This window comes from Chrysemys picta, unplaced genomic scaffold, assembly GCF_011386835.1.
Source record: "Chrysemys picta bellii isolate R12L10 unplaced genomic scaffold, ASM1138683v2 scaf63, whole genome shotgun sequence".
Taxonomy (NCBI): domain Eukaryota; kingdom Metazoa; phylum Chordata; order Testudines; family Emydidae; genus Chrysemys; species Chrysemys picta.
The window spans coordinates 11,599-83,687 of NW_027052770.1; the positions used below are offsets into that span (position 1 = coordinate 11,599).

The 72,089-nt window shown below is 49.2% G+C and overlaps 2 long non-coding RNA genes across 2 annotated transcripts; both read right to left on the reverse strand.

Moving 5' to 3' along the window:
* Positions 1-13,321: 13,321 nt before the first annotated feature.
* On the reverse strand, positions 13,322-28,487 carry LOC135977884 (uncharacterized). The gene is made up of 2 exons (XR_010595325.1): positions 19,631-28,487; positions 13,322-16,000 (listed from the first exon to the last, which is right to left on the reverse strand). It is a non-coding gene; the product is annotated as an uncharacterized LOC135977884 (long non-coding RNA).
* Positions 28,488-41,934: 13,447 nt separating this feature from the next.
* Positions 41,935-69,574, reverse strand: LOC135977883 (uncharacterized). The gene is made up of 3 exons (XR_010595324.1): positions 65,287-69,574; positions 50,445-50,710; positions 41,935-42,452 (listed from the first exon to the last, which is right to left on the reverse strand). It is a non-coding gene; the product is annotated as an uncharacterized LOC135977883 (long non-coding RNA).
* Between the last annotated feature and the right edge of the window lie 2,515 nt (positions 69,575-72,089).

Here is a 72,089-nt window from a genome sequence, read left to right on the forward strand (position 1 = left end):
CATAAAGTACAGTGAATATGATCCAGGCGTAAATCAACATCTCTTCATTTCCATGGCATTAGCATGATTTACACCCGCTGAGAATCTGGCCCATTATGTGTTTGCACATGTTTGATGGGAGGTTGGATTGGTAAACAAAAGCACAATGTTGTCAAGGGGGTAATAATTACTAGGAAATTACTAGTTCTAAAATACATGGCTGGCAATGTGCTCCCTTGCCTCTCTTAACAGCTGTATGGAACTAACAAATCTTAAAAAAAGGCAACATATCAGTGAAATCAGTCGGGGGGAGGGTCAAAAGTTATCCCAAAAAACTGTTTTTTGATGGAAACAGGTTTTCAACTAATAAACATTTTTCACAAAAAGGATCTGCTTTCTGTGGAAAAACTCAAATACTGCAAACTCAAAAGATTTTGGCCCAAAAACAGATGATTTTGGGCGTGGATCAAATTTTGGGAGGGGTTTCAGCTGAAAATTATCAGGTTTTGAATTTTTGCAGGAAAAAATATCAAAATTTTCTGCAAGAAGAAAACCAGCCCATTTTTCTTTCAGACAGGGCTGGCTCTGCCCAAGTGCTGGCAAAGTCCACAGTTCCCACTGACTTCAATACGACAGTGGGCACTCAACTCTGGAAAAATCAAGCCCTTAGAGCTGCTCCTAGAGCGGGGAACTGTATCTAAACCCGCTACGGTTTTCTAGCCATGTATTTTTTTAATGAGAAAATAAAAAAAATTTGCAAGGAAGGGAGCTTGCAGGGACCGCCCCACGAGCCCTGAGCTCAGCGTTACGCGGGGGCTCGCTGTCTGCCAGGGAACTGAGTCTTTGAGTTCACTTGGCTGCTGCCAGGGGGACGGGACAGCTCCTCTGCACTGGGCATCTCTGGAGCTGCAGGCGCCTGGCGTGGCCTTGGGGCTCTGGCTGCCCCTGGCTCCCGGCTCTGCCTGGCCCTGGGGCTCTGGCTGCCCCTGTGTTCTCCACACGTTGGGTGGCCCCCGCTCACCTTGAAGCCTGGCGGCTCCCGCAGGCCCCACCGGCAGGCACAGCAGCAGGATGCCCATGATGCCGGTCACCTTCCTGGCCATGGTGTTCAGTCCCCGCAGGACTGGAACCCGCCGGGCTGGGGCTGGGCCTGGGCCTGGGGCTGCTGCATTAGCAGGCGGGGCTTCCTCCTCCTTCCTGGTGCGCTGCCCGGGGCCTGAGATGGGCCAGGAGCCCGGATGCTGTGGCAGGGGGCACAGGTGATCGGCCCATGGCTCCTCCTCCCGGGACTGCTGCAGCGTCGGTGTTTGACACAGGCCATTGGAAATTGGAAAGGTGCAGGAAAGAGCGACAAATACGATCCAAGGGGCTGGAGAAAATGTCTGATGGGGAGAGATTTACAGAGCTGAATCTATTGAATATCACAAAAAGAAGATCAGAAGTGACTTGATTACAGAGCATAAATACCATCCCAGGGAGAGACTCCCGGGTACTAAAAGGCTCTTTAGCCCAGCAGAGACCACCAGAACAAAAACCAATGGCTGGAAGTTAGAGCCAGACTAATTCAAATGAGAAATAAGCATATACGCTGACTTTTATTTTTCCTGGTGGGTGCTCCATCCTCACTGCACCCCAAGGCCCCCCCACTCCACCTCCTCCCTTGAGGCCCCGCCCTCACTCTGCCTCTTCCTGCCTCTGCTCTGCCCTCTCCTCCGAGGCCCCATGCCAGCTGCCAAACAGCTGAATGGCAGCCCAGCTGTGACTGGTGGGTGTTGACCACCCCTGCTATTTTTTTCCATGGGTGCTTGAGCCCTGGAGCACCAATGGAGTCAGTGCCTATGCCTGATTCTCTTCTCACTTGTAGCCGTGTAAATCAGGAGCAACCCTAAGGAAATCAGTTAATGAACCCCAGCGGTTCACCAGCCTGGGAAGAGCCTAATGAGTGGCTGTGGTTCAATAACAGATATAAACCCAATCTGACAAGCCAGAGAAGGCACGTCAGACTGGCAGTGCCAGCAGGAATCTGAAACACACTTCTTGAGTTGAAGAGGGTACTCAGCAGGGGTAAGGCTGACTGGCATAGCTATACTGGCAAAGACGCTATAGTGTAAACAAGACCTGCATTAACCACGTTTTCAGGCAGTTAATTTCCCTTGTTTCCTGAGGAAGTGGTGTTAGTGAGGGGGCATGATTGGAGGGCACCTGTGGGAGGGGAATGATCTGCCACTTTAGCTACCAGCTCTGAGCAGAGCAGCTTGGCATGCACAGAATTGGGGAAAGGCAGTGGCAGTGCGTCTGCATGCCCCCCACCCCCAAACTGCACCCATGGTGGAACTCCCCATCCCCCCCCAACACTGCAGCATCACCACCCCCGCCAGGCTCCCTCTGCCTGAAACAGGACTCACCTAGTGGTGCCTGCAGTTGGCACTGGCTGGGAGCTGGAGCTTGCCCAGGAGATCTAGGTAGCAGGCGGGGCGACCCAGGGGAGCAGGGTCTCACCACTGCTGATCAGACTGGGTTTTTGCAGAGCAGAGGGAGCCTGGTGCTCCCCCCTTACCCACCTCTAACCCTAGCTGGAGCAGTGGAGCAGCTCCCTGAGGCTGCTGGAGGAGGAGCCCCACCCTCCACCGAAGTCTGACTCAGGCCTGGGTCAGCCTTTGCTGCAGCAAGCCCAGGGGGGCTACAAAAGTTGAACAGCTAATAGGTGATTAATGCAGCCATCTACCAGCTGATCGGTGGGGGTGGGGCTACTTATCCCTGGCTGGGGCTGCAGCTCTATTGCTGGTGGGTGTTAAGCACCCGCTAATTTTTTTCACTGAGTTCTCCAGCTCTGGAGCACCCATGCAGTTGGCACCTATGGAAATAAGGCCCAACATTATGACAGTGGGGGGTGATTAACCACTAGAACAACGGGCCAATGGAAGCATTTGATTACCCAGATTCTGATTCCTCCAGATCCAACCTGGAAGCCCTGCTGGAAGGTGCTTTCGCCAAACATAAGTCATTGGGTCAATATAGGGGTAACTGGGAGAAATTCTCTGACCTGTGCTATACAGGGGGTCAAAGTCAATGTTCTAATGTTCCCCTCTGGCCTTCAAATCTCTGGACCTATGAAGCTGCTGCCAGGCAGCACTAGGTATGACGGCTTGAGTGTGTGCCAGGCGCTGGGAACAGGCCTGCTCAGTGCATGGCACAGGCCCACATTGCAGAGACTGGGGTGTGGAGCTGAGAACAGAGAGAACTGTCATTGTAGGCTGTGTTCAGGATGGGATTGGAAGGGACAACAGGTGTCTGGAGTTGCCCGTGTCTGGGGTCTTGGACAGACAGCAGAGGGGAAGCTGTGTGTGGTGTACATTGCCCTGGTACAGTTTCCAGTAGCAGGGAAGGGAGAGAGATGAGGAGCCAGAGAGGGTTTCTGGAGGCAGGTTGGGTGGGGACTGTGAACCTGGGACAACAGGGGGTGTTTTCATCAGAAGGATGTGAGTTGTGTCAGGTCCTTCCAGAAAGATCCAGACTGCTGACCCCAGCTTTGTGACCTGGGATCTTTCTGTGTGGGACACAATTCCTCATTTCTCAGTCTAGTCATCTAGACATCTGAATTCCCATCACAATTAAAAACAGACTGTGTCTCCTGTTCATAGAATCATAGAAGATTGGGGTTGGAAGAGACCTCAGTAGGTCATCTAGTCCAACCCCCTGCTCAAAGCAGGACCAACACCAACTAAATCATCGGAGCCAGGGCTTTGTCAAGCCGGGCCTTAAAAACTTCTAAGGATGGAGATTCCACCACGTCCCTAGGTAACCCATTCCAGTGCTTCACCAACTTCCTAGTGAAATAGTGTTTCCTAATATCCAACCTAGACAGGCAGGAGTATAAAAAATATTGCTCGAGCATGCAGGGATGTAATCAGAAAGGCCAAAACACAACTGGAGTTGCAGCTATCATGAGATGTGAAGGGTAACAAGAAGGATTTCTACAGGTATATTAGCAACATGAAAAAGGTCAGGGAAAGTGTGGGACCCTTAATGAATGGTGGAGGCAACCTAGTGACAGATGATGTGGAAAAAGCTGAAGAACTCAATGTTTTTTTTGACTTGGTCTTAGCAGACAAGGTCAGCTCCCAGACAGCTATCCTGGGCAAAACAGTATGAGGAGGAGGTGAGCAGCCCTCAGTGGTGAAAGAACAGGTTAAGGACTATTTAGTCGATTTAGTTGGTGTTGGTCCTGCTTTGAGCAGGGGGTTGGACTAGATGACCTCCTGAGGTCTCTTCTAACCCTAATCGTCTCTGATTCTATGATTGTTTTTCTATTTTTTCCAGTCATCCTCCACCCCTTTCTAGTCAATGTCATTTTACTGGTGCCAGGGGCAGTGTCTTCATGTGACCAGACCAGGCTCCACACTGAGATTTCTGGGATTACACTCGGCTGTTTGCAGACTATGAATAGTGTCATGATACAAATCACTCACCTATATTACCATCATAACTGGAACTGGTATCACAGATCCTAGTGAGTGCTCCTTCCTGGCTACCCGCTAAGGCTGCTGTCAGGGCCGGCTCCAGGTTTTTTGCTGCCCCAAGCAAAAAAAAAAAACAAAACAACCGGAGAGCCACCGCCGAAGCAAAAAAAAAAAAAAAAAAAAAAATCTACACAAAAACCCCCGGAATGCCGCCCCTTGAAAAGTGCCGCCCCAAGCACATGCTTGGAATGCTGGTGCCTAGAGCCGGCCCTGGCTCTGTATTCCCAGGGGTGTTTCAAGCTCATGGAGCATGAGCAGAGTCCAATCACACCCCCAGTTTTGGGGTCCTTGGCGCAGTCTCTTGCCACTTAGGACTTGGTCAGATAAAAGAAAGACTTTGAAGCTTCTCCATTCTGATTCTCCTTCCATATGTTTGTGTCCTTCCAGCATCCAGCGAGTCTCCTTTTGAGCCTCCAAGGAGAGGCATGTGTGTAGTAAAGGTTGGCTTTTCAGCCTGGATTATCACACACACATCGCCAGAGGAGCAGAGGGGAGTGAAAAAGTCAACAGACAGATTGGAAACATTGTTTGTTGATGTTTTTTAACTCTCATGGTTTGTGGGGCCAATCTGATGGTTTTTTAGGATCTGACTCATGATTTTTGATCTCTGAGGCTGACAGTCCTGCCCCAGTGTGTCAGAAGTGAGTGAAATCTGCTCTCCAAAGCAGGAGTAAAGGAAGAAAATGGCCAGAGTGGTGAGTGAGTGGGGACAGTGGCGACTCAGGGTGGAGAGCTGTGGGAGCTGCAGCAGGAGGAGGCAGAGTCGTGTCTCAGCACAGCACTGCAGTCCCTAGTGCAAACGGCTCTGCGACAGAAATGTGATTGTGGCAAATCAGGCAGCTGGTCTTGCTGGAAGCAGAGATTTGAGCAATTCCAGACGACTGCTGGTTTAATAGAGGAAGCCCAAGAATACCAGGTAAATGCCTGGCCATTTGCCATGGGTGATGCTGCTGATGACATCCTGTGTGCCAGACTCCTCACTCTGAGGAGAGGAAAGACTACGCCAAAGGGAAAGAGGTGTTTAAGGCCCATTTCCTGGGCACATAGAATGTTATCTAGGAAAAGGCCAGTTTGAATAGCAGGTGCCAGGAACCAGAGGAAACAGCTGAGATTTTCATTACTGCAGTTCATAGTCTGGCTGAACGTTGGAAATATGGAACATTTAAAGATGAACTAATAGGAGATGGGCTAGTTATAGGGTGACCAGACGTCCCGATTTTATCGGGACCGTCCCGATATTTCCTTGTTTGTCCCGCGTCCCGACCGACATGCGGTCGGGACAACTGGACAAACAAGGAAATGCCCCGGAGCCTGGAGCCCGGAAGTGCTCGCGCCCCCCCCCCCGCCCCAACTCCGCCCCCTCCTCCCCCGATTGGCTCCCTCCCCGAATCCCCGCCTCTTCCCCAGGCTCACCATTCCTCCCCCCTACGCAAGCGCTGGAGGGAGGCCCGGGAGACGCAGGGGAAGCGCGGGACCAGGGTGAGTAAGAGTCCGGCCTGGCCCCGAGCAGGCAGGACTCAGTCGGGTGGTAGGGAGAGGAGGGGGGCGGCCCGTGGGGCCAGGCGGCGGCTGTTGTTCTCCCCCCCCCGGGCAGCGGGACTCGGGAGCAGCTGCTGCTGCAGCTCCCACTGCCGCGGGGGGAGGAAGCGGCCATGGCGCTCCGCGGCTGCGGCTCTGGCGCCCCCGAACCCCCCGAGCCGGGGCCTGCTGCGGGGACCCAGCAGCGCGCACGCTGGGCCCAGCCCCTGGCCAGTCGCGTCTGGGCTGCTGCCCAGCTGGTGCTATCCCGCGGAGGCATCGGCAGCCCAGCCCTGTTCGTTCCCCTGCGGGACCCGAGCGGGACGGGGGGGCTGGGGCCTGCTGCCCCCGCTCCGGGGCCGCCGCGGGATAGCACCAGCTGGGCAGCAGCCCAGACGCGACTGGCCAGGGGCTGGGCCCAGCGTGCGCGCTGCTGGGTCCCCGCAGCAGGCCCCGGCTCGGGGGGTTCAGGGGCGCCAGAGCCGCAGCCGCCAAGTGCCATGGCTGCTTCCTCCCCCGCGGCAGTGGGAGCTGCAGCAGCGGCTGCTCCCGAGTCCCGCTGCCCGGGGGGGGAGAACAGCCACCGCCTGGCCCCGCGGGCCGCCCCCCTCCTCTCCCTACCACCCGACTGAGTCCTGCCTGCTCGGGACCAGGCCGGACTCTTACCCTGGCCCCGCGCTTCCCCTGAGTCTCCCGGGCCTCCCTCCAGCACTTGCGGAGGAAGGGTTTTTTGTTTTTTTTTGGCCCCGCCCCCCGCCATGCCCCCCCCACGTCACCCCCCCCCCGCATCCCGATATTTGTCTTTGGTGATCTGGTCACCCTAGCTAGTTATAAGAGACACTGACTGATCAACACAGCTTCAGTTAGACCCAGACTGCACACCAGCAAGTGTGATAGCAAAAGTGAGAATGGTGATGTAAGCAGAGTCTGAATGAATGAGCTCTTCTCTGATTTCTAGTGATGAGCTGGAACAGGAGTAGTCAATTATTTTTTGTCAAGGGCCAAATTTCTTGGTCAAGGTATAGTCAAGGTCCAGACTCCGGAGAAAATAATAAAGACATTATAACAACAATGATAATTATAAGATTTTGGGTCTGTTCAAAAACATCTGGTGGTCCGGATTTGGCCCGCCATCATCTGCCCATTGACTGCTCCTGGGGGAAAAGACTTCAGGAGCAGATTGTATTTGCACAGACACATCTACACTGCCTAGGCATGCAGCAGAGGGAGCTGCTCTGCCAAAATGATCAGTTTTGGCTGGTTTTGGGTTACAAATCACTCTAGTATTTGAGTGGAAGGGCAATGAAATGTTGTTATCCTGAGTGTGTGAGCAAAGGGCATCAGAACTGTGATTTGCAGGCCCCTGACTGAGTGGGTCACGCAGGGATTCTCACTTGCTAAGCAGGGGGTAGAGTTGCCAAATCCCAGTGAAAGAGAGACAAGGGTGGAGGCGGGAATTCTTTTCTGGTGGTGTGGGCTCTGGCTAAGAGTGGTCTCTCCCTTGTTTAAAGACAGAGCTGGTTAGTCTCAGTGGTGAGCCCTTGTTTTGTTCCGTGGTCACTACCCCTGCAATCACTGCTAACCAGCTGTAGGTGCTGAGCCTTAGACCTGGTGTGGGGCCATGTTACAGTGAAAGGGACTGTCCAGCCTGCACCAGCAGGGAGGTTCCCCACTACTGGCTGAAATCCCTGAGAGCTGGGTAAGTGACAGAACCTCCGAATGTGGCAGCGGAGAAAGTGGTGGCAGCAGCGGGCCATGACAAAAATGGGTGGAGCAGCAGAGTGAACAACAGCAGTGGTGGGTGACAGCAGCGAGTGAATGCTAGCAACTGTGAGCCAATTGCAGAGGCAGCAGCTGAAGCATTGCTCAATGCCTCCCCCCACACCCATGGTGGGAGGTTGTAACGGGGTCCCTGAGGTGTAACGTGGACTGTGGGACTGCTGAGCCCTCCAACCCCACCTGCCTGGGCCGTCCCTCACACTGCGGTGCTAATGTCAAGCTACAAGCCTCGGACAGGCCCTGCACTCACACAGCCATCCACAGGCAGGGACACACCTGTTACCCGAAATTGGGTCAGCTAGTGAGCTTAGGGAGGACTAATGACCCACCAGAGTTTGGCAGAAAGCAGTACGTTTATTATATTGATAGCTAAGCTCAAAATAGAGGGTGGTGTCACATTCACACTTGCATACTCATGCTCCCAGGACAGGCATGGCACTGGAGATGTCAGGATCCTTCAACGTAAGTGTCCCACAGCATAGCGATGGATTGTGCGATGAAGGTAAGTCTTCCCGAGGCATGATGGAATGCAATGCGGTGAACCACTGGCCAGGCGGTCCGGGCGAAGGGCCTTCACGGGAGGTACAAGCTTGTGAGTGCACTGCTGAGCACATGGCCCCTTCCCCTTTTAAGGACCTGCTCCTCATGGCCTGTGACTAGAGATGACTTGGCTGCATCTGGTTGGTCACACTCCACCTCAGCCAGTGTCCATGCAGTGTCCATGCATTGGGTGTGTGAACGCTGCCTAATTAGAGTCCCAGACACCTTGTGGAGCTTGGGGGCGGAGGCTCGACTGATTAGGGGGCCTATAAAAGCGGCCGCCCAGCCAGGCAGCGGCACAGCTGTGAGCAGCGGCACAGGAGGCTGCTAACAGGGGAGTTTGAGTGGGAGTCTCATTGGAGGAGAAGGTATCTGTACTTGTGTCTGTCTTTGTAGTGCTTGTGTATGTAGAGGCCTGTAGGGGCACTGTGCTGGGAGGGCAGCCGAGCCCTGAGTAGGGGGCGGAGCTTGGCTGATTAGGGGGCCTATAAAAGCGGCCGCCCAGCCAGGCAGCGGCACAGGAGGCAGTGAACAGGGCTGCTAACTGGGGAGTTTGAGTGGGAGTTTGCAGGGGGAGGTGGAAGGGGAGGCAGGAGGGCGCGGTGTCCCGTGTGCTCTGTTTCCCCAGGTGCACTGGGCAGAGACTACAGCGGCCATGAGCCAAGCAGCAGGGGACACAATGCAGATGATTGCATGTGGAAGCTGCGGTATGTACATGGTACTAGAAGGGGGAAGCCTAAACAGAGGTATGTCTGTATGAAGTGCCGTCTAATAGAGCTGCTGGAAGAAAAGATCCGAGGGTTGGAGATGCAGGTAGATACCCGGGTAGAGTTTAGAAGGGGGTTCGAGCAGCTGATGGAGGAAAGGCAAGGAGGGGCTGAAGGGGAATGCTCAGGGGTTCAGGTGGAAGCAGGGGCTAAGGTCTGTGAGGGGGGAATATCTGAGGGAGAACAAGGGCAGTGGAAGCATGTGACCATGAGAAGCAGGCCAAGGAAAAGGAGGGCTAGTGAAGGGGAAATAGAACTCAGGAACAGGTTTGGGTGTTTGGATAGCGAGGAGGGGGGGCAGCAGGTGGTAACTGAAGGTGGGAGGGTGAGGAAGAAGAGAAGAGCAGCTAGCCCAATAGAGAGAGGGGAGGAGTTGATGGAGACAGCACCAAATCTGGGCCCCGGGAGGATACAGGATGGCACAAGGGGGAGTATAAAGGAAAATAGGAACGGACACGGGTTACGACTAGAGGGAACAGAGGATAGATTAGTAGATCGCACTGTCGCCAGGCAAAGGCAGGTTTACGTGATTGGGGACTCCTTACTGAGGAGGTTAGACAGGCCTGTGACCAGGGCGGACCCAGAGAACAGAAGGGTGTGCTGTCTACCGGGTGCTAAGATACGGGATGTGGACCTGCGGTTGAAAAGGATCCTAAAAGGAGCAGGTAAGAACCCCTTGATAATCCTTCACGTAGGAACAAATGACACAGCTAGGTTCTCGTTAGAGAGAATCAAGGGAGATTATGCCAGACTGGGGAAGACGCTCAAGGAAATCGAGGCTCAGATCATCTTCAGTGGGATTCTGCCTGTTCCTAGAGAAGGGCAGCAAAGGGCTGACAGGATTGTGAGGATAAATAGCTGGCTAAGGGAGTAGTGCTATAAGGAGGGCTTTGGGATGTATGGTCACTGGGAGGCTTTCGGGGACAGACAACTGTTCTCACGGGATGGACTTCACCTGAGTAGGGAAGGAAATAGACTTCTGGGAGGGACGCTGGCTCATCTCATCAAAAGAGCTTTAAACTAGGAATCTGGGGGAGACGGTTGGGAGATGTCCAGTTAATCTCCACGCCAGATTCCAACATTGAAAAGGAGGGTGATGAGATAAGAACAGATATGTCCAAACCCTTCCCCCCGGCTATAAGAAGGAGAGGGGGGATGAACAGCAAGGGGTCCGTACCAAATTGCATAACTGATGGGAGACAGGCTAAACGGCATACATTAAGATGTTTATACACCAATGTGAGAAGCCTAGGTAACAAAATGGAGGAATTGGAGCTCCTGGTCCGAGAAATGAAACCGGATATCGTAGGAATAACCGAAACCTGGTGGAACAGTAGTCGTGACTGGAGTACAGATATGGAAGGGTATGTGCTGTTTAGGAACGATAGGAACAAAGGTAAAGGTGTGGGGGGGTAGCATTGTATGAGGTAAACTGTAAAGAAATAATAACTGATGGAATGGATAAGATGGAGTCTGTCTGGGCAATACTCACACTGGGTAAAAGAACTACTAGAGCCTCCCCGGGATAGTGCTTGGGGTGTGCTATAGACCGCCGGGACTACCCTGGATATGGACAGAGAACTATTTAATGTTTTTAGGGAAGTAAATACTAATAGGAACTGTGTAATCATGGGAGACTTTAACTTCCCGGATATAGATTGGGGGACAAATGCTAGCAACAATAATAGGGCTCAGATGTTGCTAGACGTGCTAGCTGATGAATTCCTTCATCAAGTAGTAGCTGAACCGACGAGGGGGGAGGCCATTTTAGATTTGGTTTTGGTGAGTAGTGAGGACCTCGTTGAGGAAATGGTTGTAGGGGACAACCTTGGCTTGAGTGATCATGAGCTAATTCGATTTAAACTAAATGGAAAGATTAACAGAATTATATCAGAGACTAGGGTTTACAATTTCAAAAAGGCTAATTTTAATAAATTAAGGGGACTGGTAAGGGAAGTGGATTGGGCTAACATATTTATGGATCTAAAGGCGGATGGCGCCTGGGATTATTTTAAGTTGAAGTTGCAGGAGCTGTCGGAGGCCTGTATCCCGAGAAAGGGAAAACGGTTAGTAGGAAAGAGATTTAGACCAAACTCGGGGGTGGTACCGTTGGACTGGAGAATAGCTAATGTGGTTCCTATTTTCAAGAAAGGGAAAAAAAGTGACCTGGGTAACTACAGGCCTGTTAGTTTAACATCTGTAGTATGTAAGGTCCTGGAAAAAATTTTGAAGGAGAAAGTAGTTAAGGACCTTGAGGTCAATGGCAATTGCGACAAATTACAACATGGTTTTACGAAAGGCAGATCGTGCCAAACCAGCCTGATCTCCTTCTTTGAGAAAGTAACAGACTTTTTAGATAAGGAAAATGCAGTGGACCTAATATACCTCGATTTCAGTAAAGCGTTTGATACGGTACCGCACGAGGAATTATTGGTTAAATTGGAAAAGATGGAGATCGATATGAAAATCCAGAGGTGGATAAGGAACTGGTTAAAGGGGAGACTGCAGTGGGTCATACTGAAAGGTGAACTGTCAGGTTGGAGGGAGGTCACCAGTGGAGTTCCTCAAGGTTCGGTTTTGGGTCCCATTTTATTTAATCTATTTATTACTGACCTCGGAACCAAATGTAGGAGTGGGCTGATAAAGTTTGCAGATGACACAAAGTTGGGAGGTATTGCCAATTCGGAGAAGGATTGGGATATTCTGCAGGGAGACTTGGATGACCTTGTAAATTGGAGTAATAGAAATAGGATGAAATTTAATAGTGAAAAGTGTAAGGTGATGCATTTAGGGATGACTAACAAGAATTTTAGTTATAAGCTGGGGACGCATCGGTTGGAAGTAACGGAGGAGGAGAAAGACCTCGGAGTCCTGGTTGACCGCAGGATGACTATGAGTCGGCAATGTGACGTGGCCGTGAAAAAAGCTAATGCAGTCTTGAGATGCATTAGGCGAGGTATATCTGGTAGGGATAAGGAGGTGCTGCTTCCGTTATACAAGGCACTGGTGAGACCTCATTTGGAGTACTGTGTGCAAGTTCTTGTCTCCCATGTTTAAAAGGGAACTCAAACTGGAATGGGTACAGAGAAGGGCCACTAGGATGATCAGAGGAATGGAAACCTGTCGTATGAAAGGAGACTCGAGGAGCTCGGTTTGTTTACCCTAACCAAAAGAAGGCTGAGGGGGGATATGATTGCTCTCTTTAAATATATCAGAGGGATAAATTCCAGGGAGGGAGAGGAATTATTTCAGCTCAGTACTAATGTGGACACGAGAAGGAATGGATATAAACTGGTGGTGGGGAAGTTTAGGCTTGAAATTAGACAAAGGTTTCTAACCATCAGAGGGGTGAAATTTTGGAACAGCCTTCCGAGGGAAACAGTGGGGGAGAAAGACCTCTTTGGCTTTAAGATTAAGCTTGATAAGTTTATGGAGGGGATGGTTTGATGGGATAACATGATTTTAGTCAATTAATCAACAGCGTGCCATCACTGGTAAATAGTATCAATGGTCAATGAGGGTCTGGCTAGAGAATCTTGCCTGCATGCTTGGGGTTCTACTGATTGCCATATTTGGGGTCGGGAAGGAATTTTCCTCCAGGGTAGATTGGCAGAGGCCCTGGAGGTTTTTCGCCTTCCTCCACAGCATGGGGCGGGGGTCGCTAGCTGGAGGATTCTCTGCGACTTGAAGTCCTTAAATCACAGGATTCGGGGACTTCAACAGCTGAGTCAAGGGAAAGGGGGTGGGTCAGCTTTTGTGGCCTGCATCATGCGGGAGGTCAGACTAGATGATCATACTGGTCCCTTCTGACCTTAAAGTCTATGAGTCTACCTGGGAGCTCTCCTGATCTTCCAGCTGTTCAACCAATCCATTCATCCCACAAGCATTCCAGGAGGGAGGGGTGGGGGAAAGTGTAACAGACCTTTTGAGCATACAGGTTATACATAGCATACAGATCACTGCTGCTCCTACAACAACATCCAACTGCATTACATGAATACTCTCCCAGCCACTCATGAGCCATAGTAGGGAGGCTCCAGTCAATTCCCCCCAGCTCCCCAGCCTTGCACCCCAGGATTGTACCATTGTGCACTTGTCAGCAGCCTAGCCAGTGTAAGCTCATTACCTAGTTCACCACACCCTCAGTGTGGAATGGACACACATCAGCCTTTGTAGTCTGAGCTGCAATTCCCCAAGCACTTCAAACAAAACACACTGTTTGAGGTAACATATCAAACAGGTTTATTAACTACAGAACAGTTGATTTAAGTGATTATAAGTAGCAGATGCAGAGGTCTTAATTCTAACTTAAAGAGGCTAAGCAAGATTTGAATCAAGCAGTGTCTCACCCTAAGAGCTGGTACAAGCAGCTTCCAGTTCTCCAATACACAGACTGAACCCCTTTCCAGCTTGGGACCAAACTCCCTCCTTCAAAGTCTTCGGCTACACTACGGACCTTACAGCGGCACAGCTGTACCGCTACAGATGTGCCGCTGTAAGGTCTCCCATGTAGCCACGCTTTGCCGATAGGAGAGAGTTCTCCTGCTGGCATGATTAAACCGCCCCCAATGAGCGGCGTTAGCTATTTCTGCAGGAGAGCCTCTACTGCCAACATAGCGCTGTCCATATCAGCACTTCTGTCTGTGACAGTTGTCTGTCAGGGCTTTCTTTTTTCGCACCCCTGACCGACAGAAATTTTACCAACAGAAGTGGTGTTGACAAAGCCTTTGTCTTTCAGACAATCTTCCAGGTGTTGAGCTGAGCGGGGAGAGAGGCCAAGTAATGATGTCACTCTTCCTCTTTTATACTTTTTTCCGGCTGCTCGAAAGATTCTTGCTGTGACGTGGGTTAGCGTATCCCCATGGCATACGTGCCTTCTCCAAAAAGTCTCTGGGATAGTGGATTGAGTGTTGATGAGCCCTTAACTCCTGTCTGGCCACTGATGGCTGCTCCTTTGTCCCTACTGAAAGGCTGGCTTTGGGCATCTCCCAACCCCATGACATATTTCAGTAACACAAAAGGCAATACCTCATAACTTCACACACAATGATAGCAGAGACAATCCAACAGGATATTACGGTTCAACAGATCATAAAGTAATCGTTCTAGATTACTACATTTTTAATTGACTGAAACAAAGACATTATTTTAAATTAATCAGTCACAGAGGTTTAGTATGTTCATAACAATGTTCATTGCTTTTAGAAAAAGGGAACACTAATTTATTTTGTGTTATCTCCATAACCAGACATGTTTATGAAATTTCACCAACTTTATGTTTCCAAAGATTTTAGGCATAACAAAGGATTTTAAATCTTACTAAGGTACTGATTGTGCTGGAGGGTTCTCTTAAAACTAGTTCATCAAATAGTTCAGAGGTAAAGAAAGGGAAACTTGTTTGTCCAGCTATCTGGAAGGAAAGCGTTGTCCCTTTAAGGGCTAGCCTCTCTTCAACAGGGGGGTGAAGGGAGAAAGGGATGGACAGAAAGGACAGGGAGACTTTGGAAGCAAGTTTTTTGTACTATAGTAACTAAAATTAAAATATGTATTTTAGATAAGAGTGGTCTTTTGAAGGATTTATTTTAAAAACTATATGTCTGAAGAGCCAAGCATGTGAGGCTAAAGGTGAATACTCAGATCGTGGATCTAAAACTCTATGCAAGGATTTTTTAGAGATGTGATTTCATAATCTTCAGCAATCTTCTAATGAAATAGTTTAAAATTTGCTTTAAAAATAAGGTCCCGTAGACTAACATATTCTGAGTAAATATTACAGTAATGCACAACTGTTTTTGTCAGTAAATTCAGAAACTGAGACCTGGTCCACACTAACCCCCCCACTTCGGACTAAGGTACGCTAATAACGTAGCTGAATTCGAAGTACCTTAGTCCGAACTTACCGCGGGTCCAGACGCGGCAGGCAGGCTCCCCTGTCGATGCCACGTACTCCTCTCGCCGAGCTGGAGTACCGGCGTCGACGGCAAGCACTTCCGGGATCGATCCCAGAAGATCGATCGCTTACATCCGGACCAGGAAGTAAGTATAGACGTACCCTGACAGTATATACCTAGGGGTTGGCAAATGCCTGTTAAATGGCTTCATTACCACTCGAATGGCTCTTTAACAGTTTCAATGTTGTGCTAATAGGATTGGCAGGCTGGAGGCTTTTTCACTTTTAAGTTACTAGCTCCCTTCCGGAGTAAGAGACACCAGGCTGCAGCAGCCAGCTGTGGGAGCCTGCAGGAAGGGTCAGAACAGGGATAGGAAGGTGGGGGGGTGGACACTAAGACCCAGGAGGTGCCCCGAATTTTCCGGTGCCCTACACAGCTGTGTATGCTGAGTATGCCTAAGGACGGCCCTGGGTGAATGTCACCCCCGTCCCTCCATCTCAGGGACCCAGTCTGAGCTGGGAGTTCATCTGAAAGAAAGGACGGATTCTCTCCCCAGCGAAGGAGGCCTCAGTGAAAGTGAAGATCGGGGCCTCATTATCAGCACTGAAAAATGCCACCTGCCCCTGTTCATAGTCCAGACAGACCCGAACCTGCCGGTGCCAGCTGCTCTGGGGCAGGGTGCTCTGAGGGGCAGGTTGAACCTTAGACACCCATCCCCACCAATTCATGGCCCAGATCCCCTCCTCAGGGGAAATGCCGATCCAGCCTTTCCTCCACACAGACTCCCTGGCCACCCCGATGGCCCAGAATTCCTCATCCCCCACCTCCACCTCCCAGTACCAACTCCCCGTGGTGAACCCTGGAGAGCCCAGCACACAGTGCCAACGATCAAATCGCTCAGGATTGTTGGGCAGGTCCTGCCGTGTGTCTCCCCATCTCACACCCCGCCGATCCTCAGACAGGATGAGTTCAGGATGAGCTGTGTCTGGATCCAGAGTCACATGCACTGTGGGGAATTCAAGGGAATGGGTTAAAAAACCTCGGGACAGGAAGGGGGACAGCAGCTGAAGGGGGGGTAGGGAGTGGGGGGAAGGGGAAGGACTGCAGTAGAGGACAGTAGGAGCTGAAATAGGGGGCAGAGAATGGGGAGGGGATAGGTAATTTTAAGTTGAAAAGATCGTAAATGTGTTATAAGACTGAAAACTATTATAACTGTACTTGTCATGAACCCCCCTTTCAGTGACAGGTGGGTCCCCCTTGCCGTCCCTTCATTCCCCATATTCGTCTCCTCACCAAGGGGTGAAGGCAGAAACCCCCCCTCCCTTCAACCCCCGTTGTGATAACTGTCCCTACAGGCTGACCCTGACTGTGAGCGCCGCTGGCAGACATGAGTGAGAGCTCATCAAAAGTCACAGTAACCCATGGTAATAAATGTTGAAAGTAGGGTGACCAGAGAGCAAATGTGAAAAACGGGACCAGGGGTGGGGGGTAATAGGAGCCTATATAAGAAAATGTCCCAAAAATCAGGACTGTCCCTATAAAATCGGGACATCTGGTCACCCTAGTTGAGAGGAAAGGGGTTGAAAGGGGAGTGAAACAGACTGAAATAGCCCAGACAAAGAGACCTCCTGCTATAACTCAAGGATTGAGTTAAGCTCATGCCTGGTGAACAAGCGACGTGTGGGACTGGTACTAAGGAGACCAAAATTGGTGTGTCAGAAACTGGGTGTAATTGGTGGACAATATAATGAGTGAACAGAGCTATTCCACCTCTCCCTTCCCTGTGGGGTTCTTGAAAGAAAAGCCTGTGGCAGGAGAGTCTGAGACTCACTGCTGATGGGGGGAGGGGTGACTGAATGGAGTGAGCTGCATCATCATGGCTGCCACCCCCACTGTCCCCTGGAACCCCGGGATCCCCCATGACACCGTTGGATCTTTGTCATCCTGAGCCTGAAAGGCACCTGACCAGACCAGGCCAGAATGTGGGACCCAGATGACATCACTACCTCCATTGGGTCTGGCTAAAACCCACCACCACCTGGGATGTGAGACTTTGCCCCTCACTTCCTGTGTCCTCTTCCTCCCTCACGTCTTCTCTTTCCTATAGCCAGGGCTGCCTGGGGGGGCAAGTGGGGCAATTTGCCCCAGGCCCCGCAGGGGCCCCCACGAGAACGTCATAGGCTCCCCCCCGCCTCTGCCTTCCCCCATCCCCCAGCGCCACGGCGCGCCGCATCCAGGAGCAGCCCTGGACAGCGCTGCAGCGGCATGGCTCGGGCGGGGCCTGAGCTCCTCCCGCTCAGAGCCGCGAGGTAAGGTAGGGTTACCATATTTCAGCAAGAAAAAAAGAGGACGGGAGGAGCCCCGCCCTAGCCCCGCCTCTGCCCCTCCCACTTCCCACCCCCCCAGAACCCCCAACCCTCCCCCCGTTCCTTGTCCCCTGACTGCCCCCTCCTGGGACCCCTGCCCCTAACTGCCCCCCAGGACTCCACCCCCTATCTAAGCCTCCCTGCCTCTTGTCCCCTGACTGCCCCAACCCTTATCCACACCCCCACCCCCAGACAGACCCCTGGGACTCCCACGCCCCATCCAACCACTCCCCACCCCCTGACAGCCCCCCCAGAACTCCCAACCCATCTAAACCCCTCTGCTCCCTGTCCCCTGACTGCTCCGATCCATCTCCCCACCCCTGCCACCTGACAGCCCCCCCCAGAACTCCCAAACCCCCACCCCTCCCGCTCCTTGTCCCCTGACTGCCCCCTCCTGGGACCCCTGCTCCTAACTGCCCTCCAGAACCCCACCCCCTACCTAAGCCTCCCTGTTCCTTATCCCCTAACTGCTCCTTCCTAAGACCCCCCCCAACTGCCCCCCAGGACCCTACCCCCTACCTGTACCCTGACTGCCCAAAACTTTCTCCACTCCCCCCAAAAAGCCTCCCCCCCGTTTCTTGACTGCCCCCTCCAGAACCTTCCTGCCCCCTGACCTCCTTACCCTGCTGCTCAGAACAGGGTGTTGGGCTCTGTGCAGCCGAGCCGGACACGTGGCTGAGCTCCCCAGCACAACAAAACCCGGTCCCTGGCCCTGCACAACAAAACCCGGTCCCTGGCCCTGCACAGTGCTGCCGGACTGGGCTGCAAGGGAGCTGCCGGCTCAGAATGCAGGGCGGATCCGGCTCCTCTACAGCTGCTCCTGAGTCCAGCCCGGGACTTCCCTGCAGCCCTCCCAGCCGCTCGCTCTGCTCTGCCGGGGGAGGGGGAAATCCCGGACATTGTGAGTGCTTCACAAATTCCCCCCGGACGCTATTTTTAGCACACAAAAGGAGGACATGTCCGGGTAAATCCGGACGAATGGTAACCCTAGGTAAGGGGCGGGATTGCGAGTTGCGGCCGAGCGGCGGGAGCTCAGGCCCTGCTGGAGCCACGCCGCTGCAGCACTGTCCAGGGCTGGGCTGTGTTTCTCCAGCAAGGGTCACACTCCACTTCTGAGCATCTCTCATTGCCTAGTTTGTGTGAATCACATTCATAGGCCTCACGTCTCCCCACACATGGTATCAGGGGCCTAGGTGCCTGACTGAGGCTTTGTAGATGCCACGGGGGGGGAGGGGAGGGGCTAGCTGAAAGTTAGGCATAGTGCCCAAGTTCCTTTGTGGATCTGGGCCTGAGTGCAGAAGGCTCTGGGTGTGTTATATTTCACCCAAACCCACAGGGCTGCACTAATGATAATTCTTTAAACTTATCCCAGACCTTTTTCCCACCATCCTGTTTGTTTCCTACAGCAGTCTGAGGTGCACTCAGAGTTTGCTTCTGAGCTTCAAAGTGAACTTAGTGCCAGAGATAAAAGGAGGATTCAAACTCCTTTGAAATCCCTGGGTATAATAATAAATAATCTCAGAACAACAGTTTCTTCCACCAACAAAGCAGATCTCTGGAAGGGCAATGTCTAGAGAAAGGTTTCTCTCCCTAGCTGATTTAGCCAATATTCTGCAAATCAGTCAGATACACCTCTACCTCGATATAATGCTGTCCTCGGGAGCGAAAAAAATCTTACCGCGTTATAGGTGAAACCGCGTTATATCGAACTTGCTTTGATCTGCCGGAGTGTGCAGCCCCCTTTCCCCCCGGAGCACAAGGGGGAATGATGTTAGCTAAGGTGATGGAAGCACTCTTCCACTGGCCTGGAAGACTTTCATACCCCTGACCAATGTAGCTACACTGATAGAATTTTCATGTGTAGACCAAGCCTTAGCTAGACTCTTATTTTAAGCTCTTAAGTGGTGCTATATATATAGCTATACTTTTTCCAGTTCATTGTAGAAAAAGTGGAACTATGCTTTTCATTCATCTCTTCAATCTCTCACACATTTAAAAAACATAACAATGAATACATTTCAAATATTGCTATATTTGAAAACAAAACAGCTTGTGGAGGTGTCAGCAAGAAGAGGTGTCAGCAAACATTTCTAACAAGACCTTTTAACTTATTTATTTCTAGTTTTTTAATCAGATTCTTAAATGTGTAGAAATAAAATGTTAAGGTTCCACATTAAAAACAATTTTCAAAAGATCATACAACTCCCATCCCTTAGTGGGAGGTGTTTCTCTGTACTCCAGGTAGAAGGAAGAGGGAAAATGGAACTTACCAGATTTAGCAAGAATTTCCTCTAAAAGACAAATAAAGAAAAATAAATAATGTATGAAAATGATGATAGTTGTTAAGATGTTTCATAATAGAGGTATTTTTTCTCCCCTGTCCTTTTTTGTATTTTTGCAAAGTCAAATGGTCAAATATGGATCAGTAATAGAAACCTGTGTTCCCAGGAGCCACATCATATGTCAGGGCAATCCAAGGAACCACGCTGATTTTAGAGCAGTTAGGAAAGACCAGCTTCAAACACAGGCCTGATCTAAACCTTAACTCTGGCAGGGCTGTCACCTTTATATGTTTAATACTTAATATACCTTAGAGAATATTTATGAAAATACTTATGTACCTTAATATTTAATACTCATTGGCCCAGAAAGCAAGTGTAGGCTCTGTAGGGTAGGGATTAGGATGGTCACTGGGGAGGGGTGAGCTCCTGGGTTTCAGTCTCTGTGCCTAAGACTATTTAATGATTTATACCACCTAGAACAGCTTCGACAGAGAGATTGAGAGAGACCCACTTAGAATAGCCAGCAGCCCTGCAGTTAGGGCACTCGCCTAGGAAAGGGGAGAGCAGGGATTCAAAGCTGGGCCGCCGCAGTTCGTCTGAGTGACTTAATAACTGGGCTATCGGTGATCAGAGGGACATCATCTCTGCAGTGCTGTACATGTAGACAAGCCATGACGCATCATTCGAAAAACTAAGGAGGTGCTCCTTAGTTTTTAGAATGACGCGTCATGGCTTGTCTACATGTACAGCACTGCAGAGATGAAGAAGCTCTCTCGTCAACAAAGCGCTGTCTACACCAGGGTTAGGTCGGTATAATTTTTCACATCCCTGAGTGACGTAGTTATACCGAGATGTTTGTGGTGTAGATCTGGCCTAAGGCACCTTGTGAAACCTAACAACATAGGACTGGAAGGAACCACCTGAATCATTGAGCCAGTCCCCTGCTATCACTGACCACCTCTTTAAATCTAGCCCTTCATTTCCAAACTGACTTAGCTTTTAATTTAAACAATGTTTTCAAAAGCCCCAAATCACAATGAAATAGTTTTGAAGTTTTTATAACTACCAGACAAACAAAAAATCAATTATTTCAACAGCTCTTTCTCTGACCCTGTCATTCACCAACCAGTCTGCCTGCACAGACCAGGGAGCAGAGGCGTTAAGTTGGAGAGGTTGTAGCTGATAGACTTTTTGACCTTTGTTACATCTGAATACCTCAGCTCTTTGCACTGTTATAAAATAACTGTGCTCTCTGATGCTCAACCATTGCTATTCTCCTGAATTTCAAAAGGTGTGAAGTAAACTTTCTTGTCTGAAATTACAGCACGTTGCTTTGAATATACAGCAGGGAAACAGATTTCCTCCATTCGATGGAAAATTTTATCTCTTCCACTGTCTGACTGAAAACGACAACATGTACTCAGTAAATCCATTGTACCCTGCTTTGCTGCTATTTGAAATGACAGCTGTGTCAGAGATGATGGTGCACACCTTGGGCTGGACTGTACACTGCGCTAACACCTCTGAAATCCAGGAAATACAAAGTTAAGTTACATGCCACCTGTTCAAAGCATCCTTAGTTCTGCCCCTTTTAAGCTGTGTCCCACCATGTCCACAACATACCATTCCCATCAGGCAGAGCAGTTTTCAATCAGTTTTAGCTCAGTGAGAAAAGTTATCTTTTAAACTGCGAGTCTCAATCCTAACTACAGCAGAGTTGCTGCTCCATTATCAGACTTCACTGTTAGCTACATCCATGCAGCCTACCTTGATATACACCTGGACCTTTTCCCTAGTGAAGCCTGCACTTACTCCAGTCCCCTGCTCTCACAGACAGCTCCTGTGGCACTTTGTACCTCAAAGCAGCCCCCTGAAATCCCTATATTCACCCCATCATATAATTATGATATGTTTCCTACAAAGTATCCATTGTAAAGTATCATTTTAAAATTCTTGATCTGTTTAACATTAATATCCTGTTGGATTGTATGTGCTATGATTGTATGTGAAGTTATGAAGTTTTGCTAGGTGTGTGTTACTGAAATATGTTGTGAGGTTGGAAACATCCACAACCAGCCTTTCAGGTGCAACAATGGAGTAGCCAGATGTGCTGATGGGCCATTAAAGGGAATTCACTTTCCCAGCAGCCATCCCAGAAGATTTCTCAGAGAGGTCACGTAGACAATGGAGATTACTTGACCAATGGAGGCAGACCCCCACCTTGCAAGCATAGATCTTTGCAGCAAACTGGAAGAAACTATAAAAGAAGGGATGTGACATCGTGATTGGCTTCACTCCTGCCACAACTCAACACCTGGAAGAAACATCTAGCGGACAAAGACTTTGAACTGTGGAGGGTGGTCCGGTGCTGGAGGAGAGACCCAGCCACTGTATTGAAGATCTGTGACCTGTTTGTACCATCTGTCAGGGTGAGACACTGCTTGATTCAAATCCTGTTTAGTTTATAGAACTCAGATTGCAAATTTACTTTTCTTTCTTAGGTAACCAACTTTGATCTCTATGTCTGCTACTTATAATAACTTAAAATCTATCTTTCTGTAGTTATTAAATCTGTTTTATATTTTACATAAAATAGTTGAAGTGCTTGGAAAATCTCAGCTCAGGATACAAAGGTTAGTGTGTGTCCTCTCCACATTGAGGGAGGGGCAGACTGGGTAATGAACTTACATTGCTCAGGCTTCTGACCAGCGCAAGACACTTCAGCTCTGGGGTCCTAGGCTGGGGAGCTGTGAGGATTGGCTGGAGCCTCTCTGCTGACGATTCATGAGTGGCTGGGAGAAGCATTCATGTAACTCAGCTAGGTGTGTCCCTTCCTGTGGATATCCGTGTAAATGCAGAACCTGCCAGAGGTCTGTAGCTTGCCAACAACCACCCAGTGGTGGGACAGAGGGCTCAGCAGTCCCCCAGTCCAGGTGACATCCTGGGATCCCCATCACAGCCCCTTCATAAAATCCTATTAAAAAACTTAGCAAGTTCCATTTTAACATTAGTTCTGTTTCATAGATTCATAGATTCTAGGACTGGAAGGGACCTCGAGAGGTCATCGAGTCCAGTCCCCTGCCCGCATGGCAGGACCAAATACTGTCTAGACCATCCCTGATAGACATTTATCTAACCTACTCTTAAATATCTCCAGAGATGGAGATTCCACAACCTCCCTCGGCAATTTATTCCAGTGTTTAACCACCCTGACCGTTAGGAACTTTTTCCTCGTGTCCAACCTAGACCTCCCTTGCTGCAGTTTAAACCCATTGCTTCTTGTTCTATCCTTAGAGTCTAAGGTGAACAAGTTTTCTCCCTCCTCCTTATGACACCCTTTTAAATACCTGAAAATACCTTTAAATACCTGTTGTTTTCTCTCACAACACTTCCTGGCAGTCTGCTCCAGAACCTCACTCCTCTGATGGGTAGAAACCTTTAGTTCCCAGCCTGAATTGAATTCAAGGCCAGATAATCCCCATTTCTTCTTGATCGATTTGATTGTTAGCTTCAACAGTTCATCTCTCTCCACGTTGTTTACTCCCCTGATGCATTCGCAAAGAGCAATCACATCCCCTCTCAGCCTTCCCTTTGCTACCCAAAACAAGCTCAGTTTTTTTAGTCTCCTCTCTTACGGCAGGCCCTCCATGACCCTGATCATCCTGGGAGCCCATCTCTGAACCTGAAATTCATCCACCTCTGGCTGAGGTTGTGGGACACCCCACAGATGCCAGGACAGGAGAGCAGCCCCTCTTACAAAATATCCAGCTCCTGGGTGCTGATCCTTGGCATTGAGGAGAAGCTACAATTTGCTGCAGAAGTAGAAGAGGAGCCAGGGGAGGGATTTGAGTAGGGAGCGGACGACATGGTTGGAGAACAATTGAGGCAGCTGATTTTGCTGGCACAATGTTCGATCAGGCTCTTCATTTCTCTGGTGGGAGAGAAGAGCTTGAGAAGCAACAAAAGCACCTGGTGCCAGGGCTGAGACCCAACCAGAGTCCCCCTGACCACAGGGGAACCAGCCCCATGTAACCTCCTTGCCCAGCCACATGGCGATGGGGGAAATGACAGCAGGAAAACTTAGAGGTGTTCCAAGCCCCTGCAGCCAGAAGGATTCCTCCAGCAGTAGCCGGCAAAGCAGCAATAGCCTGCTGCCCAGACAGCCTCTGGCCTTTTCAGTTTGCTGGTTTCCTCTTTGCTCTGCTCCGTTCCCTGCCTCCCTCTGCCCTCCATGGTCCTAGGCAGGACCTGAATTGCTAATATATTGAACAATCACATTCTAAAAAACAGTGTTTCAGCCCTTCTTCTTTCATCTTAAAGGAAGAGCAGAAGCTGTGTTTATTTCCCCTTTGCTAGTCTTTTGAATACACCCCACTGGTCCCAGAAATTACCTTTGTCTTTCTTCATTTCAGATCGCAAGGTTGCTAGAAGGAGAAAAAGGCAAATTATGAGCTTTCGTTCTGCCATGGTTATGGTGATATTCCAACGGTTGAACACAATGTGTTGTGCTTGTGAAAGAGAGGGACAGATTTACAGTTAGTGGTTTAAAACACACCTGTCTCAAATGCACCGTGTGATCAAGTGGGGTCAAGTGAAGGCAGGGAGGAGTCGGCTATGTGGGATGAGGATAGAACTTGGGGGCAGAGAGGTGTGATGATCTGGCAGAATTGGGAGGGGAAAGATGAGGAAAGGAAGGAGATGTAGGACTGTTGTTTTTTTGGGGGGATGCACAGGTCAGGAAAGCCTCATCCCTTAGTGGGAGAGGTTTCAGGGGACTCCAGAAACAAGGAATAGGAAAAATTGAACTTACCAAGTTCAGCAAGAATTTCTTCTAAAAGACAAAAAAGAGGAATTAATAATGTGTAATAGCTGTTAAAAATTTTAGTACAGTGGTTCTCTCCCCACCCCTGCTACCTTCATCCATTTTGTTATGTTTGCAAAGTCAAACACAGGCAGTTTTTGTTTGTTTGTTTCCTGTTTTGGGCATGCTCTCTTGTGATGTTTTTTATCACTAGAGTTGGGCAACATTTTTCAGCTGAAATCATCATCATCGGCAGTTCCTTGGTTCGCGGATGATCTCTACCACAGATTTACTTATGGGTCCTGAGATATCTCAGGAGTCCAATCCTGGAACCACAGATCTGCCCGCAGTAGGTACAGACATTTCCTAGCGGGTCAGCTCCCCATTGTGAGAAAGTTCTTTTTCCTTCCTTCAGCTTTGAGGGAAAGGCGCTTCTCCTCGAAGCGGGCCACTACCTGATGGAGGCTGACCACTGAGGTCAGTTGGTGGCTTGCTACCCCCAGCTTGTGATGTCCACATCAGTTTTCTTGAGATACATTTTCAGTGTCTATTTGTAGCGTTTCCTCTGACCACCACGGGATCTCTGACCATGGGTGATCTGAGAGTAGATGGCTTGTTTTGGGAGGCGAGAGTATGGCATCCGCACACAATGTTCAGCCCAATGAAGCTGGTTCATGAGAATCATTGCTTAGTGCTGGTGACATTGGCTTCAGTGAGGATGCTGGCGTTAGCGTAGCAATCTTCCCATTTGATGCGAAGGATCTTCCAGAAGCATTGTCGGTGGTACCTCTCCAGACAGTTGGGTTTGCATCCCTAAAGGAGTGTAGGAGTCATATTTGTCTTATGGGTTATGTAAAAGGCCTGAGGCGGGCTGATGGAGCACTTTAGTCTTCCGAATATTGAGTCAGAGTCCTAGGCTTCGATGAGCTTGTGCAAAAAAATCCAGTGTGAACTGAAGGTCAGTCTTAGTGTGCACGAGGATGTCATCAGCATCTGGCCCTGCTGCCTTGCTGTTCTTCATTTGCATGATGGATCATGTTACTTCTTCAAGGGCAGGAGGATCAGCAAGAGATTCTCTTTCATGTCACTGAGGTATAGATTCGATGGTGGCATTAGAGACGGTTGACTCACGATTCAGGAGTGACTCAAAATGCTCCTTCCATCTGGCTTTGATGGCTTCATTGTCCTTAAAATATGTCAACCCGTCTTAGGCTCGGAGTGGTGTAGGACCATGGGATCATGGATTGTAGACTTGTTCATTTAAATTGCACAGATTACAGCTAATAGCCTTTTTGACTATTGGTACATCTGAATCAGGGCCGGCTCCAGGCACCAGCTTCTCAAGCAGGTGCTTGGGGCGGCCGTTCCGGACAGGGGCGGCAGTTCCAGGTATTCGGCAGCAATTCGGTGGAGGGTCCGTCACTCCGCCTGGGAGTGAAGGACCTCCCGCCGAATTGCCGCCGCAGATCGCGATTGCGGCTTTTTTTTTTTTTTTTTTTTGGTACAAAGGCCCATGGTTCAGAAATCCCTTTCCTAGGCCAGTGTTCTCGACTCGGCTGACACATTGTCCCTGAAAGGGTCAGTTGAGAACTCAGCGTGCGCACAGCAAGCTGGAAATCTGCACAGTGTGTGGAGCGTGTGTATGTGACTTGGAGCTTGGCAGGGCAGCAGCACTGGTTCGTGGGGTTAAGGCAGCTGGGCTGTGCAGGAGCACTCCACAAAGCAGGGTGGCAGACATGGGGTCTGCAGCTGGGAGTGTGTCTGAGAGGCCCAGAAGCACATGGGATCCTGGGGTTAGGCCCACCCACAGCAGACTGGCGTCAGTCCAGAGAGGGGGTGACACAGGGCCTTGAAGTGATTTAATTAGCTAGCAAAACACCCCTACCTTGGACCCATGAGCAGCCTTTGCCATGGGAATCACAGCGTGAGAGCGGTGAGTCGGGGATCCTTTGCAATCTTCACAAAGAGCTTTGGCAATCTCCTTACAGAACCATGTGAGCTCCTTGCCATGTTCCCCACAGACATTCCCTTCCCTTCCCCTTTTTCCTGATTTTAACCCCAGTTGTTTGATGAACTCTGCTATGCTGTCCAGCTGAGTGTTGGAAAGGTCTTTTCCAGAATGTGCATTTGGATGTTTAAAAGCGCGCTGGCGCAGCTTACTGACTCGCTCAGACCTCAGCGAAAAGAATATCCCCATTGTTATTGCTGCTTGCTGTGCACTCCACAATATCTGTGAGTGTAAGGGGGAGACATTTATGTCGGAGTGAGAGATTGAGGCAAATCGCCTGGCTGCTGATTACGTGCAGCCAGACACCAGGATGGTTAGAAGAGCACAGCAGGGCGCGGTGCGCATCAGAGAAGCTTTGAAAATGAGTTTTGTGACTGGCCAGGCTACGGAGTGAAACTTCTGTTTGTTTCTCCTTGATGAACCGTCCGCCCCCACCCCACCCGGTTCACTCTACTTCCCTGTAAACCAACCACCCCACCCTCCCCTCCCACCCTCGAGCAGCACATGCAGAGGCAATAAAGTCATGGTTACTTCACATTCATGCATTCTTTATGAATTCATCACACAACTAGGGGGATAATTGCCAAGGTAGCCCGGGATGGGTGGGGGAGTAGGGAAGGAAAAGGACACACTACAGTTTAAAACTTTAACTCTTATTGAAGGCCAACCTTCTGATGCTCGGGCAATCATCTGGGGTGGAGTGACTGGGTGGCCGGAGGCCCCCCCCACCGTGTTCTTGGGCGTCTGGTTGAGGAGGCTATGGAACTTGGGGAGGTGGGCTGTTGGTTACACAGGGGCTGTAGCGGCGGTCTCTGCTCCTGCTGCCTTTCCTGCAGCTCAACCATACGCTGGAGCACATCAGTTTGATGCTCCAGTAGACAGAGCATTGACTCTTGCCTTCTGTCTGCAAGCTGACGCCACCTATCATCTTCAGCCCGCCACTTGCTCTGTTCATCCCGCGATTCAGCCCGCCACCTCTCCTCTCGTTCATATTGTGCTTTTCTGCACTCTGACATTGACTGCCTCCATGCGTTCTGCTGTGCTCTGTCAGCGTGGGAGGACATCTGGAGCTCCGAGAACATATCAGCCCGAGTCTGCCGTTTTCTCCTTCTAATCTTCACTAGCCTCTGTGAAGGAGAAACATTTGCAGCTGGTGGAGGAGAAGGGAGAGATGGTTAAAAAAGACACATTTTAGAGAACAATGGGTACACTCTTTCACGTTAAATTTTGCTGTTCACATTACACAGCACATGTACTTTCGTTACAAGGTCACATTTTTCCTCTTATATTGAGGGCCTGCCGGTTTGGTGTGAGAGATCACTCACGCAGTGCCAGGCAACAGATTTCGGCTTGCAGGCAGCCATGGTAAGCCACAGTCTTTTGGCTTTTTTAACCTTCTTAACATGTGGGAATGGTTTCAAACAGTGGCACCCTCCTTTCCCATACCAAGCACCCGTTGGGTTGGCCATTTAAAAGGGGCTGCGGTTTCCGGGTTAACATGCAGCACAAACCCAACTAACACCCCCCCCCCAAATCTCTGGGATGATCACTTCACCCCTCCCCCCCACGGCGTGGCTAACAGTGGGGAACATTTCTGTTCAGCAGAGCAGGAACGGGCACCTCTGAATGTCCCCTTAATAAAATCGCCCCATTTCAACCAGGTGACCGTGAATGATATCACTCTCCTGTGGATAACAAAGAGCGATAAGGAATGGATGTTGTCTGCATGCCAGCAAACACCGAGAACATATGCTGCCATGCTTTGTTATGCAATGATTCCAGACTATGTGCTACTGGCCTGGCGTGGTAAAGTGTCCTACCATGGCGGACGGGATAAGGCAGCCCTCCCCAAAAAACCTTTTGCAAAGGCTTTGGGAGTACATGAAGGAGAGCTTTCTGGAGATGTCCCTGGAGGATTTCCGCTCCATCCTCATACACGTTAACAGACTTTTCCAGTAGCTGTACTGGCCGCGATTGCCAGGGCAAATTAATCATTAATCATTAAACACGCTTGCTTTTAAACCATGTGTAATATTTACAAAGGTACACTCACCAGAGGTCCCCTGTGTGCCCTCAGGGTCTGGGACCACGCCTTGGGTGAGTTCGGGGGTTACTGGTTCCAGGTCCAGGGTGATAAACATATCCTGGCTGTTGGGGAAACCGGTTTCTCCGCTTCCTTGCTGCTGTGAGCTATCTACATTATCTTCATCCTCATCTTCCTCATAGCCCGAACCTGCTTACCTGTGTGTTTCTCCATTGAAGGAGTCAAAGCACATGGTTGGGGTAGTGGTGGCTGCACCCCCTAGCATGGCATGCAGCTCTGCGTAGAAGCGGCATGTTTGCGGCTCTGCCCCGGACCTTCTGTTTGCCTCTCTGGCTTTGTGGTAGGCTTGTCTTAGCTCCTTAATTTTCACGCGGCACTGCTGTGCATCCCTGTTATGGCCTCTGTCCTTCATGGCCTTGGAGACCTTTTCTAATATTTTGCCATTTCGTTTACTGCTACGGAGTTCAGCTAGCACTGATTCATCTCCCCATATGGCGAGCAGATCCCGTACCTCCCGTTCGGTCCATGATGGAGCTCTTTTGCGATCCTAGGACTCCATCCATGGTTACCTGTGCTGATGAGCTCTGCGTGGTCACCTGTGCTCTCCACACTGGGCAAACAGGAAATGAAATTCGAACATTCGCGGGGCTTTTCCTATCTACCTGGTCAGTGCATCTGAGTTGAGAGTGCTGTCCAGAGCAGTCACAATGAAGCACTGTGGGATAGCTCCTGGAGGCCAATAACGTCGAATTCCGTTCACACTACCCCAATTCCGACCTGCTAAGGCCGATTTTATTGCTAATCCCCTCGTTGGAGGTGGAGTAAAGAAATCGGTTTAAAGGGCCCTTTAAGTCGAAAAAAGGGACTTAGCCGTGTGAACGTGTCCAGGCTTAATTCAATTTAACGCTACTAAATTTGACCTAAACTCGTAGTGTAGACCAGGCCTCACTCCTGTTGTGTCTGTTGTGTAGATTGTGAGCTCTCTGGGCCAGGGAGTCTCTTGTTACACATCTGTGACTGGGGTTCCTAGGCACTAACACACCATCACTGATACTGATAACCATTAACAGCGAACAGGGGAATAAACAAATGTGCTGACTATACTGTGGCCTTCATCGCTCCTTCATCACTAACCCACCTCAGAGTAATACAGCACCACCCACCCCTCCTGAACTTCCCAGAGAGGGGCCACCAGTACAGATGTGGACAAGGGAGCGGGGTTGGGCAGAGGGAAGGTATTAGAGGGAATTACTGGAGACAGGCCCATCCAGCTCAGCATATCGGGGGGACCAGTAAAGGGCAGGGAGCCATTAGCTCAGCTGTAAATAGGGCCAGAGATCTCCTGCTGTTACCACTGGGCCTGCTGCCTCTGCCTAATCCTTTCTAGCAAAGTTACACAGACAACACACATGGTGACAGCCCAGCCTGGCACACCCACTCTGGCTGCCACCCCTTCCCCCACACACTGCTCGGCCTCGCTCCTATTGAATGTGGCAGTTGCGTTATAGACACACGTTACAGCTTAGCAATATCGCCTGTGTGCCCAGCACCACGTGTCCCTGCTGGGCTCCCCACTCAGCCCCTCTCCCTTCCCTTCCACTGTTCTCTGCTGCCCTTGGCTTGCCCAGCATCGCCTCGGGTTAGAAGCAAAACGAGGTCTGCATGAAGCATGGTCTGAGTATGCCTCTGCCCCACCCAGAGACCAGGGTGAAGCCCTGCCAGTCAGGTTTACTGGACCCTGCTTTAGCGCAGGGGGCTGGACTTGGTGACTTCTCCAGGGCCTATCCAGCCTGACATTTCTATCCATGAGCTCTGCTCTGTTTGAGACGCTCTGGGACTTGGAGCCTGACCAATTGCAATCAATGGTGAGATTCCCATTGGCTGCTGGGTTTGTCCCTAGGGCACATCTCATCACCCTGTGTATTGCAGTGTGTGTTGTTAGGGTCCTAGAGACCCCTGGGTTATTGTTATGGGGGCCACTGAGCTGAGCTCACAGAGTTCTGTCTCCTCTGTGACATCTCCTCTGGGTTTTGCTATCCTGCCCCTGAAAATGAAATTGTCAGAAAGTAACAACATAGATCAATGTATTTGACAAACGTATTTAGCAACTATTTATGATCAGTTCTTGGGCAGCTGACAAACCAGAATGGAGGTTGAGCTCACTGGACACATCACATGCTGCACATTATTCCCCCAGCTCTGCTTTTCAGCCCTTCTGTCCCTCCCCCACAATCCCCCTTGCCCCCCCCCCACACACACATACACTCTCTGGGTCTTGGTCTCCTGACTTGTATTTACCCCTTAGCTCTGCCTGAGGAATTACTAGGGTTACTCCCATGTTATTTCTGTAGCCCCCTCAGTGCCCTGGGCATGTTCTATGGTTCCTGCCCTGGGAGCTTCCAGGCTGGGCTGGGTTTAGGGGCTCACTAATGGGTGTAAGCAGGGAGGAGGAGGAGACATCTGCAGGCCCAGGGCAGTAGGTCAGGGTGGGTGTTCCAGGCATGGAGGAAGATGCAAAGATAGAAGGACATTGGGCAGGGGCAGGCAAGAGGCTGGCATGGACTAACACATAGGGTGAGGGGCAAAAAGCTTCCTGGGTTCTTTCCTCTATCCCCTTCCCCTGGCCCAGCTACCAGATTCCCTTCCCCAGCTCTCCCCATTCCCCATCCCCTCTCTATTGTGCTGGGACCAACTCCCCTCACACGGCTGAGTCTGCAGCACAGAGCAGACCATCTATTCGACACTGGTGACGCCGCACCTGGAGTATTGTGTCCAGTTTTGGTCCCTCCACTACAGAAGAGATGTGGACAAATTGGAGACAGTCCAGCGGAGGGCAATGAAAATGATTAGGGTGCTAGTGCACATGACTTATGAGGAGAGGCTGAGGGAACTGGGCTTGTTTAGTCTGCAGAAGAGAAGAGTGAGGGGGGATTTGATAGCAGCCTTCAACTATCTGAAGGGGGGTTCCATAGAGAATGGAGCTAGGCTGTTCTCAATGGTGGCAGATGACAGAACAAGAAGCAATGGTCTCAAGTTGCAGTGGGGGAGGTCTGGGTTGGATATTAGGAAACACTATTTCACTAGGAGGGTGGTGAAGCACTGGACTGGGTTATCTAGGGAGATGGTGGAATCTCCATCTGTCAGGGTTCCCTCCCCACGCTGAACTCTAGGGGACAGACATGGGGACCCGCATGAAGACCCCCTAAGCTTATTTCTACCAGCTTAGGTTAAAAACTCCCCAAGGCACAAATCCTTCCTTGTACCTTGGATTAGGTAACGCTGCCACCACCAAGTGATTTAAACAGAGATTTAGGGAGGGCCACTTGGAGACCTACCTTCCCCAAATATCTCCCCAAGCCCCTACACCCCTTTTCCTGGGCAGGCTTGAGAATATATCCTCACCAATTGGTACAGGTGAACACAGACCCAAACCCTAGGATCTTAAAACAATGAAAAATCAATCAGGTTCTTAAAAGAAGGATTTTAATTAAAGAAAAGGTAAAAGAATTACCTCTGTAAAATCAGGATGGTAAGTACTTTACAGAATAACAAAAGACTCAAGAACACAGAGGATCTCCCCTCTAAGCAAAACCTTAAAGTTACAAAACCAGGCATAGTATCAGAGGGGTAGCCGTGTTAGTCTGAATCTGTAAAAAGCAACAGAGGGTCCTGTGGCACCTTTGAGACTAACAGAAGTATTGGGAGCATAAGCTTTCGTGGGTAAGAACCTCACTTCTTCAGATGCAAAACCAGGCATAAACCTCCTCTTACACAAAGGAAAACACAAGCCAAAATAAAAGTAAACTAACACATTTCCTTGCTAAATACTTACTAACTCTATAGGAGTTGGATTGCTTGCTTCCTTGATCTGACTCCAGCAAGCACACAGAACAGACAGACAAAGCCTTCCCCCCCACCCAGATTTGAAAGCATCTTGTCCCTTTATTGATCCTTTTGGTCAGGTGCCAGCTTGAGCTTCTTAACCCTTTACAGGTAAGAGGATTTTGTGCCTCTGGCCAGGAGGGACCCCATAGCACTGTATACAGAAAGGTGGTCACCCTTCCCTTTATATTCATGACACCATCCTTTTAAGGCCCAGCTTGACAAAGCCTTGGCTGGGATGATTTATTTGGTGTTGGTCCTATTTTGAGCAGGGGGTTGGACTAGATGACTTCCTGAGGTCTCTTCCAACCCTGATATTCTATGATTCCATGATGGGTACAGCAACGCTTTGGTGGTCTCAGTCCTGCTCCCTGTGGCTGTTTCACTCCTCCTCATGAGCAAAGAGTCCCTAGGGCGGTAAATGGCAGGACGTTCCCTAACACTCACTGGCCACGTCGCACTCACTGGGCCCCCGGGACTGGCTTCCTTTGGGAGTGGCCCTGAGGGAATCTGGGAATCCCCCTGACTTGGAGCTGATGCCACTGGGATGCTCTTGGAGATTGTGTGGGAGGTGCTAAAATGAGGGGCCCTAGGCCCCAGGACATTCTGAAATCCTGCTGCAATTCTCTGAATTTTATACGATTTAAAAAAAAATTGAGGACAAAAATTGCAAGTGCCCATGTGGGACTCTGTGAGTGTGTGTGTGTGGGGGGGCAGCCTGCGTTGAGCTGGCCTAGTCGTTCTTGTTCTGAAAGGGCCTCACCACTGTACCGAGTCCCTTACAATGGACAGTGTCAGTGTTATGGAGGCCCCGAGAGATTGTGGCTTGGTCTACAGATAAATGTTGTGTTGGCAAAGCTAGCTTGCTTAGGAGTTTGAACCCGCCTCACCCCCAGCCCACATAGGTATGCCAGAAAAAGCCGCCCTGTGGCCCTTTTGTTGGTACAATTTGTTCCCGTCAGGGAGCTGGTGTCATCTCTCCTGGGGAAAGCATTCTCTGCTACTATCCGCTGCATCTCCACTTGGCAGGAGGGGCTGCTGCTCATCTTGCTGCATAGACGAGGCTGAACCATCTCCTCAGCCCACAGCCTCCCAGCCTACCCATTGCAGCAGCTGCCCCCCACAGGCGCTCCCTTGCATACAGGTACATGGGGCTCCCTGCGCAGCTCCAATCCACAGCCAGGCCGTGTCAGCAACTAGCACACGATGTTCTCACGGTGATGTGATTCTGGACAGTCTGGAACCTGTCCCTTGATAATACAGGAAGCTCCATCCCTCCACCACGCTGCTCTTCCCACATCCTGGGGCTGAACAGTTGATCAGGGCTGCCACAGGAAGAGCTCCCCTTCCCCTCCCCCAGCATCCCGAAGCCGTTCTCACGGGAGGGGAGCTGCCGCCTCTGACATTACAAGAGGGTGACACAAGAGGCGATACAAGAGGCTGCTGATCTGGGCCAGGGTTACTGACCAGTGTGTGCTCTAGGGGGCCCAGAGACATTGGGGTCCCATACAGCCCCGCGGTACCAGTACAACCCTTGCCCTCCTCACATGACATACACACACCACACACACACACTGCATTTGGGGCCAGCAAATGAGTGAGGGCCAACACCTGAATGAGAAGCAGGAGGCAGTGGGATTTCGGGGAGGGGAGAGATATAATACCTTTGTGTCACATGTGGATTCTTCAGCCACCCCCTCTCCTGCCTGCAGCCACTGCCCCCTCTCCTCCCCACCCAGAGAAGGGCCGTAGGCCTGGCTGCTTCCCCCCAGCCTGGCTGGCCAAACTCGGCAGTACAGCCAGTGTAGACATGCCCCAGAGCCAGGCAGGCCTGGAGTTATTGCCTGGGCAGATTCCTGGCACATGGCTCTGCTGGCTTCTGCCTTCAGCCACCCCCACGCCCCCACAGATTCCCTGCAGCAGTGGATCCTTCCCAGAGATCTCCTGCTCTAACTACTGGGCCTGCTGCCTCTGCCTAATCCCTTTCTAGCAAGGTCTCACCGAAAATGCACATGGTGACAGCCCAGCCTGGCACACCAACTCTGGCTGCCCCCTCCCCCCCCACCACACACACACATACCCCTCTTCCCCTGTGCTATACTCTGCCTTGCTCCTATTGAATGTGGCAGCTGCATTATAGACAAACACGTTACATCTCAGCAATAGTACCTGTGTGCCCAGCACCCCATGTCCCTGCTGGGCTCCCTGCTGAGTCCCTCTCCCTTCCCTCCTGCTGTTCTCTGCTGCCCTCGGCTTACCCAGCATTGCCTCCTGTGAGCAGCAAAATGAGGTCTGCACAAAGCCTTGTCTGAGGATGCCCCTCCCCCACTGCACCCAGAGACAAGGGTGAACCCCTGTCAGTTTATTGGACCTTGCCTCAGTGCAGGGGGCTGGACTTGGCAGGGCCACCCGGGGTGGGGGAGAAGTGGGGCAATTTGCCCCAGGCCCTGCAAGGGCCCCGCGAGCCCTGGCCCGGTGGTGGTCCAGGTCTTTGGTGGCATTTCGGCGGTGGGGGGTCCTTCAGTGCTGCCGAAGACGCGGAGCGACTGAAGGGCCCCCCGCCGCCGAAATGCCACTGAAGACCCGGACCGCCGCCGGGTGAGTACAAGTGCTGCAGCTCCCCCGCTTTGCCCAAGGCTCCCTGAATCCTCTGGGCGGCCCTGGGACTTGTTGACATCTCCAGGGCCCTTCCAATCCCACATTTGGAACTAGTGGTCACCAAATGAAATTAATAGGCAGCAGCTTTAAAACTAATATAAGGAAGTATTTCTTCACACAATGCACAATCAACCTGTGGAACTCCTTGCCAGAGGATATTGTAAAGGCCAAGACTATAACAGGGTTCAGAAAAGAACTAGATAAGTTAATGGAGGATAGATCCATCAATGGCTATTAGCCAGGGTGGGCAGGGATACAAAACCATGCTCTTGAAGTGTCCCTAGCCTCTGTTTGCCAGAGGCTGGGAATGGGCAACAGGGGATGGATCACTTGATGATTACCTGTTCTGTTCATTCGCTCTGGGACACCTGGCATTGGCCACTGTTGGAAGACAGGATACTGGGCTAGATGGACCACCGGTCTGACCCAAAGTGGCCAGTTTTATGTTCTTATGACATTTCTTATCAGTGGGCTCTGACGTATCTGAGACTCTCTGGGCCTTGGAACTGACCCTAGCGCACAGCTCATCACCTGTGTATTGCTATGTGCATTGTTAGGGTCCTAGCAACCCCTGGGCTATTGTTACAGGGGGGCACTGAGCTGAGCTCACAAAGTTCTGTCTCCTCTGTGAAATCTCCTCTGGGTTTCCGCCACCCTGTCCCTGAAAATGAAAATGTCAGAAAGTAACAACAGCCCTTGCGCTGACCCGAGTGATTCTGCAGGGACACGGTGGTCCAGAGTCTGACGTTCACAGCCCAGCCCAATCCAGGCTCAGATAAGACTCAGGTGCAGCTTTCACTTTGAATGTGGCAAACCCCAAGTTCCTGAAGAGGAAGGAGCAAAGAGAAACTAACAATGTGATTTTATCAGCTGTTCTTTTATGTGGCCATATTATTGTTTCCAAGGAAAGAGGTGAGAATGGGAGAGAAAAATCCTATTTAAAAATTAAGGGGAAAAGCTATCAAGACACCCTAGTTACTGTCCAACTGTTCCCGATCATTACTCAGGGCATTCTCCCCTCCCCCATCATTTACAATCCAGCTGAGATGATGACCTTGGATAACAGCAGCAGAAAGGGGCAAGTGACGAGCATCAGGGACAAAGGGTAACAATAAGCATCAGTTGATTGAGCTGCAGAGGGGAGCGATGTCCAGTGGGAGCCTCTGGGGGTCAGAGTCTCCTTTTTTATTGCACATCATTGAACTCTTATCTGACAGAGAGGCCCTGAGTTGGGGTAATAGCAAGGCTGAGCCCATGTGCTCCAGAAAACACTGATAGGAAATGATAATTAAACACTCCACTGCCTGTGCTGACAGAGCTCAGGGGCTCTGAGATGCTTCAGGTGCAGCTCTGAAAGAAGTTCCAGTGTCAGGCTGCACAATTCCTTGCCCTGCTACAGACGCCCTGGGTGGCCTTAGGCAAGTCACTTGGGCCCAAAGTTTCAAAGGTGTTTTGATGTCTAAAGATGCAGATAGGTATCTAGTGGGATTTTCAAAGGTGTCTGGGCACTGAGCTTCCAATGGGAGTTAGGCACCTCGATGCTGTTGAAAATCCCACTAGACACCCAACTGCATCTTTAGGTGCCCACAGACCTTCCAAACTCTGCCCTTAGTCTCTGTCCCAGGTTTGTAAAGCTATTTAGGCACTTAAAGATTCAGACAGAAGCCGAGTGGTATTTTCAAGAGTGCCTGTGTGAGTGAGGTGCCTGGCTCCCATGAACTCCCTTCAGCTGTGATCCTGCCCCTTCTCTATTCGCCCCAGGTATAATCAGTCGAAGGCGCTTCCTGGTAGGAATGGCCATGCAAACCAGGGATTTCTGCTGAATGTTATAAAATATTCATGGGAAGCAATGTTTGAAAATTAAGGCCCTAATCTAACAAGCATATGCATAACTCTCACAATGCAAGGAAACCCACCAAAGCCTGAATCACAAATATTTGCACCAAAATCCTGTTTATAAGAATTAAATTCATCCATTCAGGACTCAGAAACAATCCCATGTGACCTGTGTGTCCAATCAGAACTAACCCATGCAGATCAATGTATTTGACAAACGTATTTAGCAAATATTTTTGAATAACAAATAAATCTGAAAAAATTGTGGTCAGTTTGTGGGCAGCTGAGAAACTGGAACAGAAGCTGAGCTCACTGGATACAACACATGCAGTACATTATTTCCCCCAGCTCCGCTTTCAGCCCTTCTGTCTCTCCCCCACCCCCACACTCTCTGGGTCTTGGTTTATTTACCCCTTTGCTCTGTCTGAAGAATTACTGGGGTTACTCCCATGTTATTTCTGTAGCCCCCTCAGTGCCCTGGGCATGTCGTATGGTCCCTGTCCTGGGAGCTTCCAGGCTGGGCTGGGTTTAGGGGCTCACTAATGGGTGTAAGCAAGGAGGAGGAGGAGAAGTCTGCAGGCCTGGGGCAGTAGGTCAGGGTGGGTGTTCCAGGCATGGAGGAAGGTGCAAAGATAGAAGGGGTAGGCAAGAGGCTGGGGTGGAGCTAACATGGAGAGGGGCAAAAAGCTGCATGGCTCCTTCCTGTGAGTGGGTTTCCTTCACCCAGCCAGGGCCTATTGCTCACACAGTCCTGGGGCAGGGGTCTCACTCCCCTTCCCCTGGCCCAGCTACCAGATCCCCTTCCCCAGCTCTCCCCATTCCCCCTCCATAGGGTTACCATATTTCAGCAAGCAAAAAAGAGGACGGGAGGAGCCCCGCCCCTGCCCCTCCCACTTCCCACCCCCCCAGAACCCTCAACCCTCCCCCCGTTCCTTGTCCCCTGACTGCCCCCTCCTGGGACCTCTGCCCCTAACTGCACCCCAGGACTCCACCCCCTATCTAAGCCTCCCTGCCTCTTGTCCCCTGACTGCCCCAACCCTTATCCACACCCCCACCCCCAGACAGACCCCTGGGACTCCCACGCCCCATCCAACCACTCCCCACCCCCTGACAGCCCCCCCAGAACTCCCAACCCATCTAAACCCCTCTGCTCCCTGTCCCCTGACTGCTCCGATCCCTCTCCCCACTCCTGCTCCCTGACAGCTCCCCCCCAGAACTCCCAACCCCCCACCCCTCCCGCTCCTTGTCCCCTGACTGCCCCCTCCTGGGACCCCTGCTCCTAACTGCCCTCCAGAACCCCACCTCCTACCTAAGCCTCCCTGTTCCTTATCCCCTAACTGCTCCTTCCTAAGACCCCCCCAACTGCCCCCCAGGACCCTACCCCCTACCTGTACCCTGACTGCCCAAAACTTTCTCCACTCCCCCCAAAAAGCCCCCCCCGAACTCCCGACCCCCCCCCCGTTTCTTGACTGCCCCCTCCAGAACCTCCCTGCCCCTTCTCCTGCCCCCCTGGCCCCCTTACCCTGCTGCTCAGAACAGGGTGTTGGGCTCTGCGCGAGCCAGACATGTGGCTGCGCTCCCCAGCACAACACACAACACGGTCCCTGGCCCTGCACAGTGCTGCTGGAACCGGGCGCAGGGCTGCCGGGGAGGAGCTGCCGGCTCAGAATGCAGGGAGGGAGGGAGGAGGAGGAGCTCCTCTACAGCTGCTCCGGAGTCCAGCCCGTGACTTTCCTGCAGCCCTCCCAGCCGCTCGCTCTGCTCTGCCGGGGGGGGGGGGAAATCCCGGACATTTTGAGTGATTTACAAATTCCCCCCGGACGCTATTTTTAGCACAAAAAGGAGGACATGTCCGGGTAAATCCGGACGAATGGTAACCCTAGCCGACCCAGGCTGGAGACGCGCCTCCTCCCCCCACACCCTCCTTACCTGCTTCAGGCTTTCCGTGAATCAAATATTCGTGGGAAGCAGGGGAGGGGGCGGAGTTGGGGCGGGGACTTTGGAGAAGGGGCGGAGTTGGGGCGGGGGGGCATGGGCGGGGCCCCGTGGAGTGTCCTCCTTTTGGAGGCTCAAAATATGGTAACCCTAGACCGGGTCGGCCCGCCCAGCACTGCCAGTCCCCGGCCGAGCACCCGCGGCCCAGCCTCGCCGACCGCCGGCCCCCGAGCCCCCGGCCCGGCACCGCCGGCCCCCGAGCCCCCGGCCCGGCACCGCCGACCGCCGGCCCCCCGGCCCGGCACCGCCGGCCCCCGAGCCCCCGGCCCGGCCCGGCCGACCTCCGTCCCCCGAGCCCCCGAGCCGCCGGCCCCCGAGTCCCCGGCCCGGCACCGCTGGCTCCCGAGCCCCCGAGCCCCCGGCCCGGCACCGCTGACCGCCGGCCCGCATGTCCCGATTTTCCCAGACATGTCCGGCTTTTGGGGATTTCCCCCCGGACGGGAATTTGGAGCCCAAAAAGCCGGACGTGTCCGGGAAAATCCGGACGTATGGTAACCCTACCCCTCCATCACACTGAGACCAGCTCCTCTCACAAGGCTGAGTCTGCAGCACAGAGCAGCCCTTGCAGCAGAGCCTGGTGCTCTCACACCTGCCTCCTGTGCCGTTTCACTCCTTGCCATGGGCACAGAGTCCCTAGGACAGTAAATGCCGAGGCGTTGGGACTGGCTTCTTTTGGGAGTCAGATCAGGCAGTTAATGGCCCTGAGGTGACCTGGGAATCTCTTCAAACCTAGCTTACAGCTGACCCTGCTGGGAGGCTCTGGGAGGCTGTGGGGGAGACACTAAAATGAGGGCACCTAGGTCTGCTCCACTAGGACAGTCTGAAATTTTGCTGCCATTTTATACAATTAAAAACAAAGTTGAAGCCATAAATTGTACGTGCCCATGCGGGATGCTGTGTGGGGCAAGCAGCCTGTGGTGAGTTGGTCTAGTCATTCTAGCTATTGTAATGAAACGGCCTCACTGCCATACTGCGCCCCTTGCAATCACTAACAAGACAGACAGGCAGAAATCAGCAATTTCTCAAAAGGACAATTTCCCTCTGCTTTGCACAGTCTCCTCCCCTCCACTCCCCTCCCCTCTGTCCGGCTGACAGCCCCAAATCCTCCTACCACCCTGCCTACCCCCATAGGAAGATACTCAGCAGCATTCTGGTTGTAGAAGAGGGATTTGAAATACCAGTATAGCCAACCACAAGCATAGGAGCACAGAAAATCATGAGCCTGGCCCCCAAAAGATAAAAAATAAAACATGCCTTCTGGTCTGCTTGGGGATTTTTGAACTCCTACTCCTCCACTCCGTCCCCTATCCAGCCCCTGATGTTCCCAGCCACATCCATCCCCTGAGGAGAAACCAGGCAAGCCAGCTGGTAAATAGATGATATGGTGGACTGGCTATTTGGACCAGGATCAGTTATGGTTGGCATCATGTTACCAGGATTGCTGACCCCAAATGTTAGAAAGTCATGAACCTGGCCCCCAAAACACCATGAAATTTATTTAAAAAAACCGAAACAAAACACATTTTCTCCCAAGACTTCTGGCCGCACTCACTTTCAAGCTTCTGTCTGCAACCAGGAGGGCTTAAAAACTGACTTTTTTTGTTTAAATAAAAACTGAGTCTCTCACCTAGTCACCTGACTCCAGGAGCTGGGGTTCTCTGTCAAACACCAAGTATCACGAGACTCACAATAAAATAGCAGGAGCCGGTGACATTGTGTTAGCTCGCTCTGTTGTTCACTTTGTGGCGCAGAGCAGGTCTGTTTGGGCCCCTCCTAGACCTTTCCCCACATCATCGCATGGGGGGAGTGGGCAGGGTTGGCCCTTTGTGAAAAGGCTGCAGGACCTATCCACAAACCAGTGACAGCCTCAGGCACCTGCACTGATCCTAGCCATCTGTGCAGAGCCCCTGGGCTTGATCACTTGATCATTGCCTATTAGGTTCACTCCCTCTGGGGCACCTGGCATTGGCCACTATCAGCAGGCAGGATGCTGGGCTGGATGGACCCTTGGTCTGACCCAGTACGGCCGTTCTTACGTTCGTATGTTCTACACTGACTCTGCTCCCTGATGCCCATCCTAGCTCCATAGCAGCATCAGTCCATTGGAGCCGCACTGCCAGGGCTCCCCTTGCCCATGGCTGCCCTGGCTCACTTGCTGAGGGGCAGGAGCTGGACTCTGAAGGAAAAATGATGCAGCACAGATTGAAAAATCCCTCCCAGGCTAGGTCTCTTCCTGGGGCCTTCATTCTTCCCCTCCCTTGGCCTGAGCCTGCCAGACAGCAGTGCCCACTCCCCCCCTCCCCAGAGGAAGGGAAGGGTGAGAAAAAAGGAACAGAGATCAACTAATTACTGGGGAGAACACAAGAAGGACAGGGCTAAGCCAGAGAGTGCCAGTGGGGTCATCAGGCAGAGAACCATGAATTATGCCTGCTGCTCTGAGGAGATGTCTGGGGAGTGACTGGATGCTGCCTGGGGAGCTCTGCCTGGACTTGTGAGGGAATGAGGAAAAGGAGAGAGCTGCATAGGCTGAGCTGGGCCAATGCCAGGCCAAGCTTATGAAGAGGTCCCTGGGCTTCCTGAGGCTTTGGGCAGGGTGACCATAAATAACCAGGGGAGGGGAGAAGAGAAGCCAGATCTGAAGGGGATGGTCGAGGTGCTGAACCCCAGCTGCAGAAGGGGCAGGGATGTGTGAGAGGCAGGCCACTGCTGTCTGTGAACACCTCAGGGCTCCATGAAGGAGCCTCCAGCTCATGTTGCCAGTGGGCTGTGGGACCCAGGTGCAGTGGGGTCTCTCCCAGGGCTTCATTTGTGCCAGGGCTTGCCAGGATTGAGCCCCAGCACCTCTAGGCTGGCCGCATCAGTTATGAAATTAAAAAAATTGCTTGAGCCCAGGCACCTTTTCATTTCAAATGACCAGTCTGCCAACGATTCTTAAACATAAACATCAGCCATAGCACAATGCTCACTGGGTGCACCAAAGTGCAAAGGAGGAACAGAAAATCAGGAATTGATACTGTTTATCCCCAAAAATGGCTTTTTGTATGAAAAAAAGAATATTTGCTTCCCTCTTTAATTTGTGAATGTGGTGAGTCCTCCATCCCATTTATTTAAAATATATAAAATTGTATTTTTATTTACAAATGTTTGCATGAAAGATATAAAACAAAATCTGAATGCCGAACACTGACGTTTTATAGCAAAGATACTATTCATTCACCAGTATAGCTCATGACCCCTATTAATCACTGAAGTATTGGTTATTCAATTATTCAATGATTAATTAGTAAGCAGGAATTGCTGCACATTGATGGTAACATGCTACTTCAGACACTGAATGAACCCAGCAGAAATGGGCTTCATTGCTGTAAACACTATGAAAAAAATGTGAGAACTAGTGGCAGTACAATTAGGCAAAGAGTCAGACCTTAGTTATGTAAGTCATAACTTAGTTTCATTTTTATATTCCAATACACTAGTGATTCTCCAGAATCCAAGAATAAAACAGTTGATGACCCAAGCACTTGGGACCAGTAGCTTTAGAGAGACGCTGGTCCATGAGGGATTCTCTGGTGAAGTGATCCATGGACTGAAAGAAAGGGAGAAACACTGATCTGCAATCATTCAGCGTCAAGGTAATGTATTGAATTCAACTCGAAGGCTGTTGATGTTTACTGACTTTAATATGTTCACTGTTGTTATATCTATTTCTAGTCATAATTCTATTTTTTAAATCTATTTTGCTATGTCTTCATAGTACACAGGCAAAAAAAAAACCTCTATGTTGAAGGCAAAAGTGAGAATAAATATAATTAATTTCAAGATAAAAATCCTGACAAGATCATTATAGTTAAGGGGGGAAATCTGTCAAATGTTAAGAATTTCATGATCTTGGTGGTCTTGAATATATTTATCAATAACTTCGACTTGTTATTTAACAGTTCTATTTCTGTAAGGAATTGTAGCAGGGTACTGATGCAAAAGCACCTCATTATCATGTTCTTTCTTCCCTCTGGGGGTACGTCTTCACTACCCGCTGTATTGGTGGGTAGCAATCGATTTATCTGGGATCGACATATCACATCTCGTTAAGACGCGATATATCGATCCCCGAACGCGCTCACCGTGGACTCCGGAACTCCACCAGAGCGAGCGGCGGTAGCGCAGTCGACGGGGGAGCCGCGGCCGTCGATCCCGCGCCGTCTGGACCCCAGGTAATTCGATCCAAGATACTTCGACTTCAGCTATGCTATTCGCGTAGCTGAAGTTCCGTATCTTGGATCGATCCCCCCCCAGTGTAGACCAGCCCTTGGCTTTGCCCCCACCCCCCCTTCAGTGTCAGGTGAGCATTACCTCATCGTAGTCCCAAACTGACCAAAGGAAGGGAAAGGGGGTGACTCACTTGAGAGTCCAACAGATCCTTTGTTGCTGCCTAGGCCAGTGTCCTTTGTTCCTGTGAGGCTGGGCTGGGTTCATCCCATATATGCCTCGATGAGGTGTGAACTGCCCCTCTGTTCCTGGAGAGTTTTGCCTGGGCTTGTTTTAAGCCATGAGGACACATTTTCAGCCTCACAACTATATAGATGAAATTACTACCTATAACATTATTGTAACAACAATGCTCAGTGCATCATAAACCTTCTGAAGACACCCGACATGACAAACTTTGCATTGGATACCACGCAATTATATTACAAGGATGAACATGGGGTTGCAGGGTGTTCCCCCGAGATACAGAGTGTCACACCTACACAAAAGAGGAAATAGTTCTTATATAGCAATTCCCATCACTAGATCTCAAAGGGAACATTTACACTGCAACAAAAGACCCACGGCAGGGCAGCAGGAGGCACAAATCAGCTCACAGGGCTCTATCTCCAGGATTACAAATTGCAGGGCAGACATTTTGGCTTGGTCTGGAATCCAGGCTGTGAAAGCCCACAAGGAGGGAGGGTCTCAGAGCCTGGGGTCTAGTCTGATCCCAAATGTTTACACAGCAGTATTTAGCTCCACAGTCCGAGCCCTAGTCAATTGACCATGGCTCTCAGACTTGGTGCCGGGAATTATTTATTGCAGTGTAGACATACTCAAAGTGTCCTACAAAGGAGGTCAGGGAGTAATTATCATCAATTTACAGATTAAAAGCCTTTAAAATGGCTCATCTAAGAAACTGAAAAGTATCTAATGGTTATTTCCCTCCCTCTGCTCCAGAAAAAAAATCACGTTATGCCATGAAATTGGACAGTTTTAGCACTGGCTCAAGCAGGTGGCTGGTTTTAATGATCAGAATATTAAAAGGATGCTGAAATTGCCATTATTTGAAACACTACCTATGATTCCCGGTGAGGAAAATGTAGCTCATATAAAAAATCTTTGTCAACAAAGCTGTGAGATTCATTTTCCCTGTTGCATTGATAGAGGGCGTATGTTGGGGCCAGCAATGGTTGAGGAGATTGAAGGCTCTTGTATATAGTTGCAGCACTAAACACTTACTTATGGTAAGCGGGTTTGTGTCAGAATTATTACTGATCACTGCCCCTTTTCCATTAAAGGGCGGGGAGAGAACATAAATCCTTTTAACCTTCTATTAAAAACACAGGGGAAGGAGAAGGGAAAGGAAAACTCTTAAAGCATTTACAACTGAAAGAACTAAATAAGACTTTCATTGTGGCTGCTTCCCATACTCCCTTTCTCTGTACAGCATTTTCTTTAGTGGAAAATCTCCTCACCTTTGTCTAAACTAGAGATCTTGGCCATATCAGACAAGTGACTTGTTTGCCAGCTATAGCAGGGGTGTAAATGGTCATCTAGACACTCTAGAAATGTTTGTTCCTGGCTGGACTATCCTTGGGCTCTGGTGCTGAAGAAGGATTGAATGACCTTGTTGGGGACATGAGGTAGATACAGTAAGATGGTTGCTTTGGGGGTGTTGAATTCCAGTCCTGTTTCTTTTAAAGACAAGACAAAACAAAGCAGACACACACAGGAGAAGAAATATAAGAAGGCCCAGCTTCTGTCCCTATTATTTGCCATTTAGCAGCTGCAAATTCCAAGAGTTTTATTAGTAGAGCAGTGCAAAGAACTGACTTTTAATTTTGCTGGCAGTTCCAAAAAATTTGGCGGGGGGGAATGTTTTAGGTAACCCTGAATGAAAAAAAATTCAAAATTTTGGCCTATAAAAATTTTTTTTCAGTGACATGAAGTGTTTGACATGAAATGTAACATTTCATTTTGTTTTGGAGCTTTTAAAATGTTTTTATATATTTTAAATAAAATTGAAGAAAATTTAAAAAAAAAGTCATTTTGAATTGAGAAATCAAATGTTTCCATTCAACAATGTCAAAACAAAACAATTTCCTTTTTTCTGCATGTTTGTTGGTTTGTTTTTCACCAAAATAATTCTGCAAAATTAACATGAATTCGCAAAATGTTTTAGTCAGCCTAAATCTGCATTTTTTACTGGAAAAAGAGGTTCAGACAAAAGGTTTCACGCAGCTCTACTTATTAACCTGAGATTTAGCTGTTACTGGCTGGGGTGAAAGCATGGCTCTCAGGTTGTCTCTTTCAGTACAGCAGAGTTGCAAAGGTGGAGTTTTTCTGGCTGCCTAAGCTAGACTCTCATGAGACGGAAGGCAAAACAAGAAAAAGAGGAAGCGTAATGTGGAGTGCTCCTGTGTGGGAAGGAAAAATGATGTGCTAGAGCATGGGTGATATTAGGAACTTCAGGTTCTCATCATCCCAGGCATTGCCCAGGATTCAGCTGAACCCAATGGAGATTGTCCCAGTTTTGGGGTTAACTGCACCTGTTCCCCCTTCCTGGCCTCCAGCCATCATCCCACTATGAGCAGGATGATTTAGTTGGGGTTGGTCCTGCTTTGAGCAGGGGGTTGGACTAGATGACCTCCTGAGGTCCTTCCAATCCTGATATTCTATGATTCTATAACCCCTGTCCCTCTCCCTCCAGACCACAATTTTAGGGCTGCAGTCCCCCGGCAATTCCCTGTGACTACCCTAGCAGGTCTGACTTTAGGTTAGCACCTGCAGTTCTGCTCTCCCCCAGGGATAATGACAGGGTTACCAGTGACTAGCCAGCTTTCACAGAACACAGTATCTTGATTTAGTACAAGTGTATGTCAAAGAAAACCTATCCTAAAACAATAGACAGCACAGATATTAACCTTAGCCAGTGTCACCCATCATCCACAGGGAGTCCTGGTAGGTCCATACACTGGTCCAGAGTGAGTCTGACCTAAGTCAGATCAGGCTGAATCGTTATACTATTTGGGGCCTTTGTCGTCAGGCCTCCAGGACCAGGTAAAACCAATCAGTGCTACTTCTCCCCAGGACCAAAGCTTCAAAGGTGCTGGGTGTCTGAGTAACTGGCATTGGGACTTGCATTCATTACCCTCCCCACCCTGCAGTGAGTCCAGATTCTGCTGAAAACTCACTCAGCGAGCCAGAAACACACAGCTGCCTATACCGATTATTGATACAGCAGTCTGTGAACATCCCCTGTGCCCATAGTGGCTATCACATCTCAGTAGAACAGTCTTTGAAGTTTCCATGCTTGCAAGGTCTCACGTTTGTCACAGTGATCTTGTCTGGTTGCTTCCTCTTGTCTGGTCAGGACGTCTTTCAAGATGTGATGGCTAAATGAGTGGGCTGATTTTCGGAGATGCCAAGCTCCCATAATTACTTCTGAAATCAATGGGGACTGTAGGTTCTCAGCACCTCTGAGAATAAAGCCACTTACTTTGATACCTAAGTAAAGATTTAGGTGCCTAATTTTAGACACTAAGAGTAACATTTTCAAAAGTATCTAAGTGATTTCAGTGTCTAAGTCCCATTGAAAGTCTAGAACAATATTTTTGGAATAAGAAATTACAATATGAATATTAGTACTAGAAGTTCTCATATTAATTATGATATTAAAATGAATATAGAATCCTAGAATATCAGGGTTGGAAGGGACCTCAAGAGGTCATCTAGTCCTACCTCCTGCTCAAAGCAGGACCAATTCCCAGCTAAATCATCCCAGCCAGGGCTTTGTCAAGCCGGGCCTTAAAAACCTCCAAGAAAGGAGACTCCACCACCTCCCTAGGTAACGCATTCCAGTGCTTCACCACCCTTCTAGTGAAATAGTGTTTCCTAATATCCAACCTGGACCTCCCCCACTGCAACTTGAGACCATTGCTCCTTGTTCTGTCATCTGCCACCACTGAGAACAGCCGAACTCCATCCTCTTTGGAACCCCCCTTCAGGTAGTTGAAGGCTGCTATCAAATCCCTCCTCATTCTTCTCTTCTGCAGACTAAACAATCCCAGTTCCCTCAGCCTTTCCTCATAAGTCATGTGCTCCAGATCCCTAATCATTTTTGTTGCCCTCCGTTGGACTCTTTCCAATTTTTCCACATCCTTCTTGTAATGTGGGGCCCAAAACTGGACACAGTATTCCAGATGAGGCCTCACCAATGTCGAATAAAGGGGAACGATCACGTTCCTCGATCTGCTGGCAATGCCCCTACTTATACATCCCAAAATGCCGTTAGCCTTCTTGGCAACAAGAGCACACTGTTGACTCATATCCAGGTTCTTGTCCACTGTGACCCCTAGGTCCTTTTCTGCAGAACTGCTACCTAGCCATTTGGTCCCTAGTCTGTAGCAGTGCGTGGGATTCTTCCGTCCTAAGTGCAGGACTCTGCTCTTGTCCTTGTTGAACCTCATCAGGTTTTTTTTGGCCCAATCCTCTAATTTGTCTAGGTCCCGCTGTATCCAATCCCTACCCTCTAATGTATCTACCACGCCTCCTAGTTTAGTGTCATCTGCAAACTTGCTGAGAGTGCAGTCCACACCATCCTCCAGATCATTAATAAAGATATCAAACAAAACCGGCCCCAGGACCGACCCTTGGGGCACTCCGCTTGAAACCGGCTGCCAGCTAGACATGGAGTCATTGATCACTTCCCGTTGAGCCCGACGATCTAGCCAGCTTTCTATCCACCTTACAGTCCATTCATCCAGCCCATACTTGGCGGCAAGAATATTGTGGGAGTCCGTATCAAAAGCTTTGCTAAAGTCAAGGAATAACACATCCACTGCTTTCCCCTCATCCACAGAGCCAGTTATCTCATCATAGAAGGCAATTAGGTTAGTCAGGCACGACTTCCCCTTCGTGAATCCCTGCTGACTGTTCCTGATCACTTTCCTCTCCTCTAAATGTTTCATAATTGATTCCTTGAGGACCTGCTCCATGATTTTTCCAGGGACGGAGGTGAGGCTGACTGGCCTGTAGTTCCCCGGATCCTCCTCCTTCCCTTTTTTAAAGATGGGCACGACATTAGCCTTTTTCCAGTCATCCGGGACCTCCCCCGATCGCCATGAGTTTTCAAAAATAATGGCTAATGGCTCTGCAATCTCACCCGCCTACTCCTTTAGCACCCTCGGATGCAGCGCATCCGGCCCCATGGACTTGTGCACGTCCAGTTTTTCTAAATAGTCCTGAACCACTTCTTTCTCCACAGAGGGCTGGTCACCTTCTCCCCATATTGTGCTGCCCAGTGCAGCAGTCTGGGAGCTGACCTAGTTCGTGAAGACAGAGGCAAAAAAATCATTGAGTACATTAGCTTTTTCCACATCCTCGGTCACTAGGTTGCCTCCCTCATTCAGTAAGGGGCCCACACTTTCCTTGACTTTCTTCTTGTTGCTAACATACCTGTAGAAACCCTTCTTGTTACTCATAACATCTCTTGCTAACTGCAACTCCAAGAGTGATTTGGCCTTCCTGATTTCACTCCTGCATGCCTGAGCAATATTTTTATACTCCTCCCTGGTCACTTGTCCAATCTTCCACTTCTTGTAAGCTTCTTTTTTGCGTTTAAGATCAGCAAGGATTTCACTGTTTAGCCAAGCTGGTCGCCTGCCATATTTACTATTCTTTCTACACATCGGGATGGTTTGTTCCTGCGACCGCAATAAGGATTCTTTAAAATACAGCCAGCTCTCCTGGACCCCTTTGCCCTTCATGTTATTCTCCCAGGGGATCCTGCCCATCTGTTCCCTGAGGGAGTCAAAGTCTGCTTTTCTGAAGTCCAGGGTCCGTATTGTGCTGATCTCCTTTCTTCCTTGTGTCAGGATCCTGAACTCGACCATCTCATGGTCACTGCCTCCCAGGTTCCCATCCACTTTTGCTTCCCCTACTAATTCTTCCCTGTTTGTGAGCAGCAGGTCAAGAAAAGCTCTGCCCCTAGTTGGTTCCTCCAGCACTTGCACCAGGAAATTGTGCCCTACACTTTCCAAAAATTTCCTGGATTGTCTGTGCACCGCTGTATTGCTCTCCCAGCAGATATCAGGGTGATTAAAGTCTCCCATGAGAACCAGGGCCTGCGATCTAGCAACTTCTGCTAGTTGCCAGAAGAAAGCCTCGTCCACCTCATCCCCCTGGTCTGGTGGTCTATAGCAGACTCCAACCATGACATCACCCTTGTTACTCACACTTCTCAACTTTATCCAGAGACTCTCAGGTTTTTCTGCAGTTTCATACAGGAGCTCTGAGCAGTCATACTCCTCTCTTACATACAACGCAACTCCCCCACCTTTTCTGCCCTGCCTGTCCTTCCTGAACAGTTTATATCCATCCATGACAGTACTCCAGTCATGTGAGTTATCCCACCAAGTCTCTGTTATTCCAATCGCATCATAGTTCCCTGACTGTGCCAGGACTTCCAGTTCTCCCTGCTTGTTTCCCAGGCTTCTTGCATTTGTGTATAGGCACTTAAGATAACTCATCGATCGTCCCTCTTTCTCAGCATGAGACAGGAGTCCTCCCCTCTTGCGCTCTCCTACTCGTGCTTCCTCCCAGGATCCCATTTCCCCACTTACCTCAGGGCTTTGGTCTCCTTCCCCCGGTGAACCTAGTTTAAAGCCCTCCTCACTAGGTTAGCCAGCCTGCTGGCGAAGATGCTCTTCCCTCTCGTCGTTAGGTGGAGCCCGTCTCTGCCTAGCACTCCTCGTTCTTGGAACACCATCCCATGGTCAAAGAATCCAAAGCCTTCTCTCCAACACCACCTGCGTAGCCATTCGTTGAGTTCCATGATTCGACGGTCTCTACCCAGGCCTTTTCCTTGCACAGGGAGGATGGACGAGAACGCCACTTGCGCCTCAAACTCCTTTATCCTTCTTCCCAGAGCCACGTAGTCTGCAGTGATCCGCTCAAGGTCATTCTTGGCAGTATCATTGGTGCCCACGTGGAGAAGCAGGAAGGGGTAGCGATCCGAAGGTTTGATGAGTCTCGGCAGTCTCTCCGTCACATCGTGTATCCTAGCTCCTGGCAAGCAGCAGACCTCTCGGTTTTCCCGGTCGGGGCGGCAGATAGATGACTCAGTCCCCCTGAGGAGGGAGTCCCCGACCACCACCACCCTCCTCCTCCTCTTGGGAGTGGTGGTCGTGGAACCCCCATCCCTAGGACAGTGCATCTTTTGCCTTCCAATCGGTGGAGTCTCCTTCTGCTCCCTTCCCTCAGATGGGTCATCTAGTCCACTCTCCGCATTAGTACCTGTAGAGAGAATATGGAAACGATTGCTCACCTGTATCTCCATTGCTGGTGCATGGACGCTCCTCTTCTTCTGGAGGTCACATGCTGCCAAACCTCTTCACAATCCTTCTGTCCCTGCTGCGCCTGTTCTGAATCTTCAGAACATTGTGGCCGTAGAAGCATCTCCTGACGTCTGTCCAGGAAATCTTCATTTTCCCTTATGCAACGCAGAGTCGATACTCGTTTCTCCAGGCCTCGAACCTTCTCTTCCAATATGGAGACCAGCTTGCCCTTCGTACAGACAAAGTCGCTTCTGTCCTGTGGAAGAAAGACAAACATGGCACAACCTGTGCAGGTGACAACAGCTGATCGCTCACCTTCCATATCACCGTCCTCTTAAGAGCTTCCTCAACTGTTGCAGGAACTACTCAGAGAAACCCATAGATGAAAGCCTCAGTGGGCTCTGCCCAGGCAAACTCCCGCTTTTAGCCTCTGCTGTTCGCCGCTCAGCTGGTTCGCTGCTGACTGGCCTTATATACCAGTCAGGCCCCCTCAAGGCCCACCTGGAACAAAGCACTCCCAATTCACACTTTTCAAACAACCAAGCAAGCAATCAAGCACACGGTCAAACTGACCAACTGTCCCAGCAGCAGACACTCAGATACTCACCAACACAGCCCCCCTAATGCAGCACTTAGCGTACCTCCTCTCAGACAGCTCCCAGGCAAACTTCCTCTGTTAGCCTCTGCTGTTCGCCGCTCAGCTGGTTTGCTGCTGACTGCCCTTATATACCAGTTAGGCCCCATTATATAATAAATATATAATATATATAATAAAAAAATAATAAAATATTGTGCTTAGCTGTCGGTTAATTTTAGATAGCAATTGGATTTTTAAATTAAATTGGTAGAAGAAGAACCATCCTTTGAATTTGCACTGGCCTTTCTGTCTCTGTCATATATTCCTAGAGCAGCTTCTCTCGATGGAGTGACACTTCTGGGCCTAACCAGTGAGCACAGTCATGGGATCAAATAGCTCTTAAGTCTTGGCATGACCAGCAATGGTCCTAAAACTTTAGGATGCAGAAAGTCACCTTCCTGGAGCTGTGAGCCAAACATTGTCTTGACCTGCAGTGCTAGAACACCAATTAGCATGGAGACATGCGTGGCAATTGCAGTGTGGAGCTTATCTCTTCAGATTGCTGCCACTTGGTGGTGAACCAGTTTGGTGTGGGGAAATCCACAGTGAGGGAAGTTGATGGAGGTGTGCAAAGCTCTTCCCTCCATATATGCTGTTGCATAAGGTGATCAGGCTAGGTAATATTCAAACCAAGTAGCTCAGGTTTTCCAGCTGCGGTGAGGCTAGCGTTGTGATCACTTTGCCCATTCTTTGCCTATCTCATCAAGCATTTGTCCATGAACAAGATGGGGTAATTCTCCATGGTTTTGCAGGCCTCATTGGATCACTGGAGCAAATTCACGGACATTAATGTTGGATGGCTGGGAAAAGCACTGTGTTTTCATAATTATCGTGTGGTAATTGAATTGTGTGGTTTCTATACTTGTGATAAAATATATCAGTCTGTGAGCTATTCATAGATGTTAAGGTCCCAACAGAACATTACATCATCTATTCTGACCTCCCTTCTATCAATCCCATACCATTAAATTTCACCAAGTTAGCTCTGTATGGAACCCAATAATTTGTGTTTGACTAAAGCGTCTTTCAGAAAGGAATCTAGGCTTGATTTGACGACATCAAGAGATTGAAAAACCACCACTTCCTTTAGTAGTTTGTTCCAATGGTTAATCACCCTCACTGTTAAAAATGTGAGCTACTATTTCTAATCTGAATTGTTCTGGCTTTTACTTCTAGTCATTGGTCGTTGTTAGGACTTTCTCTGCTAGATTAAAGAGCTCTTTAATACGCAGTATTTTCTCCCCACAAATGTTCTTGTGCAGTGTATTCACACTGTATTCACATCACCTCTCAATCTTCTTTTTGATAAGCGCAACAGATTCAGCTCTTTAAATGTGTCCTTTTCAGTCATTTTCTCCTGCCCTTGAATTATAGTTCCAGCTCTTTTCTGTGCCCTCTCCAATTTTTCATAATCCTTTTTAAAATGTGGACCCCAGAATTGGATGCAGTATTTCAATATCAGTCTCTCCAATGCTGGATACAGAGGTAAAAATCACTACCCCCCTGTTTTACACCCCAGGGTCACATTAGCTCTTTTTGAAACAGCATTACAGTGGGAGATCATGTTAAGTTATTTGGCCACTGTCACCAGCTGAATCCTTTTCAGAGTCACTGCAGTACCTGTTTGCTTGCCCTTTGAACAATCATATAACTATAGCTGATTAATAAATCCTTCCATTCTTATAACAACCAAAGCAAATACTTGTGTTTTTATTGCTAGAAAAAAACGTCTTCAACATTGAGTAAAGTTTTCAAAAGTGCCTAAGAGCCAGATTTTCAAATATATTTAGGTGCCTAAACATGCAGCTCGGTGCATAGCAAGATTTTCAAAAGAACCTGGGCACCTAATTCCCATTATCAGAGCTGTATATGAGAAGATGAGAATCAGGTCCAAGAGTCTTCAAACTTGAAACTGTTCACTGCCAGCCTATCAGACCTGAAGAACTGAGTCTGTTAGCACTAATGCTGCCTTTTTAACAACACTGTGTGTTTATTATTCTTTAAGGGGATTTTGATCTCCGCCCTGTAGTCAGCACTTGGTATGGATTTACATTAGTATAACTCTCCAGTATTCTTCTGCTCTCATTCCAGGAATAGGTGAAAGCAGCACAAGGGAGGATATTTCAGTTCAGTTAAATGCATTAAATTAAAAAAGAAAACAACTTATGGACAGTTTAATATCAAGATCTACTGCTATGCGATGAGACAGCTTCAGAAAGTGAAGCTGGATACAGAAGTTAAAACTGTCAACTGAAAACAGACTCTCCTTAAGTAATGGACTATTAGAGAACTGAGAGCCCCTCAGAGTCTCTGAAACTGCTCAAAACAGTTTTTCAGGGTTCAGCAGGTAACTGAAACCTGAACCTTAACTATAGCATGGATATCACACTTGTATACTTAAATACTTAATATATTTTAGAGAAGACTTACAAAAATACCGAAAACCCTAATATTTAATACTAATTGGGCCAGAAAGCAAGTGCAAATGGCTCTGTAGGCCAGGGACTAGGATGCTCACCAGGGAGGGCTGCACATCTGGGTCTCAGACTCTGTGCATATGGCTATTTAATTATTTATACAAGGATAGCTTCGACAGGAGAGATTGCAAAGCACCCCCTTAGAAGAGCCAGCAGCCCTGCAGTTAGGTCACTTGCCTAGGAAAGGGGAGAGGAGGGATTCAAAGCTGGGCTGCCTGCAGTTCTTCTGAGTGACTTATTAACTGGGCTATCAGTGATCAGAGGGGCACCGCCTCCTCCTCAGTGATTAGAATGATTGGAAAAAGGCAACTATAGTGCCCATCTTTAAAAAAGGGAAGAAGGAGAACCCGGGGAACTACAGGTGGTCAGTCTCACCTCACTACCTGGAAAAATCATGGAGTAGGTCCTGAAGGAATCAATTTTGAAGCACTTGGAGGAGAGGAAGGTTATCAGGAACAGTCAACATAGATTCACCAAAGGCAAGTCAACCTGATTGCCTTCTATGATAAGATAAATGGCTCTGTGGATATGGGGAAATCAGTGGACGTGATATAGCTTGACTTTAGCAAAGCTTTTGATACAGTCTCCCACAGTAGTCTTGCCAGCAAGTTAAAAAAGTATGGATTGGATATATGGACAATAAGGTGGATAGAAAGCTGGCTGGATTGTCGGGCTTAACAGGTAGTGTCTATTTGGCAGCCGGTAGCAAATGTGGAGTGCCCCAGGGGTTGGTCCTGGGGCAGGTTTTGTTTAGTATCCTCATTAATGATATGGATGATGGTCTGGATTGCACACTCAGCAAGTTCATGGATGACACTAAGCTGGGGGGATAGGTAGATACTCTGGAGGGTAGGGATAGGATACAGAAGGACCTAGAGATATTGGAGGATTGGACCAAAAGAAATCTGATGAGGTTCAACAATGACAAGTGCAGAGTCCTGCACTTAGGACGGAAGAATACCAAGCACTGCTACAGACTAGGGACCAAATGGCTAGACAGCAGTTCAGCAGAAAAGGACCTAGGGGTTACAGTGGACGAGAAACTGGAATTGAGTCCACAATGTGCCCTTGTTGCCAAGAAGGCTAACAGCATTTTGGGCTGTATAACTAGGAGCATTGCCAGCAGATTGAGGGATGCGATCATTCCCCTCTATTCAGCATTGATGAGGCCTCATCTGGAATACTGTGTCCAGTTTTCAGCCCCACACCACAAGAAGGATGTGGACAAATTGGAAAGAGTCCTGGAGAGGGCAACAAAAAGAATCAGAGAGCTGGGGCACATGACTTACGAGGAGAGGCTAAGGGACCTGGGCTTGTTTAATCTGCAGAAGAGAAGAGTGAGGGGGATTTGATAGCAGCCTTCAACTATCTGAAGGGGGGGTTCCAAAGAGGATGGAACTAGGCTATTTTCAGGGGTGGTAGATGACAGAACAAGGAGCAATGGTCTCAAGTTGCAGTGGAGGAGGTTTAGGTTGGATATTAGGAAACACTGTTTCACTAGGAAGGTGGTGAAGCACTGGAATGGATTACCAAGGGAGGTGGTGGAATCTGCTTCCTTAGAGGTTTTTAAGTTCCGCCTTGACAAAGCCCTGGCTGGGATGATTTAGTTAGTGTTGGTCCTGCTTTGAGCAGGGAGTTGGACTAGATGACCTCCTGAGGTTTCTTCCAACCCTAATCTTCTATGATTCTATGATAACCATGCTCAGAAACTTATCAAATTCCATTTTCCAACTCATTCTGTTGCTTACCCCACAACTCCTGCGGGGACGCTGCTCCAGAATCTCCCTCCTCTGATCATAGAATCCTAGAATATCAGGGTTGGAAGGGACCTCAGAAGGTCATCTAGTCCAACCCCTTGCTCAAAGCAGGACCAATTCCCAACTAAATCATCCCAGCCAGGGCTTTGTCAAGCCTAACCTTAAAAACCTCTAATGAAGGAGATTCCACCACCTCCCTAGGTAACCCATTCCAGTGCTTCACCACCCTCCTAGTGAAATAGTGTTTCCTAATATCCAACCTAAACCTCCCCAACTGCAACTTGAGACCATTGCTCCTTGTTCTGTCATCTGCCACCACTGAGAACAGCCGAGCTCCATCCTCTTTGGAACCCCCCTTCAGGTAGTTGAAGGCTGCTATCAAATCCCCCCTCATTCTTCTCTTCTGCAGACTAAGCAATCCCAGTTCCCTCAGCCTTTCCTCATAAGTCATGTGCTCCAGCCCCCTAATCATTTTTGTTGCCCTCCGCTGGACTCTTTCCAATTTTTCCACATCCTTCTTGTAGTGTGGGGCCCAAAACTGGACACAGTACTCGAGATGAGGCCTCACCAATGTCGAATAGAGGGGAACGATCACGTTCCTCGATCTGCTGGCAATGCCCCTACTTATACAGCCCAAAATGCCGTTAGCCTTCTTGGCAACAAGGGCACACTGTTGACTCATATCCAGCTTTTTGTCCACTGTAACCCTTAGGTCCTTTTCTGCAGAACTGCTGCCTAGCCACTCAGTTCCTAGTCTGTAGCAGTGCATGGGATTCTTCCGTCCTAAGTGCAGGACTCTGCACTTGTCCTTGTTGAACCTCATCAGGTTTCTTTTGGCCCAATCCTCTAATTTGTCTAGGTCCCTCTGTATCCTATCCCTACCCTCCAGCTTATCTACCACTCCTCCCAGTTTAGTGTCATCTGCAAACTTGCTGAGAGTGCAGTCCATGCCATCCTCCAGACCATTAATGAAGATATTGAACAAAACCTGCCCCAGGACCGACATGGAGCCGTTGATCACTACCTGTTGAGCCCGACGATCTAGCCAGCTTTCTAGATGGGCACAAAGCTTCAGTTTCCAGCCTGAATTTCATTCAGGGCCAGTTATACTCCATTTATTCTTTTGACAAATTTGTTCATTAACTCCAGTTCCTCCTCTCCCTCTCTGGTGTTCTCTTCCCCAGTACATTTACACAGAGCTAGCACATCCCCTCTCAGCCCTTCCTTTGCTAGGTAAATCAAGCTCAGTTCTTTTAGTCTCCTCTCCTAAAGGTACGTCTTCACTACCCGCCGTATTGGTGGGTAGCAATTGATTTATCCGGGATCGATATATCGCGTCTCGTTAAGACGCGATATATCGATCCCCAAACGCGCTCACCGTCGACTCCGGAACTCCACCAGAGCGAGCGGCGATAGCGCAGTCGACGGGGGAGCCGCGGCCGTCGATCCCGCGCTGTCTGGACTCCAGGTAATTTGATCCAAGATACTTCGATCCAAGATATTCGCGTAGCTGAAGTTGCGTATCTTGGATCGATCCCCCCCACAATGTAGACCAGCCCTTAGACAGTCACTCCATGTCTCTGATCATCCTGGGAGCCCATCTCTGCACCTTTCCAGTTTGAATTAATTCCCCTCTGGCTGAGGTTGTGGAACAGCCCACAAACCCCAGGGCAGTAGAGCAGCCCTTCTGACAAAGTATGCAGTTCCTGGGTGTTGAGCCTTGAAGTTGAGGAAAAGCTATAATTTTTGCAGAAGTAGAGAAGGAGCCAGGGGAGGGATTTGAGTAGGGAGGGGATGACATGGTTGGAGCACAATTGAGGCAGCTGATTTTGTTGTCACAATGTTTGATCAGGCTCTTCATTGTTCTGGTGGGAGAGGCGATCTTGAGAAGCAACAAAAGAAGATGGTGCAAGGGGTGAGACTCAAGCAGAGTGCCCCTGGCCACAGGGGAAACAACCCATGTAACCTCCTTGCCTACCACATGGGCATGAGGAAGATGAAAGCAGGAAAACTTTCCAAGCCCCTGCAGCCAGAAGGATTCTCCAGCAGTAGCCTTTGCTTCTCCCTTGAACACACCCCTTTGGTCCCAGAAATTACCTTTGTCTTCATTTCAGATCACACAGAGGAAGAAAAAAAGGCAAATTATGAGCTTTCATTCTGCCATGTTCATGGCGATAGTCCAACTGTTGAACACAATGTGCTGGGCTTGTGAAAGAGAGGGACAGATTTACAATCAGTGGTTTAAAACACACCTGTCTTCAATATGCCGTGTGATCCGGTGGGATCCAGGGGAGGCAGGGAGAAGTCATTGGCTGTGGGGATGACGATAGAACTTGGAGGCAGAGAGGTGTGATGGGCTGGGGGAGTTGGGAGAGGGAAGCATAGGAAAGGGAGTCACAGTAGGAGTCTTTGTTGGGTGGGAGGGTCATGGGCGAGGGAAGCCCCGTCCCTTAGTGGGAGGTGTTTCAGGGGACTATGGAAGAAGGAAGAGGGAAAATGGAACTTAAAAATTTCAGCAAGAATTTCCTCTAAAAGAGAAAAAAAATTACTAATGTCTGTTAGCTGTTATGAAGTTGTAGTATAGTGGTCCGTTCCCTGCCCTCTCACTCTGTACGATTTTCAAATTTTTGCAAAGTCAAACACTAGTAATTGTCATATGTTTCTTTGTTTGTTGGTTTTCTGGTTTTGGAATGCACTTTTCTGCCATTGTTTCATTTTTCCCTTGAAATATTTTTTGTATGAAAATGCATATTTGGGTCAACCAAAACATTTCATGACTTCATGTTGTTTTTTATCATTGTTTCAGTGGAGAACAAAAAAAAGCCTTTTTGTGGGGAATATTAAAACATTCATTTTGAGATTTGCAAATTGAAAGATCAGTTTTGGCGCTAGATTCGCAGGGGAATTACACACCATACACCAAATAGGGATAATGGTGCCTCCTTATACCAACAGACCAGTGATTTTTTTTCAATCAACAATCTGTAAGTGAGGAGGCAATTGATCGACTGCCCCAGTTTGATATCACCATATCTCTTACTGACTGAAACTGCGAAAGCAATTGACCTGCTGTCAAATGGTAAAGAACCTGGAGCAGAAGTGATACCAGCAGAAGTCTACAAGGTCAGAGGCTTGCACATGGCTCTGAAACTGACTGAATTTTTCCAGTCAATGTGGGCTCTAAAACTATACCCCAGGAACAAAAGGCTGCATCTATTGTCCACTTGTACAAGTGGAAAGATAACAGACAGACCTGCAACAACTGTTAGGGCATCTCCTTATCAAGATCCAGCAAAATTCTTGCCAGAATTGCCTTGAACAAGGGCTCCTGCCTGCGTGTCAGTGTGGCTTCAGAAAAAGGTGCGGAACCACAGATATGGTGTCTGCTGCGTCTCAACTTCAGGAGAAATGTCAGGAACAGAACTCCAACCTGTATATGACTTTCTGTAGAGGGGCGGACTCACCCCTGCGGCGCCTCCTGCTGGTCTCTTCTGGGAATTAGCTCGATTTCCAGCCCAGAGCACCCTCTGCAGGCCGGTGATCCGCCTGTCCTTTGGCCCCCGTGTCCTTCCCGGACACTGGTGCCCTTTTATCTGGGGTGCTGCCCCCTGGCAGTACACCCCTCAGTACTAGGGTCTCCCCTCCCCGGGGAACGCCCACCCACTAGCCTTACCTTGCCTCCGAATAAGGCCACTGCCAGTCACCAACTAGCCCCCGCTCCCTGGGGCAGACTGCAGTATAGGCCACTCATCTCAGGCAAGGTTAGGTTTGGACCTGCTGCCTGGGCCTACCCCTGGGCTGCCCTCTGCAACCCCCAGTACTCCTTGGCCTCCTACTAGGCCGCAGCCTGGGGCTTTCCAGGCTGGAGATCCCCAGCTCCTCAGCCTGTCCCCAGCCCTGCTCCACTCAGGTACTCTGTCTCTAGCTCACTGCAGCCAGGCCCTTCTCCCTCTGAAGGCAGAGAGAGATTGCTTGGCCTCTGGCTCATAGCCTTTTTATATAGGGCCAGATGAGGCCTGATTGGGGTGTGGCCCAGCTGCAGCTGCTTCCCAATCAGCCCAGCTTAGCACCTCCCAGCCACAACCCTTCCCCTTGGGCTGTTTTAAGCCCTTCAGGGCAGGAGCGAGGTAACCACCCCGCTACACTTTCATTGACCTGACAAAGCATTGGATGCAGTCAGTCGGGAGGGCCTTTGGAAAATCATGGCAAAATTCAGTTTCCCAGAGAAATTCATTGCAGTGGTTCATCAATTTCATGATGGCTCGTGCTGTGGAAGATGGTGAGTCATCTGAATCATTCCCAGTCACCAAGGGAGTCAAGCAGGGCTGTGTGCTGGCACCAGCGCTCTTCAGTATGATGTTTTCTGGCATATTACAGATGCGTTTGGTGACTGTGACGTCTGGATTGGCATCAGATACCGGACTGATGGGAAACTCTTCAATCTGAGGAAACTACAGGCAAAGCCAAAGGTACAGGAAGTGGCTGTTCATGATCTGTTTGCTGATGACTGTTCCCTGAATGCCAGATTTGAGTCTGACGTGTAGCAAAGTGTGGACTAGTTCTCTTCAGCCTGTGACACTTTTGGTCTCACAATCAACATCAAGAAGAGAAAAGTGATGTCCAGCCTGCTGCACCAGGAAAGCCTGATATAGGGCCTGCTATTACAGTGAATGGCCAAGCCCTCCGGGCAGTGGACAAGTTCAGCTATCTGGGCAGTGCACTGTTGTGTGAAGTTCACATGGATAATTAAACCAACACCAGAATTGACAAAGCAAGTGTAGCCTTTGGGAGCACAGAGACATTAGCCAACAAACAAAACTGAACATCTACAAAGTCATCATGTTGCCAACTCTGAGGTATCCATGCAAAACCTGGACAGTGTACCTGAATTACTTTCACATGGGCTGTCTGAGGAAACTGATGAGGATAAGATGGTAAGACAACGTTCCAGATATTGAGGTTCTCAGATGGGTAGGCACTCCAAGCATGAAATCACAGGGGAGATGGGCAGGCCATGTCACCAGACTGTCAGATGAGTCATTGTCAGAGAAGATCTTTTATGGTGAGTTAAAGGAGAGAAAGTGCTCTCAGGGAGGCCAGAATAAAAGTTTCAAAGATTCCCTCAAATTATCCTTGAGGTGTTTCAACATTGACCCAGAGTTTTGGGAAGATCTCGCTCATGCTCGTTCTACCTGGTGAAGTCTCATGCATTCTGGAGCTACCGTCTATGAGCAGAGGAGAACTGCTGAGGCGGAGCAGAAGTGCCAGCAAGGTAACTCTCGTAAGAGCAGCATGTCCATTGTTAATCTAGTTACTCACAGTGGCATTTCTTGTTCAGTTTGCCATAGACAGTTCAAAGCTCTAATTGACCTGATCAGCCACTCACGTGTTCCCAGAAACCAAACCAACCAGTGATGTCATGGTCATCTCCAAACTCGAAGGACAAACAACAGGAAGCCACCCCGGGGCAGAGCGCGGCACAGGCAGCGGCACTGCGATCAATTCTGCTGCCACCGGCACCGATACAAGACTTGCTACCGCCTAACAAGCTGAATCCAGCACCGGTCAGTGCTCCAACAGTTGACTGCAACCCCAAGGCGGGACCAGCGCAACTCCTGTGTCCTGCTCACATAGCAGTTTCTTCGGCACCACAGTCGCCACTGCTCGACACCGAACACACCCCGAGCTACATAGCATGGTACCATCCTTTATCTCCTGCACCATGCATAGTGGTGAGGAAGGATATGTTCAGGACAACGCTCATCCCCATCAGAGATGAGACCTACATGGAATGGAAAGCCTAAGCCTCATTCCTCCGAGCATTCACTGCCCTGGTATGCACAGCAGTAGCCTTACCCATTACCACCTTACCCCATGCAATGGCCACAATGGGGTCCTTGGCCCACATACCAGATCCCCTATCCTTCCCCAGCAACAGGAGGTTCCAGAGTACATCCATCATTACCACACAGAGAAACCTCTTACCCTCCTGAGACAGAGATAGAAGAGAAGAAATACTATCTCAGGCAGACCCGGATGATTCACCACCTGCCCCTTACTCATCTTCTGCACCAGACAAAGCGGTGACGCCGTCTATCCCTACGACACCAGATGACCTGAAACAGTTCCAAGAACTCTTCAAAAGAGTAGCAAATAGCCAAGAAATTTCCTTACATGAGGTGCAGAAGAAACAACATAGGTTGTTAAAAAACTTACAACCAGCATCATTGACCAAGATTGCCCTCCCCATTGAAGAGGCTATAATAGAGCCTGCGGAGGTAATATGGCAAACAGTGGCATCGGTATCCCCGACTAACAAAAGATCTGACAGAAAATACTTCGTTCCAGCCAAAGACATGGAATTTTTGTTTTCACACCATCAAGCCTGCTTTCTAGTAGTAGAGGCTGCTAATCAGTGTAGCAAACAGCCTCATTTACGCTCCTCACTGCCAGATAAAGAACACAAGAGATTGAACCTCTTTGGGCGGAAAGTTTACTCGTCAGCCACTCTTCTGCTTAGAGTTGCTAACTATTCTGCTCTACTAGCAAATTACGACTACTCTAACTATGGTAAAATACAAGAGCTCGTGGAAGACCTCCCCAAGCATAAACGTCCTCAACTCAACGCCATTATCAACGAGGGTCAGTTAATATCAATGGATCAATGGATGTAGCGGACATAGCTGCCTAAAGAACCACAACAGCTGTGGTTATGAGAAGAACATCATGGTTGCAGACTTTGGGAATTCCAAAAGAACTACAGCTAAAAGTGGAGGACCTCCCCTTCGATAGGGATAAACTATTCTCGTCTCCATACCATGAAGGCCTTCTGAACAATGCTGCATACACTAGGCAAACACCCACCGCCTGACAAACGCCCTCACTTTACACCAAACCAGGTCACGAGACACCTCATTTAACCGTCAACAACCACGATACTTCACTCAGAACAGACCCAAACAACGGGCTCAGAGATGACGAGCTACACAGAACCAGACCTCGTCCACCCGTCCATTTACATCTAAGCCACAATTTTGAGGTCTTGGTCGAGGGTATGCACCACCTCCCATATCTCTAGTGACAACAGATACCCCATTCCACAGTTTTGGTCACCGCCTATGCCCATTTTACCATGCCTCAGCTGCGATAACCACAGATCAATGGGTTTTGGAGATCATACAATCCGGCTACACCAGTCCTTTCACAGCCATTCCCCCTACCCTCCCTCGTATCCCATCCTTCTTCAGGGACCCCTATCACGATCACCTTCTACAACAGGAAGTAGACTACCTCCTACTGCTGGGTGCTGTAGAACCAGCACCACATCAATACCAAGGGAGGGGTTCTTATTCCAAATATTTCCTGACAGAGAAGAAAGGAGGGGATGGAGACCAATCTTAGATCTCCGAAAACTCAACAGGTTCGTATGCAACCACAGGTACAAAAATGATCACTCTGGCCACAATAATCCCAGCGCTAGATGGTTTGCAGCCCTTAACCTCCAAGATGCATACTTCCATATTACAATACATCCTGCCCACAGATGGTTCCTGAGGTTCACAGGCGGACCCAATCACTACCAATACAGGGTCTTTCCCTTCGGACTGTCCACTGTTCCCTGCGTAGTCTCAAAAACGCTCTGGTAGTAGCAGCACATTTATGACACAATGGAGTCATAATCTTTCCCTATTTGGATGATTGTCTTCTCAGAGGTGCAAACCGAGAAGAAACGGCAGGCATGCTGAAGACCACAATAGACCCGGTTCACCAACTAGATCTACAGATGAACGAAAAGAAATCCACCCTGGAACCAACCCAGCAATTGGAGTTTATTGTAGCCGACCTAGACTCCATACAAGCCAAGGCAATATTGCCAAACCACAGTTTCACTGCATTGACCAATCTTATTTACACGGTGATCATCAGACCACAAACTTCAGTGAGGACATGCCTTCAGATTCTGGGACATATGTCAGCTACAACTTTCGTAGTAAAGTATGCCAGACTCCATATACGCTGTCTGCAGCACTGGTTGAACATGGTCTATGCACCCAGCAAACACTATCTCAACAGATGTGTGACACTACCACCAAATATTATCCTCACCCTACAATGGTGGACACAGCCAGGGAATGTATGCTCCGGGATTCCCTTTCAACAAGACACCCCCCGCATCAGTGACTATTACAACAGATGCCTCCCGTGACAGTGCCCCCTATAAGGCTTTATGGAATATGCTTATGAATGTATATATGACATAACTAGAATATGTTTTATGCTACATATGTCATGTAACATATCTCTGTAAAGGTTATGATCGACACAATCTATTAATCCTATTTGTATGCATGTATCATTTTTGTACTTGAAGTTAGGAATATTGGCGGTATACTTGCTTGATTTCTATTGAGAAGGGAATGTGCAAATTAAATGCCCAATCAAGAACCACTTAAGCCAACAACGAACTCGAAGATGCCAATCCACATTGAAGCTTTCCCAGGAATGTGGCTTGTCTGGTAAGAAATTCAGTCATGAATGCACATGTGACTTGCCCATGTGACTCCAAAACTCCATCTTGGAGCTGGATTTTGCATAGGAGAGAGGAAGGGGGTCTCCCCCCACAAGGGAAAGTCTAGTTAAGCCTTTGGGAGACCCCTCAATTTTGTCTTCAGCTGGCTAAAGAGAGAGCCTCTCTACTCCCAAGGATACCTGAAAGAAATTGGAACAAAGGACAGTAACTACAGGGGGTGAGAATGATTGTTGGACCCAGACTAGAAGGAGACTAGTCTGTAAAAGGAAGCTTATTGAAACTGGTGAGGTTTCATCTGTATTCAGATTTCTTAGACATAGACTTGCGTGTTCTATTTTATTTTGCTTGGAAATTGACTTTGTTCTCTCTGTTACTACTTGGAACCACTTAAATCCTACTTTCTGTATTTAATAAAATCACTTTGTACTTATTAATTAACTCAGAGTATGTATTAATACCTGGGGGGCAAACAGCTGTGCATATCTCTCTATCAGTGTTATAGAGGCGAACAATTTATGAGTTTACCCTGTATACATTTTATACAGGGTAAAATGGATTTATTTGGGGTTTGGACCGCATTGGCACTTTGGCATCTGAGTGGTAAAGACAGGAGCACTTCTGTAAGTTTCTTTCAGTTAAGTCTGCAGCTCTGGGGCAAGTAATTCAGACCCTGGGTCTGTGTTGGAGCAGACTGGCATGTCTGGCTCAACAAGACAGGGTGCTGGAGTCCTAAGCTGTCAGGGCAGGAAAGTCTTGGCACATTGGTTGGCAAGTCCTAAGGGAGTTTTCTGTGATCCAATCTGTCACACCTACCTGATGGGTTGGGGTACCCACTTGGGTCATCACAATGTACAAGGCAAGTTGTCTGCGATGGAAAATCACCTACATTTCAATCTCCTGGAACTCTGGACGGTACACAATGGATGCCGACACTTCCCTCCACTCACACATGAACCCTCAATCTCTATTCTCACCGACAATGTGGAGTGCATGTTTTATATCAATCGCCAAGGAGGAGCCAGGTCTCACTCGCTATGTGTAAAAGCCATGAATTTATGGAGCTTCTGCATCCGCAACAATATAAACATCACAGCATCATACCTACCAAGGTGCCAAAACACTACAGCCGACAACCTCAGCAGGCACTTCTCACAGGAACACGAGTGGGAAATCCACAACAGGGTTCTCAACACACTATTCCGAAAATGGGGTCACCCAGTAATCGACCTTTTCGCCTCAGCAACAAATCACAAATGTCCACTATTTTGCTCCAGGGCATGGAATGCCTTCCTCATCCCATGGAATGTGTCACTCATGTATGTCTTCCCGCCGTTACCACTGATCCCATGGGTCATCCGCAAGATACGACTCGACACCGCATACATCATTCTCATTGTCCCCACATGGCCCAGACAGACTTGGTTTCCGTACCTCTCACGTCTAGCAGTCTGTGCCCCACAACTGCTGCCTTTCCAGATGGACTTCCTGTCCCAGAACAAGGGCCTGACGCTCCATCCAGACCCAGCGAAACTCCATCTCAAAGCGTGGCTCCTCTTTGGTTCCAACATGGGGAATTGAACTGTTCGGAGAAAGTAAAATAGGTAAAAAAAAGTTGCCTCACCACTAACAATACTTACTGCCACAAGTGAAGAAGATTCTCCCTTTGGTGTCACCAATGACAGCTGGATGCAACCAAGGCGCTTCTATCGATGATCCTAGGCTACCTACTAGAAATGAAGGAAACGGGGTTAGCCATAAGCTCTATTAAAGTACACCTCGCTGCCATTACGGCCCTCCATGAACAGAGAGAAGGGGCTTCAATATTCATTCACCCGATTACACGGTGCTTTCTAGCAGGTATACAGAACATGTACCCAGAAGTACACCAACCTGCACCACCATGGGCTCTCAATCTTGTGTTCAAATGTTTCACAAGACCACCCTTTGAGCCTCTAACAACCTACTCGCTCCTTCACGTGTCACTGAAGGTCGTATTACTAGTGGCAATCACGTCTGCCAGACGTGTCAGCAAAATAGGAGCATTGATGACTGAATGACTGTACACTGTATTTACCAAAGACAAAATCATGTCATGTCCTCACCCAAAATTCTTGCCCAAAGTGGCTACAAATGTTCATATTACCCAAACCATACACTTACCTGCCTTCCAGCCCAAGCCACATAATGACTCCCGAGAAGCAACATTGCACATGCTGGATGTCAGACTGGCTGTAGCCTTCTACTTGGACAGAACTAAACCATTTCGCAAGTCACCAAGACTATTCGTCTCTACAGCAGAGTGCTCCAAGGGCTCTACAATATCGACGCAGAGACTGTCTAAAATGGGTCTCTACCTGTATTCAAACTTGCTACCACCTGCATCACAAAGAACCCACCGTGGGCATCAGATCCCACTCAACGCGAGCCACGGTGACATCGATTGCACTCTTGAACAATGTCCCCTTAATAGATGTTTGTAGAGCTGCAACCTGGACATCGGAGCTCACTTTTGTAAAGCATTACGCTATCACCCAAGGCCTAGTCTCAGACTCTATTGTTGGCCTTACAATGCTCTCATAACACACTTATACATAACTCCTAACCCCTACCACCCTGGAGGGGTACTGCTTTACAAGCACCTTGAGTGGCGCACCCACAGGGACACCACTCGATGAAGAAGAAGAAGTTACTCACCATGTGCAATAACTATGGTTCTTTGAGTTGTGTGTCCCTGTGGGTATTCCACTACCCACTCTCCTCTCATCTACTTCCAGTAGAGAAGGAACTGAGGGGACAGTCAGGGGGGCGCACGCTATAGGAGGTGCCAGTGGCTGCCCTTCCCCCTACCCAGTACTGCTGCGAGAAATCTCTGATCTCCAGCGCACAGACGCACCGACACCTAGAGTGGAGCACCCACAGGGACACACATCTCGAAGAACCATCGTTACTGCACAAGATGAGTAATTTCTTCTTACACTAAATCGATATCATCACACAGTAAAAATCACAGTACACTGGCCAAAACACAGTATTCACAAGGCCTCTCATTTTCAGTTTTTATTTTAAAATGTCCTGGGAATTTATTTAATGTAAAAGTGGGTGAAAATTGGTGCAAAAAAAATAACTTCACAGTTTCCTGGGACAATAATGGGGGCCGGGAGGACAGAAGAAAAGTCAGAGTATTGAAAGTAAAAACAGTTTAATGCTTTAATGTATTTAATAACTGTATTTAGCTGATAGCTGAAAATACAGTCCAGCTTGAGAGAATGCTTAAAGAACTGACTGCGAAAAGTAGTCAAATAGGATTAAAAATGAACCAGTCGAAAACAAAATATATGAGATCAGATGTTCTGCCAAGAACCCAAATTACTCAGGGAGAAGAGCAGATCCAAGAGGCTGACAAATACGTTTATTTGGGCCAGGAAGTCAAGATGCGCCACGATCAGAAAGGCAAACTGTCGCGCAGGAAAAAAAGCTGGATGGTGCACATTCAACGACATCAGGGACATCTTCCAAGGAAAGATCAGCAAAACAACTCGTGCAAATCTTTTTAACTTGACCGTGCTTCCAGCGATGCTATATGGCAGCGAAACACGGTCGCTGATGAAGACTGAAAAATATCAACTGTCTGTCACACAGAGGGCAATGGAATGAACATTTTTGGGCATTTCGCTCCGCAATCGCATCCCCAATGAAATAATTAGGCAGCAGTCTGGAGTCTGAGATGTTGTCAAAAGCAAGCTCCACAAAATGCGGTGGGCGGGACATGTGGCCTGACTCAGTGACAACAGATGGACTGCAGCTATATCTGAGTGGCATCCGCGAGAACTGAAACAGCCATGCGATTGGCCTCCGGTGGGATGATTTCTTAACAAGGACCTATGGACAAACATGGCGAAGGATGGCCAGAGCAAGAGAAGATTAGAAGATGTGTTGTGATCGGCTCAGTCTTAAAGCAACTAGTATGTACAAGTATGCAAGTGGAACCCTTCTGCCAGTCAATACAACACAAAACTGGTTTGAGCCTCCACCCAGTGACCTGGGCACCTCTAGAGGAAATACTGCCCCTCTCACAAACAGAGTCTGAGTGTAGCAGACAAACTTTTAATGAAAGGAGGGAAGTAACTCAGCATTAATTTGGGAAAATGGAGGGTTCATAACATAAACCATGAGCAAAAGACCCACCTACAAATAAGTTGGGCTGTGTCCTTCTCCCTCAGGTTCTTAAGTCCAGCAACCCAAAAGTCCCTTTCACGTGTCCGTCCCTTTTCTGCACACCACACTACCCGCCGGCTCAGCGGGTAGCAATCGATGTATCGGGGATTGATTTATCGTGTGTAGTATAGACATGATAAATTGATCCCTGATTGTTCTCCCATCGACTGCTGAACTCCAGCTTGGCGAGAGGCGGAAGCAAAGTCGACGGGGGAGCCGCGGCCATCGATCCCGCGCCGCAAGGACGCAAAGTAATTCTAAGTTGATCTAGGATATGTCGACTTCAGCTACACTATTCTCGTAGCTGAAGTTCCGTATCTTAGATCGACCCCCCGTCCCCCAATGTGGACCAGGCCTTACAGTGCAGACCCAGAGTCCAGAGGTGCATCTGCAGAATTCACCTCCCACCCTGGGTGGAGGGCGCGGGTAAAAGAGGCACATTACTCGCTCTGTTGCCCGAGCACTTGCGTGCCGCTCCTCTTTGCCAGCTGCATTGACAGCCGATTGGTGCCCCGCTCTTCTTCGTCACTGCGCCTCACCTCCGGGCTCTGCCAATTGCCACCTCGCCAGCTGACTGTCAGTCACCTTCTACTGCCACCTGCCTCTCATGCTGTGACGTCTGCAGGTCAGTCTCTTAGTGATTTTCAGCTCTGGGCACAAACACGGTCCCACCACAAGCAATTTTAGCTCTCAGTGATTTTTAGCTCTTAGCAGGGTGGGCAGAGACACTGCCCAACCACAACTGATTTCAGCTCCAACTGAGATTTTAAAATAACGAAGGGGCTCCTAATGAAGTCTATTTAGCTCTCTCTTTGAACAGTGGGGAGGAACAGGTTAAACCAGACCAGAGACCCTTAAGAAGACTCCACACTTCCTGATTGGTACATCTGTCCCCCCTTACTTTCATAGGCCTCTGGCATTCCAGGCCCTGGCTTAACAAGCTGGTCAGCTGATGGTGACCCCCCTCATTTGGGACAGGTTAAGCACAGTTCTGCTCCCCGTTGTTCCTACAATAATGACATCATTGAAACAATATTTCACTACTCCTTCATTCAGTACTAGAGTGATTTGTAACCCAGCACCAGCCAAAGTTGATTTATTTGAGCAACACAGCTCCATCTGCTGTATATCTAGGCAGAGTAGGGGCATGGCTACACTCGAAACTCCAAGGCGCCGCTGCAGGAGCGCTCCCACGGCAGCGCTTTGAGGTGCGAGTGTGGTCGCGGCGCCAGCACTGGGAGAGAGCTCTCCCACCGCTGCAGGTACTCCACCTCCCCAAGGGGATTAGCTTACAGCGCTGGGAGCGCGGCTCCCAGTGATGGGGCACTGTTTACACTGGCATTTTACAGCGCTGTAACTTGCTGCACTCAGGGGGGTGTTTTTTCACACCCCTGAGCGAGAAAGTTGCAGCGCTGTAAAGCGCCAGTGTAGCCATAGCCTAGGTGTGTTCATGTAAACAGTTTTTTCCTGAACTCTCTCCCACTCCCAGCTAGCTGTCGGGAATTCATTCAGACCCTGCTTACATATGTGGATGCGTGTGTGTGTGTAGATCTTCCACTACATTGCCTTATTTTAACAGACAGCATCACCTTTCCATTTAGGCTAATTTGTTATTGACATAAACACATTTATCTAATATAATGTATTGGCTGTTCTTAACATAATCTGTATTTTCATATACTGGAGAGGTCCAAAAATTGGATGAAAATAGTAAAAACTGAATAACAGCTTTTGTAAAACCCAGGCAATTAAAAAAAATTTGAAAAACTAAAACCGAAGGGCCTTAAGTATTCATAGATTATTACAGGAAGCTCCAAGTGCTTCACACACCTTCAGTCTGGAGAGTCACTACAGCAGCCTAATGAGGCCAGGAGGACTAGATAATGAGGTGAAAGCTGAAGAATAAAAGCCCATCTTTGGAGATACTGGATTACAGCTGCCCTCATCTCAGAGCTTCGCGCCTTCAGCGTTAGCCTCCAAGAGATTCAGTAGCTTGTGTCAGTTCTCTGAGGGACTGGCAGTTGAGCCAGTTCTCTGGGCTAGGGCCCTGTCTCTACACTCTTTGTTTGGGATGCCTCTGAGTTCTGGCCAGGAGTGAATCTGCATTAGCCTATTGACCATGGAGTTACTCAAGGCATCCAGACAATATTTGCACAGCTACACTCTGTTCAGAAGAGAATGAATCCCTCCCTCTTCCCATATGAAGGGGTGGTCCATCGTTCAGTCTGTTTCAGAGCACTCCCCTGTCTAGACTGTGACTGTTCCCAGTCCATCTCCTGTAACTCACATTTCCAGGTGTCTGTCATCCCGTGTGGGGATCCAGGAATGATACGCACCCTGGGCCCCAATGACATTTATTGCCTGTTAAAGGCTCTCTGCACTAGGGCCCTTGAAGGCCTTTCCATGAACTGTGAGACAACTGGCCAGTCTCTCCCAGTCTAGGCCAAGCATTTCCCCACTTGTCTAACAGTTTTCAACACCACCAAACCCAGGTCAGATCCAATCTCCTTTTGTGGTAGGGGCAAAACATCCTTCAAGTTTATTCCTTTGGCTCTGGATGAACGTCGGTTCTTCTCAGGGGAGGAGGTTGGCGTTTGGTGAAAGCAGCGGCGTGTGTCTTACATACTGTGAGGATGTTCCTTACTGCAGTATTTATAACATACCCACATGTGTCCCCAGCTGGGACAGGATTGTACCAGCTGGGAAAAGGTTGGGACTGGCAGGTGGCGTCACTGTCACGATTTTCTAAGTATTCTCCATCAATTTCCCGTTTGTTCAATGTGCCACATCTCAGTCCCTCACCTGCTCTCATATATTCATTGCTCTGTCACATTCCTGATGTGGGTGTTTACCGAGGACTGTGATTGCTGGTTCAGGATTTGCGGATAGTGTAGGCAGATATCTGTTTATCATCATAAATGAGACACAGCTATTCTGGGGGACCAGTAGCGATTCTGCCCCTGTGAGGATGGCAATAGGAACTGGGAATATGGCAGCACCTCACAGCTCCTCCACCTAACTGCCCTTGTCTCTGTGCCTTACTGAGCTCCAGATCAGTGCTCCCATTCATAACATCCCATGGACCCTGGCGGTGCCTGAGTAGCACCATTGAGCTGGGAGATACTTGATGCTGGTTGGCAGAGGTGGAGGGAGGGTAAAGTAATGCAATCTCCCTGAGGGACCACTGAGGGCAGGGATTGAAGGGGGCACCGTTAAGTTTGTCTGTCTGTGTTGGGGGCAGGGGTCCTCTTGACAGCAAAGCAGAAAATGCTGAATGTAGAGTGCTGAGAATTAAACTCTCCCATTTGGGAAGGGCATGAGGGCCCCCCCCCCCCCAAAATCCTGCCTCCCTACTTCAGCATTGGTGTGAGGGTGAAAGGGGTTTGAAGTACGGCAGAGCATATGCTGTGGCAGGTCTTACCAAGCTGAGATGGTGTTGAGCTAGCCTCCAAGGTAGTAGGTAGTCTGACCATACCTCTATTAAGCTAGGGCAACCTGGCCAAAGTGGAGGGGGTACCGCAGCTACAGGACACAAGGGTTGGCACCCCGAATGCACTGCTGCAAGATTCTCCTGCCAAACAAGCCACACAATGCAGAATAAACTGGAAAACAGCTCAGACTCATGCGTCAGCCTGACCTGGGATAACACAGGACGAAAAACAGAGGCTAGTCTAACTATTTGTTGCAAGTCACAACACAAGAACACTGTCATCCGATTCATATATCGACATTTACATTGAAGTCAGAAAATCAATAAAAGCCGAGGTCATAGGGTTATGTGAAACAAGAATAAAAGACATGCATCTGATGAAGTGGGCATTCACCCACAAAAGCTTATGCTCCACTACATCTGTTAGTCTTTAAGGTGCCACAGGACTCTTTGTTGCTTTTTACAGATCCAGACTAACACGGCTACCCCTCTGACACAAGAATAAAAGACCTCATTGCACAATGGAAAAGCTGAGAGCAAGTATTCCTAGGAAGATCACTTGACAATAGAGCAAGGATTGGCGGTGTAG